Source organism: Strongylocentrotus purpuratus, unplaced genomic scaffold (assembly GCF_000002235.5).
Source record: "Strongylocentrotus purpuratus isolate Spur 01 unplaced genomic scaffold, Spur_5.0 spur5_scaffold_4, whole genome shotgun sequence".
Classification (NCBI taxonomy): Eukaryota; Metazoa; Echinodermata; class Echinoidea; order Camarodonta; family Strongylocentrotidae; genus Strongylocentrotus; species Strongylocentrotus purpuratus.
This window is the reverse complement of record NW_022145610.1, coordinates 10,857,420-10,929,508: the sequence shown is the minus strand read 5'-3', so window position 1 is coordinate 10,929,508 and position 72,089 is coordinate 10,857,420. Positions and strand designations below refer to the sequence as shown.

The 72,089-nt window shown below is 37.9% G+C and overlaps 3 protein-coding genes across 3 annotated transcripts in view; 1 reads left to right on the top strand and 2 right to left on the bottom strand.

Moving 5' to 3' along the window:
- The window catches only part of LOC574931 (surfeit locus protein 6 homolog), an 8,205-nt gene extending 1,078 nt beyond the window's left edge, over positions 1–7,127 (bottom strand). Inside the window, exons 1-4 of the mRNA XM_003724207.3 lie at positions 6,987–7,127; positions 3,953–4,129; positions 2,744–2,983; positions 951–1,621 (exon numbers count right to left, since the gene is read on the bottom strand). Coding sequence (XP_003724255.2) covers positions 951–1,621; positions 2,744–2,983; positions 3,953–4,106 — 1,065 coding nt within the window. The 5' untranslated portion in view covers positions 4,107–4,129; positions 6,987–7,127. The remainder of the gene's footprint in view (positions 1–950; positions 1,622–2,743; positions 2,984–3,952; positions 4,130–6,986) is intronic.
- Positions 7,128–17,897: 10,770 nt separating this feature from the next.
- On the top strand, positions 17,898–31,446 carry LOC100893724 (coiled-coil domain-containing protein 151). The gene is made up of 14 exons (XM_011664381.2): positions 17,898–17,962; positions 18,604–18,854; positions 20,107–20,231; positions 20,973–21,050; positions 21,424–21,594; positions 22,815–22,919; positions 23,338–23,460; positions 24,411–24,570; positions 25,422–25,528; positions 26,124–26,284; positions 26,620–26,782; positions 29,734–29,871; positions 30,572–30,650; positions 31,175–31,446. The coding sequence occupies exons 2-14, from the start codon at positions 18,761–18,763 to the stop codon at positions 31,291–31,293; spliced, it is 1,623 nt and encodes a 540-aa protein (XP_011662683.2). The 5' UTR covers positions 17,898–17,962; positions 18,604–18,760; the 3' UTR covers positions 31,294–31,446.
- A 3,820-nt stretch (positions 31,447–35,266) lies between these two features.
- LOC575191 (LIM/homeobox protein Lhx4) lies at positions 35,267–52,959 on the bottom strand. Its single transcript, XM_030997009.1, has 7 exons — positions 52,658–52,959; positions 47,368–47,542; positions 45,057–45,259; positions 41,944–41,979; positions 37,754–37,911; positions 37,092–37,302; positions 35,267–36,642 (listed from the first exon to the last, which is right to left on the bottom strand). The coding sequence occupies exons 1-7, from the start codon at positions 52,740–52,742 to the stop codon at positions 36,176–36,178; spliced, it is 1,335 nt and encodes a 444-aa protein (XP_030852869.1). The 5' UTR covers positions 52,743–52,959; the 3' UTR covers positions 35,267–36,175.
- Between the last annotated feature and the right edge of the window lie 19,130 nt (positions 52,960–72,089).

Sequence of the window (72,089 nt, the reverse complement as noted above, 5' to 3'; positions counted from 1 at the left end):
TCTCTTATGAACATAGTTGCGATTAATATTGACTCTTTATAAGACAGAGCTCTAGTCAATTCAAAATGTTACAGAAGGACATTTCCAGAGAATGTCAGACATGTCCCTAAACCTGCACAAGACCTGGATATGATATATTAAGTTTATTAACTGATATGAGCCTTTGAGGTACTCCACAACAGTTTGGTTTTCGGGTTCTCAAAATGCTATACATAAAAGTTATATAAACACTAGATTAGATCACCGAACTAATTACAACTGCAAGTATAAACGAGGTATGTACTATATGAAATAACAAGCTGTATGGAATACTGTAGATGCTGAAACATTCACGGTACAATAAATTTTTCGCGGATTTCGCGATAAGATCAGAAAGCAAAAATTTGTTAACTCGCCACAATATAAACATGACTTCTTATGCACGTTTTGAACGGGCTGAATTGAGTGCAACGCAAATTTGTTTCGGGCTCGCTCAAAAAAAATGAATCACTCAAAAATAACAGCGTTTACAGTATTAAACAAGCCATTTATGATGATTGCATTGCAAGCCCTTCTAGAGCTTGGAGAAGACAAAGTATCAAGTTTTGTCTACACATAAATCCAAGACCTTGTTATGCCTTATACACCAGCTCGTAGTCTAAGATCATCACACCAGCATCTTCTTAAGATCCCCAAGACGAGAGTAGCCTGTAGTGAAAGAGCTTTTTCAGCTGCAGCACTTTCACTTTGGAATAATTTACCATTGAGAGACCTTTAAATCCAAGCTGAAATCTCATCTTTTTTAACAATGCCTGTACCTGGCACTGTACCTGGCACTATATGACACTCATCCAAACTCTTTTAATCTTTCTATTTTTCTTGTGCGCCTCGGAATAGAATTGTCTTGATAGACGGCGCTAAATAAATGCCTATTATTATTATTATTATTATTATTATTAAGAAGCACTGACCTTGATTCCCTGAGCTTTATCGATGACCGTCTGCCACTTGCCCTCCGTCTCCACCTCCTGGGCTTTGTCTGGATCCTTCTCCTTCATCTCCGCCATCTTCTGCTCCTTCAGCTCCGCCTTCTTCAGGAGCCGACCAAAGTCCTTGTTACTCCTCGGCTCCGTCAACTTCTTCCTCTTCTTCTTCTTCGGCTGCTCCCGCTCGCTCTCTGCAAAGTCAAACTGACTGAACCGCACGGCCGCTTCGTCGTCCCCGCCGGCCACTTTCTGCCCCCCTTTTCCACCCTTGGCGGATTTCTTGTCGCTCTTTTTAGTTCTTTGAGGGGTGGTACCGTCATCGCCAGAATCATCACTGTCATTGTGAATGTCTCCATTAACCATCTGTTTCTGTTTGGCTTTCTCTGAAACTTCTAACTGTGCTTTAGAAGCTTTAATTGCTTTATAAGCTTCTGCTTTCTTCTTCTTCTCCTTTTCCGCTTCTTTCCGAGCAATTTTCTTAGGTACCATATCCTCCATCAGTGGAGCCCTGGCTTTTCGTTTTGTTCGAAGTTCTTCGATTCTCTTTTGAACCTTTTCTCTGAGTTCATCGATAGTGGCACCACTTGAAACAGATTCAACACTCATGGGTTTTATCCGCGACGAGACAGCTGGTGATTTTGAGTCATCTTCAGCACCTAATATAAAGCATAAACATTAATATACATTATTTATCATATTATATTTCTGATCAACGGCATATTTACCTTTCCCTCAAAGTTATAACCTTATTTTTCGAGACAGATCTTCCAAAATTGCATTTATGAGCTACAACATTAAGTACAATACACTTTTTCTTTTCTTTTTCCCGACTGCTACATGTAATAAAGTATGTATATGCATGTAAGAAAGCAACCAGGGAACCAATGGCTTTAATTCCTCTCTGAGGGTCTTGGTAATGAGGATCAATACCAAAGGGCACTAGTGCCTCAACTTGGTTTCTAACATGGGACCTCCCAGTTACGAGACCACTGCTCTACCACTGAGCCATCACGCCCCCTGACTTTAACTTTTCAACACCCCAATACAAGGCATAATGATATTACATGTAACATCCCCTTGCATTAAGAACATGTCCCAGATTATTTTATTGGAATGTTTAGGGCTTGTTCACATACACAGGGATAAACAGTGAATATTTACCATGATTTTGAGATACAATTTATTATCAACGTGTAATAGTAACAAGTATCACTTCATAACGTTATAGATAATGCTCAGAGGCAGATCTCGTGTGTAACTTGAGTGTTAACATTTGGTAAACTTTCTGTTTTACCTTCTCCAGAAAATTTAAACCACTGACAACAGGAGCCACCGGGGGGATGTTTTATAAAACTGAGCATAAAGTTACCCATGACTTTACAAATGACTTGAATATGAAGAGCTAAATGGGATTCTCAACTCCTTTTAATTGCATAAGCTAAAGTTGAAATATGCAGATGAAGATTAACCTTATCCTTATTAACAAAACATTTTAATGCAAAGTGTATTTTTGGCTACAATTTAATTGAGATTATGGGAAATACAGTCAACACTTTGTTTGAAATGTCAGGAAAAACTTTGGACATCCCATTTGGCTCTTCATATTCAAATCATTTGTAAAGTCATTCGTAACTTTACGCACAGCTTTAGGAAAACACCTCCCAGGTTCCTGTATAAAAGCCTATGGGAATGGAACACTTCAGGAGTGAATGGCTTAAAAGCATGTCTCAGAGGAAATACAAGGTATACATTTGCTAACAAATTTATCGCATTCGTACCACTGTCATCAGAAAGGTCTTCTAGTCCCGTTCCCACGGCGTCGCTCTCGGACTCGTCCTCCGACTTCTCTCTCCACAACCGGCTAGAGGTCGCCACCCCGTCTTTCCCCGAGATCTGACCTTTGTCCATCCCCTCCTGGATCTGGGTCACACTGCGCTGCTTGTCGGGGTCCAAGCGCTGTCGTTTGTTGCTGGTCTTCTTCTTAGACTTGTCCTTGAGTTGCTGTTTGGGAGCTTTCTCTGCAGGAATATAATATACAGGTTTTAATGTGATCCAACGTCATAGAGCGTTCTCCTGGGGCTGTAACTTGAAAAGCTATATTTCAAAGGATGGACTATAATGTATGGTGTGTAGTCTAATATGAAAAAGAATCGCAATACGGCAAGTTCATTTCAAAAATCTGAAAGGTGTTCATTTCATTCAGAAAACCTTCCAGTATTGTATGCCTAACTGCATGGGCAAGAACAGTTTTATTTTATTATCTTTTCCAATCATGTTTAAAGATGAAGTTGAGTTCTGGTCATGCGATTGCATTGTAAAAGAAACGGTGTGGAATCGACCAGAAAAGGTTGATCATCTAGCATATAAGAATCTGTGTGTGTTGCAAGGTTCTGGAATCATCAAAATGATAAGAAATTTGGCCGAGTCTTGGTAAGTTACAAACACTGTACACAGAAAGATGTATATGGGACTACACAAACACGTGGCGTAAAAATCCTACCCCCCGAGTTTACATGTTACATGACATATTTCGAATATGAAGGCATTCGAAGAGCCATGCTTTTCAGGGAACATGTCTTATCTGATGTTCTTCCACACTTGCATAATAAGAATGATAACGCTCACAAATTATTTTTCACCTCTTCCCAGAACTCAACCTTCTCTTTAAGAGAAAAGATAAGCAGATGGAATAATGAAGGAAAAACTTTGATAGCGCTGCACTCAACCAGTCACCTGTATTTAACCCAAAAAGTCTTGTTTATTATCCAATTGTGACTTGTGCAGTGCATCTTCGCTTACACTCACAAACATTAAAGCCCCACTGCACTACTTACAGCTACTTGCGCCCTCTATATAGCAAACAATGCCTTTTCTATGCTAATCGAGAGCTGATTCGATGAGATAACCACCTGTCAGTGACCTTGCAGGGAGGTCTAACCCCCCTGGCCAAACTAGTGCAGACAGGCTTTAATTATTTGTGTACTCACCTTTTGCATTGTGGTGGAACTTGCCGGTGCCTGCCGGGCCTTGCTTGATTTCTTGCTCAAAGTAATACCTAGCAGGTATCAGATCAGTCATACTCTTGAAGAAGTCATTGTGCAGTTGAAGACTGCTCATAAGGTCTGCGCTATCCATCTCCATGATCACGGATGATTAGTCTACCACTGCAAAGAGTGGAATTATGGGAGAAGATAAGATTATTAAGAACATTTCAAGTATAATATTCAAGAATCAAGTCCGTAGCGCTGTGATTTCATATTTTCAAATTTGGGTTTGCTCATTACTGCATTAGCGCGCGATACACCCCTTTTCTAATTTTGAACGTAATCCAGCGACAAAGAAATTGAGCCGTCTGGAGCAAAATGTCTCATCATACTCATAATGGAGTTATTCTTACCAATTCTTAATTCTTGCATCTTGGAGGCTCTTTTTCAATGTGGAGTCTACTAGTTTGCCCATTTCAATTATATCAACTTTGTCTTTAATTTACTAGATATAAAAAATAAAGTGGATTTTTGCAAAGAAGATCTTGCCCTTGCTACTTTTGCTGATATTTGATGACGATAACAAGATTAACTTCAAACTAAAACTCAGACTCCCGTGCCAGGTTTTCATGCAGGCTGAGTCTCAACAACTGCTCACATAGCCCTTCTCGGTTCAGCATATTACTCACTCATGTACACACTCCAGCTCTTTTCAGCAACAGAAGCAAAGAGCAATCGCACCATAAAACAGAATGGTAGCAACCAACCACCACTACATTATAGACCTTGTTCAATCAAGCCTCATCCTACTAACAACCGCATAAAAACAACAAATATTTTATAAGGGACACTGAGTGTACGCGGAATACAGTCCAACCTGAGATATGCCCATCAAGTTGCCAGTAAGCAAGACTGATATCCTCTTTATTCAAGAACACTGGCTTAATACAAACAGACTACAGTTGCTGAATAACAATAGCAGCCAACACTTAGTAACAGCTAAAGCAGCAGATTGCATCAGCTATACCAATGCCATACGAGCAGGAGCAGGACGAGGAAAAGGAGGGGTAGCAACACTACTCCGTCAAACGCTGGTTGCCAGCTACTGTGAAATCCCCTGCCACTCTATTATCAGGATCAACATAGTTTGACTTCCAATACACCTTCAACAGTCAAAACAGTGCATCCTGGCCATAAACTGCTACCTACCATCAGGCGTCAGCCAAACTGATCTTGTAGAATACCAGGAGAGCCTTGCAGATCGGATGATGGTGCAAAGCAAAGACGCGCATCGTTTTTTTTATAGATGGCTTCCTACGCTTAAAGATGAAGTTGAGTTGTGGCCATGCGATTGCATTATGAAAGAAACGGTGTGGAACCGACCAGAAAAGGTTGGGGTCATTCTATATCAAATCACCCAATGGTTTTAACCCGACCATTTTTTATTTTGATGAAACTTAGTGTACTTGTTGAGTGTGATCTCACAGCACCAAATCCCAAATTTTAGGTCAATCGGGTGAGGGGTTTGGGAGATACGGCCCACCAAATTTTGAGATTTTTTCAAAAATGGGGGTGGCGGGCCTAACTTTGAACCCTTGTATTTCGGGACCTAATGGGTCAATCTTCACAAAAATTGTATTGTTGGAAAGGGTATTCAATAAGGATTCCAAATCTGCGGCCATTTTGAAAATTCGTACATGTTGGGGTACTTTGACCTCTTGACCTAAGATTTGACCTTAAAATTGACCTTGTGGATTGCGTGACCTTGACAATATTTTTCATGAAATGTAATCTCTGACATGTTCACTAAAACATATACAAGTTTCAGAGATATAATATTTTTTGTTTAGGAGCAATAAGGATTGAAAGTATCGATACTTACAGATATTCACAATAAACCCTATTATAATGTATACAATACATGCACTATGCACAATACAACATACATCTTCCACATGCTTTTTTGTTATATGCATATCCATTCTAAATGTCAGCAGTACTTGAATAGAAATAAAATGAGAAGTTCATATAGGCCTAAAGGGTTAACAGGATGTATGGCTTTAGGCCTCTGAGTCAGTTCTAGGATAATTACCCCCCTGGATTTGGTGCTGTGAGATCACACTCAACAAGTACACTAAGTTTCATCAAAATCAAAAATGGTCGGGTTAAGATTTTCAGATTTTTTGGGTGATTTGACATGGAATGACCCGTTGATCATCTAGCATATAAGAATGTGTGTGTATTGCAAGGTTTTGGAATCATCTAAATGATAAGAAATTTGGCCAAGTCTTGGTAAAGTTACAAACGCTTGCACAGAAAGATGTATATGGGACTACACAAACACGTGGCGTAAAAAGCCGGCCCCCCGATTTTTACGATGTGACATGCATATTTAGAATATGAAGGCATTTGAAGAGCCATGCTTTTCAGGGAACATGTCTTAACTGATGTTCTTCCACACTTGCATAATAAGAATGAGTAATGCTCACGAATTATTTTTCACCTCTTCCCAGAAGAACTCAACCTTCTCTTTAATTCATCACTCCACCAGTTTGCTGATCTCACCATTGGCACCGACACACCTCTGAACACTTCGGATCACCTGCTGTTAAGAATCGAATGGTCTACAGTGATACCATGTAACTCAAGGATTTTAGTACACAAAACTGAGTGTGCGATCAGACACCCTACTGGTAGCTGCTGATGTTCGAAAGAGCGGAGGATGCCAGAAGATTGCTCCGAAGTCAGAGTCCGAGCACGTCCGTTTACGAATAGCGTTGCACCTTCACCTGGCTCTTGTAAGCACACACACACACTCATCAGAATCTTCAACTGTGAAGGAGGTAGACTTAACCAGTGTTAACCCAAACCGCCAAAGAAAAAAAAAAACTCCATCCCCATCATCACCATGCACGACAAACATAAATTGGAATAGATGGGACTGTGACAAATAATCGTGCATACATTTCTCTTTCAGAAAAACGATAAACAGATCTACCAGTATCATTAATATGTTTCAAATGAATAATATAATTACCATTAGATGTTAATTATGTCTTAAAAATACAAATCTGCATTATATCTGGCCAGCATTAGTCTCTTCTTCACGGGCCTGCTTTCCATCATAACACGCTACGAAACACCTATCGAACACGTTTTACAGGTCTCTGAAAAGTCCTCACAGTATGCATGGGTACCGTACGTACGTCCGTAGCATGATGAGCGCGCGCTCGGAGGGGCAGCTCAAGCGGACATTGCATGCTGTGTGTGAAATGAAGAAAAGGGACTCGAAAGGTTTACACGTTCGCCATAATAGACTAACCACATGAAAACATGCCTCCTCATTTTTCCAAAATGATATCTCACAGGGATGGAGCCCGGGGATGGAGAGTTCGAAAAACATTTCCAAACCTTTGTTTTTAATTAATGTCAACTTAAATTCCAGGGATTATGCATTATATCGAGTCTCCCCTTTGGTAATTACCAGGGAGTCCAATTCCACTTTTCCTGGAAATTACGTAATTTAAAATATGACTTACATAAAAATGAACGTTGTGAACAAGATAAACGAAGACTCCAAAAGTAGAAGAGATCCATATCCAGGCCCGTAACCAGGGGGCGGTGGGGCAGTCGCCTCCCCCCCCCCCAAAAAAAAAACCCGCCGGCCAAAAGAGAGAGAGAGAGAGAGAGAGAGAGAGACTGAGAGAGAAGAGAGAAAAAAGGAAGAGGACGTATATGAAGAAAAAGGAGCAGACAAAGAAACATTTTTGAAAATTCAGACAAGGATTAAGAGTCGAGAACAAAATACAACGAATCGTCTTCTTTCTTATAATCTAATTACGATTTCAGGGACCCCCCCCCCCCCCCCAAAAAAAAAAAAAAAAAATTCTAGCTATACGTGGGTGAAGAGTTCCCGCAAGCGTCCTTTTGGCATTTAAAAGCTAAGTCCACTCCAAAAATAATTTGCTTTTAATAGATGCAGAAAAACAAGAGAAACAGAGCGAACAAAAATGAGTAAAATTGGATAGCTAATAAGGAAGTTATGTAATTGTTGCTTTTTTAATTATGAAAAAGCACGTAACTCAGAAATTCACTACACAAATTTCCTAATTGGTTTAAGTTTGTGATGTTATTGCCTCACTATTTATCAATTGCTTTATATATTTTTATCCCATTAATTTCACTTTTTATCCGATATCCCCATCATGCGTTTGCCCAGGTTATATGATTTTGTATCAAATTGCGTGCATGTCATTTCACAAAATTTGTTATGTACTTATGATGAATTGATACTATTTTCTGAATATTCAATTCATAATCATCGATTTTTATATAATATAGGTCCTAAATAGTTTATCAAAATTCATATTTTTCATGATTTTACTGAAAAAATAATTACTCTATATTTAGTGCATCCACACACAAACATATTAGGCCTACTATCAATATAACTTGGATGCTGGTGTGAGGAAATAAAAATTTAAGGAGGAAAATTTGACATTTATATTAATAATTTGAAGAAAGCAATTAGTGGATAGTGAGGCAATGACGTCACAGACTCGTGAGTGAGTTGTCAATAAATATCTTGTGATTTTCAAATTTTGTCATGTCGTTAAAAATGTATAACTTTCTATAGTTTGAGCAAAATCGGATAGCTATAGCTGTCCGATTTTACTCAAACCTTTTTTTTTTTATTGGTTCGTGAGATTTATCTACTTCTATTAAAAGTAAGTTTTGGGGGGAGTGCATGTACACTGTTGGTCATAATGGTGGAATATTTATTTTTACCTCAGTTTAGGGAAGGATTTTAACAAATTATTTATTTCCAATAGATCTAGATAATGGCATACATTCTCAGATTTTATTGAATATTAATTTGCGAGTGTTTGTTTTGCGTGACTGCTTAATCATATGTGTGCTACTATGCTAATCAGCTAGGGAACCTACGTTCTTAAATCATAATTGACAGTTATGAGGATTAATGCCTCACAAAAGGGCACTAATAAAGCTGATCGACACGATTTTTATCCTGGGGTCTCACAGTAACGAGGCCATTGCTTAGCCCCTGAATCATGACTGTACGCAGTGTTTGCTAGGGTACGCGGCCCCTTCCACAAATCCCCCAAAACGAAGAAAATGCAATAAATTGTCAAAAATTCATTGGATTTTCCCCCGGCCCCCAACAGGAAAAATTCCTCTGTGTGGCCATGCCTTGAACCATAATGCATGGCCCTACAGAGGAATTTTTCCTGTTGGGGGCCGGGGGGAAATGCAATTAATTTTTTGACAATTTATTTCATTTTCTTCGTTTTGGGGGATTTGTGGAAGGGGCCGCGTACCCTAGCAAACACTGCGTACAGTCACGATTCAGGGGCTAAGCAATGGCCTCGTTACTGTGAGGCCCCATGAAAAAAATCGTGTCGATCAGCTACATATTAGTGCCCTTTTGTGAGGCATTAATCCTCTTTACTGTCAATTGTGACTTAAGGACGTAGGTCCCTTAGCTGATTAGCATAGTAGCACACAAATGATTAAGCAGTCACGCAAAACAAACACTCGCAAATTAATATTTAATAAAATCTGAGAATGTATGTCATTATCTAGATCTATTAGAAATAAATAATTTTTTAAAATCCTTCCCTAAACTGGGGTAAAAATAAATATTCCACCATTATGACCAACAGTGTACTTGCCCTTTAAGGTTCAACTGCCATTAATGAATGAGGTTATTAGGCCAAATAACAAAAATAACGTGTTTCTCGTCCGGACTTTAAAAAAAAAGGAGGAGACAGGGCATTACTATTTACTATTTTTTTCCAAGATGGCTGCCATGCTAATTATAATAATAATAATAATAATCAAACATTTTTATATAGCGCATAACACATAGGCAAAATTGCATGTCTCTATGCACTTTAAGGAAAGAAAAGAAAAATGCACTGAGTTCATGATTCTTATTATTTATGAAGCGGTGAAGAGATATGTTTTCAGAGAATTGATAAAGGTTTTATAGGATCCTGTGCTTTTTAGATGTTCAGGCAACTTGTTCCATAAAAAAGCAGCTGCATATGAAAAGGACCTTTCCCCGTATGATTTTGTCATTGTTTGTGGAACACAAAACAGGGACTTGGAACTGGAACGTATATGGAGTTATCAATTCAGTAAGATATAAAGGAGCTAGATGATGTAAACATTGGTAGGTTGATAAAAGAATTTTAAACTGGATTCGGGACTTGATGGGTAGCCAATGTAGAGCTTGCCAAGTCTCTTCATTTACAAATACAGGCATTGTGTTATGAGAATATACTGATGCAATGTGTAACAGAACAAACGAATTGTTTCACTATAGAAGCTACAGGTATTTTTAAACCAGAGAGGTGAAAGAAAGGAGTGGAATCAAGCCGCTTTCCTTTGACCCCATGCTCCAAGCCGCCGAAAAGTTATGCGCTAATCTGCAACTGTTCACCTGGGGGTGGTTTCACAAAACTTTTCATCAGTGACAAAATAATGACAATTACACAAATGACAAATGACAATTTGTATTATAAGCTACTGAAATCCTTGCTTCTGATTGGCTATCAGCAGATTTGTCACTGATTTTTGTCATTTGTCATTGAAAAAACGCTTTGTGAAACGGGCCCCAGGTGGTGAGATAAAAGAGTGCATGGAATTTCAGGATTTAGAATTTTACATCAGAAAAATGGTATCCCAGCAACTGTTCGCTGTCCTTTTCAGTGATTTCTCATCATTAATTGTTAAATTGTGGTGAGTAGAACAAGCGAACACAAACTTGTGTCATTTCATCCTTTTTCCAACTGCAAAAATACAAAAAAAAACATGCGAAAACACGCATTAGCAAACTTATCGAGGATTGTAAATCGTGCATGGATTAAAAACGGAACATTAAAACATGCACTATGTAGCGCATTATCCTAAAATATTGAGTTTTTGTCAGGATCTAACTTTTCTTTTACCAACTCTGGCGCACAAATCATAGGAAGGGGGGAGTACTAAATTTAAACGAATTGTTTGATGCACTATCCCCAATACAATCCTCATATCAAGTTCATAATTTACACTGAAATTTTGCAGGTAATTTAATATTTTGTAATAAATGTGAAACGGGTTTCTGGCCTCCAAAATTCCCCGCAGTGGAAGCGCGGCTTGGAGCCGGTTCGGAGCATGGGACTTTAAAACCAAGTGGAATGTTACACATCCCATTGTTACGCTTTAGAACTCACGAATGCGTTTGAATAAATTACAAGAGTTTCCACTTCTTTCTTTCACCTCCCTGTTTAAACTGGATGTTTATATATTACAGGGCACTGGATTTTTTTTTTTTTTTTTTTTTTTTTTGGGGGGGGGGGGGGGGGGGGGGGGGGGTTCTTCTTCTGAATGGTATTAACAAAAAAAGGAGGCGGCGGTCATAAGTCCCCCCCCCCCCCCCTCCCCTGCAGCTAAGAGAGGAGCACTTGGAGGTTCTGCATGAGAAATACCGAACTTTAATTAAATTGTGCTTTAAATTGTATTTGATTCGATGTAAAGTCCAAAAAATCTTATTTAAACGTCTTTATTGAAGTTTGACCTACCTGACCTAAGCCTTCCGCATCATCTGGGAGATGTGTGGTGGCTTCTGCTTCATGACCTCAAGCCAGATCTTCCTATCTTGTGACGTTCTGGTCGCTTCTGTGAGGGATCCCAGACATCTATTAGCACAATCAGCCTTTACACAATCAAGTCATTTCTTGGCTGGTCTGCCCCGGGTCTATCACCATGAATATTTGAAGTTAGGAGTATCTTTGGGTATTGAAGTTTAAAAAGAATATTGAGATAATAAAATTGCATAAAAGATAAAAAGTTACGTTTATATTTTTATAAATGGTCTTTTAATATTGGAAACCCAATTTATTTCTAATACTTTATTTATTTTCGGGGGAGGGGATCACAACAGCCCGTGCTCCCTTGAAAGCCAAGTGGGATGCCTTTGGTACGAAAGTCCAACAATGTTCCCGTCTTTATTTTTAGGTGATGCACTTTTTTTACAATATATTTCTTCTCATTTTTGTATATACCTCTCAGCAAATTTTAAGATTGATTCCCAAACCATAGTTTAAAATTCTGGAACCGCACTAGCTGCGTTATATGATAGCGAGCTTGCCTCTCTCTCTCTCTCTCTCTCTCTCTCTCTCCCCCTCCCCCTCTCTCTCTCTCTCTCTCTCTCTCTTTCTCTTTCTCTCTCTGTGCAGTGTGCACCCATTTGTATTTATTTTTTACAATCTACCTCTCTCGCTATAGCTTTTGTTAACATTTAAGGCCTACTTCTTCAACACACGGTAATAATCAAACTAAGTAATTTATTTTAAGCCTGCGATTTGTAATTCGTGCATTCTTTCATTCTTGCATGTTTAGAAAATACAATTTATTTTATCCCCTCTTATACAAAATTATATGCAAATTAATTCTAACTGCACGAGGAATAGAAATAATTCAGTGAGACATTGTGACCAATATAATGATTTATTCAAGCTATATGCATATTTTTACATTCTTTCAAAATCAAGTGAAGAAATTTCGTTTGATAATTTGAGCATAGATCTTTGTGCAATAAAAATAGTGATAAAAATAATGATGATGACAATGATTATGATGATGATGATATGATAATAATAATAATAATAATAATATCACTAATATAATATTATAATAATAATGATATTAATATGCCTTTCGTTTAAACCATTACATTTTGTACAATATTGTTTTAGAATGAAGAGAGTCCTTTTTTTAGCAAACTTAGTTCATAAAGATATTGATTGTCTGATGAAACAAACTGTTTTCACCAAGAGCATTTTTTTATAGCGCACCTTTAACATCAGCAAAATTAATGACAACTTCCACATCTGCAATGATGCATACTAAAAAAAGTTGTCACGATAAATTTCTTTGCGCTAGGGTCTTTATAATAATGTATTTATTGTATTGTGAATGGGACATTAATGATGTTTATTTTGACAACCATACGCAGCCGAAATTCGGACTAGATAGATGGCTTGCGGCATAATTTACGCGCGCGGTCTCGGGAGCCTTCGGTCTCGCGGAACCTTTTTCATATTCGGTCTCACGGGTCAAGTGGTCCGAACCCGTTGCTAGGCTACAATAATAGATGGATCGTGGCCTCCATTTCCTATGGCAGTTTGAATTTAATATTCTCCATAGCAGCTTTGATCATGTCTTCGGGAAATTGAGGGAAATAACGCGCGAAGGCTTCTATAATCTCGTTATTTGACCGGAAGTGAGAAACCTGCATCTGGTGTGCTTCGTCCTCCAGCCTTAGTTTTGAATCCTTGATGCATACCAGGCGACCGTTAGGGTAAGCCACGCAATGCAAGCTGGCAAGGAAATATTCCTCGGTATCTACAATAAAAATATTCATCATTGCACAGTCGAAAAGAGACACACCAACAGATTGGTCAGTATGAAAGAAGATGAAGGAAAACCACCCGTCGTTGATGAATTCTGGAAACTTGCATGCCACTGATGGAACGGTGTCTGCGCTGGACTGGAAGATGATCGTATCCTCTCCCTGATGCACAAACCGATATCGCATATAAGAATCACAATATTCAGGTGAAGAGTGTTCAAAATTTAGCGGGATCAGTTGGAAGGTCGGATGGCCGAGCCCAACTTCGAGCAAGTGCTTCGAACCCTGGTAGGTGACGCCGATGAGAACAACACCAACGTGGATATTTTTCTTATGAAACCCATTTCCTGGTGCCAGATGAACGTCGAACTCTAAAGCACGCAGCAACATCCAGCAGAAAATCTGAAGTTGGTAACAAAGGCCTCCCACTTTCGAGGTGATATCCGTCTTGATGTCCGCTGCTGTTGGTAAGCGACGGCTACCGTCAGGTATTGCGATTCCTTTGATAGTTTGGTAGGGGATGTGATGTGTCATAGCTTTGATGAACTCATCCAGAAAAGCGACCTTGTTGGCCTGAAGCTTGGTTTCTGCAGATTCTATCTGCAAGACGTCGCGCAGGAAACAGAACGCTTCCTCCGCGGTGAACTTGTAGTCATCATCAGTCGTTGCCATCTTTCGGTTTGATTCCCTGCTTTTCGATTCACCTGTAAAATCTGTAGATTATGAAGAGAAACAAAAAGTTACTTCGATTTATAGCCATGTTCATTATTTTGTTTGATCAATTTATTTTGACTCGATATCATCGTTTCAACAGTGGTCATTAAAAACATGCCCCATATGGAAACGTTGATCCGCTCAAGCTTACTTGCATGCATAGCCATTAGCATGTTTGCATGAAAATGTGAAGTTTTCTCAAACTTGACTTTCTTTCCAGCATTGGGGTGCCCGGGAGTTGAAAGTATAATATAAAAAATAATAAAGCAATTTCTCTGTACTTTTGTCTGAAAGAAACATATTAATCCAGCACAATGTCGTCTCTTTTTGCGTTGGAGAAGGGCAAAATAGCGAGTTTCAATTGCACCTAATTCGACCGCTCTCGCAACCCCTCACTCATTCCATTGTGGGCAGGCGGCTTTGGAGTGAGCGGCTAATGAATATAATAATCGTTAGCTTTCTTCTGGTATTAAACTTCTTTTGATTGGTTGTGTATGTATATTGCTGTTGAAATAAAGGAAGCCTAAACGCTCGACCAATAACCTCCATGCATGCAGCGCCTGAATTGACTTTTTTGACCTGGAAGTCCCGCATGCACACGCATTATACCTGCCCGATGAAGCCAGTGGCCCGTGACCCATGCACTCAACACTGTGTGGGAGTTTAGTTTGTGGTCAACTTCTTTATGAGACAACTCCAAGCAAACGTTTCCATATAATATGCTACACGTCTGAAAATTAAAAAAGGGGACGCGACTGCAGCTTCCCGACAATTCTGAAACTTTCATGAATTACATTCGGGCAATACCCATACATCGAAGGGTCTATCTCTGTTCTGGTGACATGAAATAAATAGGATCTTTGAATTAAAATGTTCATTTTAGCAAGAGGTATCAGGACCTGGCCAAATAATTCCTAAACGTTGATTAAGATATACATGTAAACAAAATAGATAAGACAAGTGTCAATACGACAAGTATCAATAAGACAAGTGTCAATAGAGAAATATAATGTAAACAAACACAACGATAGTGCTAGAAGAACATTGTCTTCCAATAATGTTTATAATTATGATCTAAACATTAGTGAGTGCAAACTTTGAATGAAGGGTCATTTTATCCAAAGACAGGAAACTCCATACATTAATGCCATTAATAATACTATTCGTTTGAATAGGTGTAAGAACAATCTCGTTTCGCTTCCAGTTTGTATTATTTTTAGTGGGTAAAAATAACAAATTTATCGAATGATAATGTGAACTTTTAAAAAAATATTTTGACGCTAACATCCATTGCCCTTTTTTAATGCAAATTCTATAACTTTAATTTACATTAATTTTGTCTGTACGAACAATTTATCCATTGGATCACGCATTGATGTAACCGTTTATTTCAATCACAACCTGTGGGGTTGATAACTTACAAATGCTTTTTTAACTTAGGCCCATCCATACTGAAATCAATTTTCTTTTGGTTCAATACTTTCTCGGTCAACACTCCATACAAACTAGTATCAGATACGAGGTGTGTGTGTGTATTCTTTTTTTTATTTTTTTCACAGACGTGAGATATGATTATTTACGTCTGGGGACCGACCTTTAAACGTCACCATCCGAAAGACGTGACTCAGTTTCGAACCTGCGTCTTCGCCTGAATCAGTTTGTAACTTCCACTGTTAGCTGGATTACAGGCGCACGCCACAACGCCAAGATACGAGGTGCCTTTTTTATGTTCTCAGTTATAATGACATAGAATTCATGTTTGTTAGTTATTATCATTTATTGTGTGTGAACATTGTAAAATTCATGTTTTTAATTTTTTTTTTTTTTTTAAATGAAACAATTGAACTGAAACTGAAACATCAATAGGCCGTACTAGAAAAATGGATTCCACTGACCTCAAGTTTGTTAGTACCATTAATTGTGTGTGAACATTGTGAAATTCAAATTTATTTATTACAACAACAAAAAACAATTAGCTGAAACTGAAACATCAGTACAAGAAAAAGGAATTCCACTTACCACCTCAGTTTCTATAGCTTTGTCCCAAAGGCTATGCTCCTTGTGTGTTACAGCGTTGTATCAGCAGAAGAGTGTGTTATACAGTGCAACTAAACTATTGTCCATTCTTTTCGTCCGTATATATCTTGTACATCAGCATGTCATGCAAGCGTCGAGCAGGAAATTAGAAATGATTTTGCTACAACAGTTACGAGCATTTACGTGACAAGTATATGCCACTATATGCCGCAGTTCCACCGACGTGACCAACCCCAGATCGACGATAGACCAAGCTGAATATTATGATTGGGAGCCTTGGAAGCCTATGTCTGCGCACCTGCAATATTTAACTTGAAATCGATTTACTTTCATATTCCTCTATTAAAGCTTACTACAATATTATTCCTCATTGTCGAAAGAGTAAATGTGCCACAATTGTCGGGCAAGAAATATGGCCTTTTTACAAGAAAAGGCTGCCACGTCATAGCATAGGTCCCATTTACATAGCATATTAGATTGTATTCCTCGCTGAATGTAAGCTTTGATCGAAATTAATGTAATATAGTTACACGCTATTGAACGGAGGGCCAAAGTCCAATAATACTAAGTTTTGGGGTTGGTTGCCACTACCACAAACTAAACACCCCTTGTAAATTCGCGAGATTTTATCATAATACACAATATATTTCAGAGGTATTGATTTATTCAATTTCGAGCGAACACCCCTAAATCGGAAAGGACGTCCAAAAAAGCGGCTCTTTAATTTGATGAAATTAAGGAAAACCTTCAACTACCATGAATTTAGTGATCTAATTTCCACAAAAATGAAAATGTTTGCCCATATTGTCTAATAACTATTTGCATATAATAATAATAATAATAAGATATTTGTATACCGCAAAATGCAAATTGCCTCTAAGCGGTTTATGTGTATCGAGGACATGTTTGGTTAGTTTAAATCCTGTATACGCAGGATTTTTTCAAGGAGGGTGTTTAAAAGTTCAAAATCGCGCTGACCGATATTTCGCTCAGTTTGGGGGGTGGGGGGGGGGGGTGGGGGGGGGGGGGTAGTGAGCCTTTTTTGCCCCATCCCCCCGAAATTTATTTCGCTCAGTGCAGGGGGGAGGGGGTGGGGTTAAGGAGCATTATTTTTTTTTTTTAATCAGCACCCCTAAATAAATGAATTCGAGGGGGGGGTTAACCCCCAAAACACCCCCCCCCCCTGCGTACGCGCCTGCCATGGATGTTGTGTCAAATGAAGGATGACTAAAATACTTCCAGTTGATATCAATTTCATTGAGATAATTATGCAGTGTGTAAAATATAGATTTTAAGCCGAAAATTTGCTTTTTGGTAGCTATTTTTTCCCCTCTAATTTTGGCCAGTATCTCGGTATATGTATATTAACTGGACGATAGTTATTATTTAAGTAGTGCAGAAAGTTCAAAGTTCGAAGGATTGGGAGTGCTGAGGGCTGTTGATAAGTACTTCTTTTGTACTCTGTGATGTTTCAGGAAATGTTGGCATTGGCAATTGCGAGATAACATGAACAGCTAGCTACGACGTCAAGAAGAGAGATTTTTTGCCCTAAAACCTGTGCGCGCACCATTCAGACAGTACTACATAACGCGTTAATATGAAATATACGCTTATTCTCTACGCATCCACAATACTGGATTGGTGGTGAATGAGCATGTCGAATGCGCGTAACGAGCGTATTTGCAGCGTATCTAAATCACTTTTGAAATAACAGGTGCGCGTTGGAAGCTCGAGGCTTTACCCCTAAAAATAATGCTGTTGGAGTCTTAACTAGCGGGAAAATAGGAAGCTTTGGCGCCTCGCAAGCGGTCGGGAAACTTAATTCCAGCTTAGGGGGCATGGTAAGTGAGGGTGATAATTATGGGGATGGTGATGGTGATGATGATGATGATGGTAATGATGGTGATGGTGATGAAGATGATGGTGATAGTCTTATGAAGATGACGATAATGATTATGATGATTATGGTATTGGGGATAGATCTAGGCATAATGATTGTAGTGTTCATAATGATGAGGTGATTAATTTAAATTGACAACGGAAATGGTGTGATAATATTAATGATGATAAAGATGATGGTGATTATGAAAATAATTGTGGTGATAGTGGTGATGATAGGAGTGGTCATTAGTTATGATAATGATGATGGAATTATGATTATGACAGTAATAATGATGATAATGATGATGATGGTGATGGCGATAATATTGTGATAATAATAATAATAATGATAATGATTACGATTTATAACAAGAGTTATTGTGCTGATTTTGTTGAATTCCAGCATGATTACATTTTCAATAGTGCTGCTGATAAAAACAAGAATAGATCTATAACTATTATGATGCAAAAAATCGGTCCTGTCACATTAGCTCAATCCCCGAAGGGTACATTCTAAATTTCTCACAAGCCAAATCCTGAAATCGATTAAATGTTATTTCGATCCAAACACTGACTCCTTTTATCTATGTTTCTCAAACAGTTTTCTCCGAATTCCAGTAAGGCCTAGCTCCACGAATAGGCCTATATTCTCTGCCAAGCACGTTCATCATCACAACACACCAACCTGCCTGCTTAAACATATCTATTTGTATTCACCCTCGTCATTGACTACCATCGAGCGTGATCACTGACCACCGATGATGGGTCCATCGAAAGGGCAAGAGCCGATGGCCAGTGCGTGGACAATCTATGACAACATCGAGCAGTACCGGGGTAAAGTCGCCCTCAAAGGTATGACAAAATATTGTGGTATAGTGGTTATTTCACTCGACTTTAACTCGAAAGGTTGAGGGTTCGAATCCCAGATCGGTAATTACGTCAACAGTAGTATAGTAATAGTATAATAAAGGAGGTACATGTATATCAGATTTAAAGAAATTGTGCTTTGATTCCCTGCATGAGGTGACCAAAGTTCACGGAGAATAAAACAAATATTAGGAATGTGATGCTTGATCCCTGATTTCTCATGATTCTACACAAATGTATTTGGTTCAATTATTACATTATTATATTATCGATTGGAGGCGGGAGGAGGGTCACGCAATCCCGTGCCCCCTGTATATAAGCCATTGTTCATAACCATTATTGGTAACCACAAAATGCTGGAAACCCGTACAAGAAATGTTATGATTGTCCATGCAGGGAATCTCACCAACCCTTCTTTACCCCCGCCCTTATACTGTTATACTGTACGTAGTCATGAATGAATATGACTAACATTACTCAGCGGCGCCTACTGTGGTTCACCACGTGAGGCGCGGAGAACTTATCCCATCCAATTGAATGGCAGCCAGTGAAAACGAATTTGTTTGATAAAATTATGGATATGCAAGCACTACTTTAAAAAAACAGAACTTTGTCATTCCTTGCTCATTTTTCCTGATTGAGATATCATTATGAAGGGCAGAAACTCAACTTTCTTGAAATTTGATTTTCTCTGTGAAATTCAGATACCGTCCGCCAAATAACCTTTTGGTTTCCTCTCTTCAAATTCATTTTAATCATTTATGCGTGGAATATGCATCATAATGAGTTGCATCAAATGAAAGAGGATGATCTAAGCTTTCGAAATATGTGTCATGTATTAATTATAAATGTGACTAAGTTATAATAAAACATCGATAATTCTCGGTTTCGTTTTTTCTGGGACGTACAGTATAACTACGCTCAGTGATGAGATGATGAGTAGGACTAGTGTCGTGGTATATTGGTTCATTCAGTTGACTCTCAATCCAAAGGTTAATAATTCAAATCCCAGCCCGAAACTACTGACTTTGGCTTAAGTGTTATTCCACATTTGCCACTCACGAGGTACTATTATTATTATTACTACTATTATTATTATAATTATCATTATCATTGTTATTGTTATTATTATTATTATTATTATTCATTGTTATTATTATTATTATTATTATTATTATTCTTCTCATTCTTATTCTCATTATTATTCGGGTTTTTTATTTTTCATTCTGGTGTTCAGAGCGCGACCACAGGGCCTACTATGAAAGTTCTCAGTTCAAGAAACGACAACATGAGCAAGAGATTGCCATACTCAGGCGAGACAACAAAGAAACAAGGGTGACCCTTACGCAAAAAACACTCCAGGTAATATTTCAATATTTGAGTGGTCTATCCAGGCGTACCCGGGAGTTAGATTAGGATAGGAGACATAATTATATAGTTTCCCTTGTATTATGGTACACAGTACTCACCCCCTGCCCCCCCCCCCCCATTAGCCTGAAGATGTATATATGCTCCTCTTTATTCAATTATAAAATGCCCAGTGAAATAGAAGCCCCTAGTCTTTTTTTATAACATAATGCCTGAAAATCACTTAAAATTGCGTATCGTCTGTTTAGAGCCAGGGGAGTGTACTAGTTCTGTAAAAAGTACATGAGATAATGACCCTCTGGCTCTCAACCGACGGTGAAACAATCTCCAAATCAATTTAAACCTTTTACTATGAATCCATGTACTATTTTTGACCAGTAACTTTTCATATTTGACCCATTATCATTTCCCTTTTAATAATAAGTTCTTCATAATTTACTTTAGTTATACCTATACATTACATACATGCAGTTTTTATGTTCTATATGCAATATTGTACCCATAAACTGACATAAAATTTAATTTGATACCGTGTAATGATTTGAACGTAGCAACCACATAATTATTATTCCACTCAAGTACCACACAATTTGTTTACTCTATATAAATTCGTTGTGTCAATTATTTCTACCGTTGTTATTTATGAATATGTGTTTTATTTGTATTTGAAATCCAAAATTTTGGTTGCAATAAATAAATAAAATATATATTCATGTTTTCTTTGATTTTTGCTAGGGAGATGCAAGGTTGATCACACAAGCTCTATCAAGTCGTAAAGAGGAACAGTTAGCACTACAACGCAAAACTGCCGAGGTCGGTCCATGAATCCCGTTTGTTTTTCTCTTAAAAACAAAATCAAGTAAAATGACCTATTTTGCACGTCGAAAAACACATCACAGCAGCCGTTTACGATGTACTTTGTCAGACAAATTAGACGGATTGCTTCTAACCATCTGGTCTTCGCGTCGGGTCGGGTTGTTGGATTATACTCGAACTTTCGTTAAAACATATTCAACCATTAAAGATAGTTTTTGTTGTTTTTGAGAGACCTTTTTTTTATTTTCAAGCCAAGCTTTTCCACAATATCTCCTCTTTCTTTTTTTCAATGAATAGTTTGCGTTTTCTACTTGTGAGAATATTGTTGAAGGAAAGATAGTTAACACTTGAATTTGAACTTACCCCACAGAGTGCCATTCATGAACTGGATCTTAAGGTGTGCGAGAAAGCGAAGCAACTGAACTTCCTGCGCTATGACCGACTGCAGAAGATGCAACGTATTTCCGACATGGACGCCAACATGGCGACGGAAAAATCCGTCATGAAAAATCATGGAAAACTAGCTAAACATGACCAACAGGTGAGAGCCTGATGAAGGTGGATGAAGACATTTGTAACCTTTATTTCATTCATTAATCCACACTTGCCACTCCCGACCCAGGTGAAGTAAATGGGTACCCAGTGGGGACAAAAATGTCTTGAATGCCTTAAATAGCGCCTTATCGTGGGGGCTCAGCTGCATACAGCCGGGTAATAATAATGGGGTTCATACACAGAGAAATTAGTGAGATTAAAACATCCATTTTTGAATCGCCATTAGAATCTCACTTTTTTGTTTGTGTGTGAACCTAATACTCTCGATAAGATACTGATCGCCTTCATTTTGGTTGTTGCTGTAGTTTTTGTTGTTATTTTTATTATTAACATGATTCTATTCATCAATTATTAACTCGATCCCTAATTTTCCAGACAGCTGGCAATGTTTCCAACATCTCCATTCGCCAAACACAAGTGCACCGTTCATAGTTACGTGTGTGAACGGAGTTGGCAAATTGGCAAACTCGACTGCGTTTTGCGGTCCTCTCAAGTATCCCTTCTCTGCCCTGAGTAGAGGGTGGACAAAGACTAATTTCTTGCTAAACGAAAATAACCATTAGTATCTTTTAAAAATATAAGGAGGAGGAGGAGGAGGAGAAGAAGAAGAAGAAGAAGAAGAAGAAGAAGAAGAAGAAGAAGAAGAAGAAGAAGAAGAAGAAGAAGAGGGGGAGGAGGAGGAGGAGGAGAAGAAGAAGAAGAAGAAGAAGAAGAAGGAGAAGAAGAAAGTTGGAAGAAGGAGAAGAAATTGGAAGAAAAAGAAGAGGAAGGAAAAGAAGAAGAAGAGGTTGGAAGAAGGAGAAGAAATTGGAAGAAAAAGAAGAGGAAGAAGAAGAAGAAGAAGAAGAAGAAGAAGAAGAAGAAGAAGAAGAGGAAGAGAAGAAGAAGAAGAAGAAGAAGAAGAAGAAGAAGAAGAAGAAGAAGAAGAAAAAGAAGAAAAAGAAGAAGAAGAAAAAGAAGAAGAAAAAGAAGAATGAGAAGAAGAAGGAGAAGGAGGAGGAGGAGCGGGAGGAGAAAATATCCGAATGGTGTAAAAGAAAAACAAGAAGAAATAAAAAGATGATGAAGACAAAGAGAAAAGAAGAAGAACCACAACGACGAGAACCTTTAGTGATCAAGATAACAATGGAGTAGGCAAAGTCTTACAGATGAAAACGTGTTCATATTCCATATTATTTTTTCCCAATTTTATTTCCCTTAATTCAGACAATCCGCATGATTGAGAACAACCTTGATAAAGCCAAGATCAAGTATGACATGGCCATAAAGATACAGCGAAATTACATCGAAATTCTACAATGTCTAGAGGAGGTATGTTTATTTTGTTTCGTTATTTGGGGGGTAGAAGTTCGTTGATTAAATTATTCATCTTTAAAGTGACGAATTTATAGCACACGACTCGCTATTCGATCCCAATGCGAAATATATCAAAGATATCATTTGTTTGTTTGTTCGCTAGCTTTGCCCTCTCACCAGAATTTACAAACTAATTTGCCTTACGTGTCTTAATGGCACTTAACAAGAGCCAGGATTATGCAAAACGAATCTTATGAGATGATTTTAGGATTGGGGTGACGCGAAACTTTTTACTTCTTAAAAGCAGGGAAAAGGAAGCCGTGACTAAATAAATGTTGAAAAATGCTGATGTACATATTTGTATATAGAATCAACATTTGTAAAAGTTTTATATTTACATTATCTTCTTCTTCTTTTTTCGCTCACCCTCTAGGAACGCCTTGCTCTTCCAAAGAAACTGCGGTGCTTGGAGAGAACGCTGGAGGAGCAGCGAAAAGAACTGGCTGAACTGAAAGAAATCAACAAAGATGCTCATATTAAGAAAGACTTAGCAAAGGTACGATTTTCATTTGACACCGGCGTTTAATACAAAGGTGTGAATCATCTTTCTAATCGCTCATTGAACACGAAGCGTCATTTCAATTTCGTTATTACTGTGCTAATAAATAAAAATAATAATATACAACATGTATAAGGCGCTTAATACGGTTGTTTCTGAGCGCACGGTTGTCTGACGCAGTACTACGTCATCGCTGACGCTGTACTCCGTCAATAAAATGACGCCCCGTGAGTAACGCAAGGCCAAAATTATTTATCCCATCTTTTTTTAGGCCTGTATGTTTGTCTACATAGTCTATTGTCAGGTTGGATGAGTCAGCAAATTACCGTTTGTCGTATGAAATTCCAAGTAATATTATTGTGCAGAAAAAATAAGAGTTTGGCCAAATTTGGTCTCGCTCAACATGGCTTATACTCTTTTGCTTTTGGCTTGCCCGACAAAGCAATATTCTCAATTAGTGTGGGTAGATGAAAATGCGCTCTTGACCATCGGTGAGCCGACTGAGCCCTCAGTGACAAGGCCCACCTAACACCACTCTCACCATCATCATCTGATATCACAGTCTTTAACACCTGCTTTAAAGCCCCACTGCACTACTTATATATACTTGCGCCCTCTATATAGCAAACAATGCCTAATCGGTGCCTGTTGGTCCCCCCATGCTCCTTTTTTCTTATGTTAATTGAAAGCTGATTTGATGAGATAACCACCTGTCAGGGACCTTGCAGGGAGAAAAGACCTTGTCCCCTTGAGCTTATCCCCCCCCCCCCCTAGCCGAACGAGTGCAGACGGGCTTTAAGGACTAATAATAATAATATTGAACCATCTCGTTCCAAAGCAAAATAAAAGCATGTTTAGACGAAAAAGTACTTCATTTGTTATAGGCTATATACGACTATAAATCCATTTACGACTATAATTGTTGTTTCCTTTTTTTTTCTTTTCAGGCCGAATTTACACAGCTGGAGCAGAAGATGATGGAAGCAAAACGATCGCGTGATCGAACTTTGAACCGGATGAAGAAACAAGCGGAGAGACAGAAAGAGATGGCAGAGAAGACAGAGAAGCGCGCGCGTGCGACACTGCAGACGGACGACGCAACTCAAGGTCTTTCTTTTTTTCTTTGCCTCTTTAAAATGTTATCTTCATGGACACAACATTAAAAGATAACATACATAGGTAATTACAGCTCACAAAAATGATGGTAATAACGTTAGAAAAGAACAACAACAACAACCACCAATGCCTTGGGATTGCCCCTAAATACAAATTTTCTAATTAAGGACTCTCCTCATTGGGAGATGTCCGAAGAAAAAAAAAATCCCTCACCGCACAAAAACCATACATTTACATAAAATACGCATTTACACTTAATGAATTTCTGGTAATGCCTGATTTTGTTTCCCCTCCATTATGCGGCTGTTATAATTAATTCTATTTCTGATTATATAATGTTATAGGATTGGTCGCCTATCACGTTCAAGCTTTAGCAATTGATATGGCGGTCTCTTGTATTTTTCAATTTTGACATGATTTGTCAATTTTTTTTTCTGAAATAAAAGCAAACGAACAAACATCAATATCGCTCTCACTTTTCATGCTCTCTATGTCTTTCTGTATTTACCGTTTAGCCTGCTCTCATATAGTTCTGTATTTTTTTCTCCAATGGCTTAGATTCTTTTGTAACTCTGTTGCTCTTCTTTTGCATGTCCCATTGTGTTTGTCTCCCTTTCCCTCTCCCTCTGACTCTGCCCGCCCTTCACCGCCCCCCCCCCCCCCTCTCTCTCTCTCTCTCTCTCTCCTCCACCCCCTCCCTCTTTCTTCTTTCACCTAGCTCGCTCCTTCCATTTATCCCCTTTCCCTCCCCTTCCCCATTTTATTTCTCCATATCTATTCAGGTTTAGGTTATTTCCCTGTAGGACTCATTCCGCTAACTTTGTCTTTCCTTCCTTTCTCAGACACCAAGCGGCAGTCGCAAATGGACGAAGACAACTGGGTGAAAGTCACCACATACGAAGAAGCTTTCCAGAGAATCAAAGATGCTACCGGTGTCTCCGACATCAATGTAAGTCAGTTTCCTGCCAAAAGTAAAACGGTGACCAGAGCCCTGTTTCATTAAAACTCTAATCAACAACAAATGCCTAATTTATATGACAAATTAGTTCTCAGCTAATCAAATGCAATTCTTTCAGTAGGTAATGACGTTTCTTGTAATTCGTTATCTATTATGTTTATAACAAGTTTCATAAAACAAGACCCACAATGCGAGCACCACCTTGACTAAAATCGCAGTCGTATCTTGTCGGCCGGCTCAGACTTCAGTCAGAAAGGGTCGTTTTGCACATCGGATCCCAAGTTCGTATAGGCAATGAATATTCTCCATTCGAGACGACAAATAAACAAACAAAAATGTACAAGTAAATCAAATTAAAAACTCGAAACAGAGCTCGTAAGCCTATTTTATGTAGGGCTCTAAATGCTCGTTTAGGTATGACGCGTTTTAACCGTGGCATTTTTTTAAATATAAAGTGATATACATATTTCTGAATCTTAACAGAGCTCATTGAATACGAGCAAGTCCTTTGTTGCGTCACGGCGCAGTTGCCATTCATTTTATACGTTAAAAAAAACCGTGGAGTCGCTCCGATTCTAATTTTCAGGAGATTGAGGACCGTTTTCTGAGTCAGAAGCTTACCTTCGAGCATCTGGAGCTGCAGAAGCTAAGCGGCGAGAAGCAGCGCAAGTCTCTGGAGAAGCAGAACAGACAACTCTTGGAGCAGTACGAGGCCCTCAAATACAGCGGCGAGAGCAAGATGTCACGGTAAGACAATTACACTTCTCTTCTTTTTTTAAAAAACCTGACTACTAAGAAACCATGTACGCAGTAAGGAATCAGGGGACCGACGGCGTAAAGTCCTCTCCGAAGAACTTGGTAAATTATGATTAATGCCTTACCACAGGGCAGTAGCGCATCGACTTCGTTTCCAATTTTAGTTCATTATTACTCCCATTTTAACTGGTAAATTCTTTAGCTCCTTAAAAAGGGTTTATTGGTAAAAACTTACAGGATTTAATCCGTTATAGAAAGAGGGGTTTGTCATTTGAGGAAACTTGGTAATTTGAAGACAATTAATTCTATGGGGTTTTTTTGTCCAGAGGAGAGCAGTTATTGGAACAGATGCAGGACCATCTTGACGGAGAGACAACTAGAAGAGACACTGCGAAGAGGAATCTTGAGAACGCTTACAAACTACTCTCCAACCTCAAATCTGGTATCAAACATCTTGTGGATACTCTCAAAGACATCACAGTCAGAGGGGTAAGAAGGGTTTATGGTAATGATGATGATGTTCATAGTGATGCTGATGATTAGGTGGCCATTGAGAGCGCTCAAGCTTTTCTCTAACTTCAAGAGCAGTATTAAACATTTTGTGGATACTCTCAAAGACATCAAAGTCAGAGGGGTAAGGAGGTTAATGGTGATAATGGGGATGTTCATGGTGATGCTGATGATTATGGTGGTCATTATGTAGATTAAGAGCGCTTATAAGCTACTCTCCAACCTCAAATCCGGTATCAAACATCTTGTGGATACTCTCAAAGACATCAAAGTCAGAGGGGTAAGAAGGTTTATGGTAATGATAATTTAATGATGATGCTGAGGATTATGGTGCATGGTCATTGAGGATATAGAGAGCGCTTATAAGCCACTCTCCGACTTCAAATCCTGTATTCGGGAAAAAATGCATGGCCATACTGATTAAAAACAAAATTATGATGCACAATTCTGCCATGTGAACTCGTTCGTGTGCCGGAATCCTAGGTTAGATATATGTTTCCCCTTTACTTTTCCTACTCTTTCTCTGCGCCCAAATAACCCCAGATCCCGTACTATTCATCATCAGCCCATTTTATTCATGCCTTTGACATTTTAGCCTTGATACGATATGGTATAGTTTGTAGGGGTGGCGGAATCTTCTTCAGAGGGTGAGGTGGTCTCAGCGTGATCTGGGGTGGTTTGCCCAAACTAGTTGGCTTCTTCATTTTATGTATCTGCTTTGCCTTTTGCATCATTTTGGAATTGTGCTCTTCGTACTGCTTGGGCAACTCAAACATGGAAAAAGAAAAAGCATTTGTCAGTCGTACATGGAAATTCTGACGAAGAAATTCAACCTGTCTTTTGTGCTGCTGCAATATTTTGTTGACTGAATCAGGCATGCTCTCTGTGGTACCACGCATACGACTTGACAAATGATTAGCCAAAGATGTCCCAGAACGGTAGACGCTGCGTGAGGGTTGCACCGAGCCTTCCATCAAGACATGCGAGGAAACCTTTGAAGCTGGAATAGTGACGTCATCGCAGCTTACTGGCAACGTGGATACTTGAACTATGCTTGACTCCTTTGTGAAAAGGATGGGTTCAGGTGACTTTCTTTGCTCACTGGAGAAAGTTTGCGCCACTGGTGTTAATTCTGGAGGTGGTGATGATGTGCTCCCTAAATGGCTAGGTAAAGTAGAATGTGTGAATCGGTAGGTTGGTTCTTTATCTGAAGGCAGTGGAGGCTGCGGCAATAGAGGCGGGGAAATTGGAGGATCTACGGTCAGTTTGAATTCCGAGTATTTCCTAAGAGCGTCTGCAGGAGGTTGGCTTTGATGGTTGACATCATTTGCCTGATTTGATTCAACTTCTGGACCGAAATCTTCAGATGTTGATGCACTTGCTCGTCCATTCTCAGAAGCACCTGTCACTTCGATCGCCAGAGGGGTACGAAGGTTTATGGTAATGATAATTTAATGATGATGCTGAGGATTATGGTGCATGGTCATTGAGGATATAGAGAGCGCTTATAAGCCACTCTCCAACTTCAAATCCGGTATTAAATGTCTCATTTTGTTGTGGATACTCTCAAAGACATAAAAGTCAGAGGGGTACGAAGGTTTATGGTAATGATAATGTTCATGGTGATGCTGGTGGTTCTGGTGGTCATTGAATATACAGAGAGCGCTTACAAGCTACTCTCCAACCTCAAGAGCGGTATCAAAAATCTTGTGGATACTCTCAAAGACATCAAAGTCAGAGGGGTAAGAAGTTTTATGGTAATGATGATGTTCATGGTGATGCTGGTGATTATGGTGGTCATTGAGTATATTGTGAACGCTTGCAATCTTCTTTCCAACCTCAAATCTGGTATCAAACATTTTGTGGATACTCTCATAGACATCAAAGTCAGAGTGGTAAGAAGGTTTATGGTATTGATGATGATAAATTGCAACTTGTCTTTGATAAAACAATGTTATATTCTTTTTCATGTAAAGTTAATTCAAATGTATTGTAAAATTGAAAATGATTTGTCATCTTATATTAATTTTTCATGTGATGTTGACTTCAATGAATTGTGAAATTGTGAACATGCATAAATAAATAAATAAAATAAAATAAAATAAATCATGGTGATGATGATGATGATTATGGTGGTCATTGAGAGCGCTCAAGCTTTTCTCTAACTTGAAGAGCGGTATCAAACATCTTGTAGATACTCTCAAAGACACCTCAGTCAGAGGGGTACGAAAGTTTATGGTAATGATGATGTTCATGGTGATGCTGGTGGTTCTGGTGGTCATTGAATATATAGAGAGCGCTTACAAGCTACTCTCCAACCTCAAGAGCGGTATCAAAAATCTTGTGGATACTCTCAAAGACATCAAAGTCAGAGGGGTAAGAAGTTTTATGGTAATGATGATGTTCATGGTGATGCTGGTGATTATGGTGGTCATTGAGTATATTGTGAACGCTTGCAATCTTCTTTCCAACCTCAAATCTGGTATCAAACATTTTGTGGATACTCTCAAAGACATCAAAGTCAGAGGGGTAAGAAGGTTTTTTTGTAGTGATGGTGATGTTCATGGTGATGCTGATGATTATGAAGGTCATAGAGAAAATCATGAACATGTTGAGAGCGCTAAGTCATAATAAGGTAATAATGGATAATTTATAATAAGTATGTTCCTTCTCCTTCTTCTTCTTCTTCTTCTTCTTCTCCTCCTCCTTCTCCTTCTCGTTCTCCTTCTCGTTCTCGTTCTCTTTCTCCTTCTCCTCTTCTTCCTTCTTCTTCTTCTTCTTCTCCTCCTCCTTCTTCTCCTTCTCCTCTTCCTCCTTCTTCTTCTTCTCCTCCTTCTCCTCCTCTTCCTCCTCCTCCTCTTCTTCTTCCTCATCCTCCTCTTCCTCCTCCTTCTTCTTCTTCTTCTTCCTCTCCCTTCTTCTTCTGTCAGTCTATGCGTAATTTGGCCTTGTCGACCGAGGATCCCGTGGAGCAGCTGAACATCTGTGAGGTCAAACTTCTTTCCATGATGCGGCAAGCCAACGTCAAAGATACGGCAAGTTTCTGGAAAGTCAAGAGCAGTCCAGAGGTAAAATATGATAAAAGATTATTCCAAGTTGCAGACTGTCTTAGTTAAGGCTCATTCAGATATGCCGCGGTAAGGCGCTGCAAAGGCAGCCGTTTTCTGTTGTTAAACGTTTAACTGAATGACAACCTGTGCGCAAGATAAAAGTCCAAAGCGTATTCACTTTGTTCTGTGTTTTAAGATTCAGCAATATGAATTACACTTTACATCATCATGATAAAATGCCGCCATTTTACCGCTTTATAATATGAACGAGTTTGCAGGCTTCTGATTCTTTCGTTTTTTTGTGCCCAACTCGAACCGAATTGGCCATCATCTCCTAATTATCAATCGTGGCACTGCTTCTTTAGATACCGCCATCTTTTGCCGATAAGATAGGCCGTCGTCAAATGGTTGATTAAAAAAATACGTAAATGTGCTGAAGCAAGGCATTATTTTACATTTGAAATGGTCGTGAAAGCAATTAAATTAGTTCTTAATTTGGTTGATCAGAAATCGGCTAGCGAGAAAAAAAATGATTTTGATGTTCTTTTTGTATAAGGATGTTATTTTTACATGTGATTTGTTACGACTAATGCTACTTATGAAATACTGCAACAACATTTTCCAACCGCTGGCACACAGTTTCTTTCACAACGCAATCCCATGACCAGAAACCAACTGTTGTAAAAAATTTCTTTGGCGTTTTTTCTCCACACGACAGTTTCAGGAATTTATGGAGAATCATTTGGCGCCCGAGAATCTCAGGATCCGGATGGACGAACCGGACGCCTATGACTCCGGTAAATATATTATTATTAAGAAAACTGCGAAAACCAAAAAGGAAAGGGTTTGGCTGCTTTTTTGTTGTTGGTGTTGACGCTGTGGCGGATTTTGTTGTTTATGTTGTGCATTTGAAGAAGAAGAAGAAGAAGAAGAAGAAGAAGAAGAAGAAGAAGAAGAAGAAGAAGAAGAAGAAAGAGGAGGAGGAGGAGGAGGAGAAGAAGAGGGGGAGGAGGAGGAGAAGAAGGAGGAGGAGAGGAGGAGGAGGAGAAGAAGAAGTAGAAGAAGAAGAAGAAGAAGAGGAGGAAAAGAAGAAGAAGAAGAAGAAGAAGAGGAGGAGGAGGAGAAGGAGGAGGAGGAGAAGGAGGGGGAGGAGGAGAAGAAGAAGAAGAAGAAGAAGAAAAAGAAGAAGAAAAAGAAGGAGAAGAAATTGGAAGAAAAAGAAGAGGAAGGAGAAGAAGAAGTTCACGGTTGTATCTATCATTAGTTTTTGATCATCTTCATTCATCATTCTTCTTCTTTCATTTTTCTTCTTTCATTTCAGACGAGTATGGGTACGATAGCCAAGATAATGAGGACATGCTGACGAATGCGGACATCAAACGACAAGGCCAGAATCTTATGAACGCAAAGAAATCAAAACGAAAGAAGAAGAAAAACTAAAACTTACTCAAATTCATTAATCCATGCCAAAAAAGGAAAAATAAATCTGTTTATACTAGATGATCCATTTTCACTAACAATCAATAATATGCTTACATTTCCGATGTTATAAAAAATGATACAATTTTAGCAAAGGTGGAGATACTACGAAGGAATCCCTATTTTTTGAGGTTGAAGAAGCGATGTTGTGTGGAAACGCGTATTGATAGTCTACCGAATTCTATCTGCAAGAAATATAAGATTATCATGATTATGTGATCATATTTTAGAGGGGAAAAAATGAAAGAAACACAAACCTCTTTATAATGTGACTCTTCATTGAGGAGTAGTAGGACTGTTTTTTTTCGCTATAGCGACTCACTACAGAGGTACAAATACTTACTGCTACTAGTGAGTCAATTGAGCCAGTTATATTATTGTCCTTCTTCTTTCGTTATCTTATCCCTAATCACGATGGTAAACACACATTTATTTTGTGGTTCTTGTAAGAGAATATAGCAATTCTATAGTTTTCCCGTTCTAAATCATTTGCACCCAATTGCTGGTCTAACTTATCTAAATTATCAAATCATGATCTTAATGTTTCGAACCAATAAAAGATATCAAAACAATCGTCTCATTTTAGTCAAATTTCTTTTGTTTTTGCTTAGATTGTGAACCAATATTAAAGGCAAACTGTAAATGGTTTGTTGTGTTTACTTTAGATTTCAAATTGGGGGCTAAAATGAAAACTACTGATAATTTTCGTGGAAAATCCCGTGGGATATTTGACATAAAAGCGTGTCATTTGAGTTCCCACTAGTAATTTAGTTCATGTATTTCCTCGCTTTGACAATATGTTCCCCGTAACACAAGCCTAGCAATATTACTGATAGCATGATATATTTTTTGCGATTGATTGCACATAGAGATCAATGCAATCGATCACAAAATCAATTGCTAAGCTTTCTGTTCTGGGGCCCTGGCAAGTCAACCAGCGCAATGCGACACCGCGCACAGTTTGGAATAGCGACCTCTTGCGGGTGTTTGAATAGAATGTCTGCGTTGTCGTTTGGTAGACGAGACGAAATCGCCCCTCTTTGATATTGCGTAGTGTCAAAAGATGTAGTGGAAAAATATATTAGGCTTCAGTCTTGATCAGACAAATTGAATACAAATAAAGACAAAATGAACCAACTCAACACAAGTAAATGGACTGAAAATTTATTGGCACTATATCTTGAATATGAAAGGATGCAAACGAAGATATCAATTTCGGTTATGATTTCTAGGTTGAAAAAAAAAAATCACCTTTTTTTTTAAGGAGCTATTTTGTTTCTCAGATGGCGACTACTCTTGACTGTATATACATGTATATATATATATATATATATATATATATATATATATATATATATATATATATATATATATATGCCGTTCTTGTATAATGCATGTCACTTCATAACATAACGTCTCTATGCGATCGAGTGTGGTAAATATAGATCAATATCTTGCCAAAGAAAGAACAAAACATTTCTATTTTACAACTTCCCTCATCATTACCATCACCATCATCATCATCATCATCATCATCGTAATCACCGTCGTCATCATCATCATCACCGTAATCACGATCATCGCCCTCATCATTACCATCACCATCATCATCATTATCGTAATCACCGTCGTCATTACCATCATCATCCCCGTAATCACCATCACCATCATCATTATTCTATCATCACTATCAATAACATTTTCCGTCGTAATGTCTTTATCCTAAAATCAGTCTAAACAGCACCCAATTTTAATACTTCAGCTATTCAATAACTTGCGTATTTGAAAGAGGGGCAGTTAAGGGTGCAAAACATAAATAAAGAGATCTTGACTGTGATTTAAGAGCAGATTGACTCGGCCAAGTTCAGATTCAATTCAGGAACAACAGTCGACCAAAACACCACACGGCAAATATATCCTTTGTTTACATTTTTATTTGAATCGATCAATAAATAATACACAATCAAGTATACTTCCGTCAATACATATTGCAAAACATGAACAAACAAAAGAGCAACATAACTTGAGAATACACGATTGCGAGTTGAAAGGTCATATCACAAGCTATATAATGCAAACGTGGGCAAGAGAGTGCACACAAAAAGTTGTTGAAAACGTATAAACTTCAATCCTCTTTAAATGTATAAATAATGAAAATTCCACTCTTTAGGGGGATAAAATTCGTTTTAGAGTGAAAAATCCACTCTCGAAAGGATAATTCAACCACTACTTTGGAGTGCATTCCACTCTAGTTGGGAGTGGATTCAACTCTGAACAAAGTGATCCTAATTATGCATGACTTCCAAAACGAATGGATTTCCACTTTTCTGCATTCGGAGAGTGCAATCCAGAAAAAGGGAGGAAACGTGCTTTTTCGTACCCATTTTGTTTAGATGCAGGTTAGGGAAGTCATTTATCCCTTCACCTTCAGACGTATAAATAATCTTGAAATGAATGAAGGTGCAATAATTGTACATGTCTCTGTGTACATAATGTATGCCACTGCATGACTTTATGCAAATATAATCATGATAATTGCACACGCAAAATAAAATCAATGCCAGCATAACCAGAAGTTGTTAAGCCGTTGCCCAATATGCGCGGATTCTAGTAATAATACTCTTTCATGGAATGCTACCTGAATAAGTATAGGTTTGACCTTAAGTCGCATTTCAAGCCATCATTTTCAGTTTTCGGAAATCGGACGTTATTATATCATAGACGTTTACTAGAAGCTTGAAAACTGCAAGCTATTATAACCGATTTTTGACGACACACTTTTTTGTTCATTGGAAAGTGAATCGTAATTCAACTACGCATTCGCTATAAACTTCAAAAATTGTGACTTGAAAAGTTTATCTGCATCGATGCCACACAAATTCATACTGTTAAAAAAAATGGTCAAATAAATACATTGGTTAGTGATCACTCGATGAATATTGCACATGCTGTCCTGAAATGTTTTTAAAAATCCTGGGCCCCATTTCACAAAACTTGTCATCAGTGACAAATGACAGTTTTTGTTCTAAAACTTCTTGTGATCAGTGATCTGATTGATTATCAGCAGATTTATCACTGATTTTTGTTATTTGTCGTCGGAAAAAGGCTTTGTGAAGCGGGTCCCTGATTTTTGCTAGGTTGGAATGCTACCAGAAATTCGATTGAATCGAAATAAAATGTTGCTAAACAAAAGTACTTGCATCTCCAGATAAAGGTTCTTGTACATGTTATATGGAATGGATTCATAAATATTGCAAGAAACGGAATGTTTTTTTCTTCTTCATAAAGTACTGTCATTAATGAACGAATGCACGAAGTCATACATTTTTATGTCGATTTCAGCCGAAGCCAGTACAAATCATTGCACAATTGCGAGTATATTGTACTATCAGATAATGTGACAATATAGCTCCCATATTTAGTTAAATTGTAATGCTAGCTTTTAAAGGTATACGTTCCAATGCAATTATAACTAGATGCCCAATGGTAAATCGCACTAAAAAATGGAAATGGTCCATAACAAGTAGCCTTCTTGAAGCAAAATCAATACCTCGTAATTATATTTTCAGATAATCATCATTAATGATTGAAATAATGGGCCTTTGCACATAATAAATAAATAAATAAATAAATTTAAGAATAATTAGATAGATGAATAAATAAAACATGTAGATAACTAAAACAATAGGTTTAAACGTAACTCTTTAGATTAAACAAAAGAATTATATTTCTTCAAGAAGTTCTACTTCAGTTGAGTCACGAATGACGTCGTTATGTTACGTAATGTATTGTTACATAATAACTCGTGATACGTTACGTAACATCTCTTGAATATGTCGGTTATATACCATTCCGTTTTATAAAAAATAAAAAAACGATTTTGGTCTTGACGACATCAGTCTTGCAAATGTAATGATGTTTTGTATTTAAAAAAAAAAAAAAAAAAAAAATTCTTCAAGAAGTTCTACTTCAGTTAAGTCACAAATTACGTTTTTATGTTACGTAATGTATTGTTTTATATCTCTTGAATATGTCACTTATATACCATTCTAAATTAATTAAAAAACGATTGTGGTCTTGAAATCTTAGACAATCAGTATATCATTAGCTAAAATAAACTATTTCCATGTAGACAGTGAATGAATTACAATTCTTCAGTCATTTTTCAAAATAACTTTTCAGCTTGGAATCGAAATAAGATGCCCGTATAGTTGGTCAAATTTGTAGCACGTTTTGATTGCATGAACCCACGACTATATAATGCTTCTGGAGGAAAGGATTGCACTTGGATATAAACGAAAACATTTTTTTGAAAGAGTTGAATATACATATTTTGAATGAATTGCATAGCACGGCAAGTATTTTGGTTAAACAAATTGGGATTACACGTGTTGAAGTCATAGTAGTTATCAACATTTTGTCCTCAAAATTAATTGCAACCAGTGGAATAAATGAAATGAAACATACCCATATACACGTCTTGTACAAACACATTGCGAACTGAAGTTTATGACATTGCAAATATTGTCCTTCACAGAAATGATTAAAATTATATTTGTTTGATTAATTCAAATTCAAATTGCACGCAGTATGATACAATGTTTGATAACATTAACTCATCAAATCACAATCATTATAAATCGGAATTCACCAATTTTTCTCAGCCGCTATTCTCGTAAAGTCCATGCAGCTACTGGTAAAATCTTTCACAACATCTCGCTTTCCTTCAAAAAAGAGTCTGGCCACTTTGCATATCATGCATATTCATTCGGCGATCACGAGGTCAAAGTTAATTTACACTAGTCTTGTAGTGTCCAGTCGTTCTCTGCGGAGAAGCCGGTCTTTAATACTGATGTGGGAGCGGGTGAGGGTGTGGGTGTGGATGGGGGAGGGAGTGGTGCTCTAACCAGGGGCCGGGATGCGGATGGGAGAACTCTTCGTGGAAACTGCCTGGGGGTGGTGGCGTGACCACGCCCATATCACCTCCCGGGTTGACGACGGCCCGCATGGCCTCGCCCAAGCCGTGGCTGGCGGCGCTCATGATCCCCGGCATGCCCGCGGCCTCCGAGAAAGGGATCCCAGACATGCCGAGACCGTTGGTGTGGTGGTTCGGGGAGAGTTGAACGGGGAGGGTCGGGGAGGGGTTGTTGACGGGGTAACCGCTGTTTACTGACGGGGCTGTCGGTGGGGGCGAGAGGAACGAATCGCAGTGGTTCATGTACGGGCTCGACAAGGGTATACCGGGAGGGCCATGATGATGTCTGTCGTTCTGAAATGTGATTCCATGATCAGGCATACCTGGTGAGTGATCTGAACAATTAAAGAAAAGAAAACAATTATCAACACCTGCTTCACCGATCATTTACATTTCACCAGACAAAAAACAACAAAATTCTCCTCTCATATTCGTTAGATAGTTGCAACATTCGATAAAATTAACAGCAAAATTATTCGGGGTTGATTATCAACAAAATTATAGGGCCTACATTCTTGTTGATATTTCCATTTTAATCAGAATAAAAAATTATGTTGTTACGAGTCATGTACATATAAAACTTTCACTTCCTTCCCCCTATACAGTAGTTTTTGTCTAGGATGCTGAATACAGGGAGATAACATCTCCCTGCTGAATGGCTGCGATTTGTTTTTATCATTCTGATTTTAGTCGGATGACTGTATGCCAAGCTTTTTTAGGATGACCAAATGAATAGTTTGAATTCTTTTAGCATCTATAATCTCAACTCTTCTACCTCACTCACCATCATCAAAAGCCATCTCCCCGTCAAAGACGGTCGTGTCGTCCAGGTCTGAGGGTTCCAGCTTGACCGGTGACGCAAGAGGTTCTGGACCACTGGCCGGACTGCTCGCCTCGTTGACCCGTTTGATGTTCCGGAAGTAGTGTCCCCAGCGCTGACGGTTTGCGTCCTTCTTCAGCCGCTTTTCCTTGGCCCTTCGGTTCTGGAACCAGACCTGAATGCAAAGAGGAAAGTTGTCATTGGTTGGTTGATTGTTTGTTTGATTGCATTAATTCACTCATTCATTGATAACATGATCGATGACCGATTTTTGTTAAAAGAAATTATACTGTACTTTTTCGAAAAAAGCACTGTCTTCAGGTTAGACTAAAAAGGATCACAAGTTTCTAGGGAACGTATTATAAGAGCTGGTAATTGATTCCATAAACATGGTGCAACAGCTGAGGAAGCCCTGTCTCCAAGAGATGACCTTGTTCTCTGGGCTACAAGGAGGTTCTTACCAGAAGAATGGTGACTACTAGTTGGAACATAATGACAAAAAAGATTTTCAATATAAATGAGGGTGCAAAACCATGTATTGCTTTCCAAGAATTGAGCAAAATGTACTCAATGTGTTCTATGACTGGTAGCCAATGTATGACGAAGTGAACTTCTCTTAAACATACCTGGACAACTCTCATGTCGAGTCCAGTTTCTTGAGCGAGCTGCTCACGAACGTGTCTAGCAGGTTTAGGACTGTTCGAGTAGGCTGTCTTCAGGGTCTCAAGTTGCTTGGCTGTGATTGTCGTTCGGGGTCGTTTGTTACTGTTGTCCATCTCCAGTTCTGGTAAGGGAGAGAAAAAACAGGAAGAAAAAGAAATGATAAGAAGCTCGGTTTGGACAATAATTTATAGACGGTGAACTTTGCCCGTTGCAACCGATGCTTCATTTTAAAAGAATCGACTACCCCTACTCAGCACATTGCTATCATTTTCGTTACCCGCTGACTGGGAATTAGGAGACTTCGTTTTTTCTTGATTATGTTTCCAGTATCATTATAAGATTACTTTATTTGTTCCCCTCACATCTTGTCGCTTTATGTTCATGTATAATGTACCATGTAATTTATTGCACTGCGTTTCCAACTTCTCTACTCTAACTTCCTTTCCCGTTATTTCTTTCATTTCCTTTCTTCGTCCATTTTTTTTTTCTCTCCTTCTTGTATGATTGTATAGTGCATTGTTCTAAGTTGTATCCGACACAAGCGTACGTTTTTAGGATTTACACTGTCTAATTTGTGTTAAAACTCCTAAAATGTTCTGTTGAATAGCTTATTTCATGATGTTTATACAAATGTATTACTTGAGTATTTTGCTGATATGAACAAAGAAAAGGAAGAAAATAGATGTTACTTTGAATTGATTTTTTTTTTTTTAATTGAGTCATCCATGCTAGTCAGGCCTGTGTATGTAATTCCTCCTTGCGCCAATAATTAACCCTGGTGGTTGCACTGTTTATGTTGTTCCCCCTTTGTGTTCAATCACTCTCACGCGGTGCGTCTGACGCAGTCTTGCGTCGGCTATAATGACGCATCACGTGCAGCAGGCACTAAAGAAGTGGTCCGAGTGAGTTGCGCTAATGGTGCAACCGGTAGTGAAATCATATTTTGACGCAGGAGGCATGCATTATGTGCAACAGTTATGTGCATTTTTCCTTCATTTGACTGACAACTTGACGAGTCTCCTGGGACTCATTTGCCATTATGGAGGGATCAGCAACCACTCATCACCATCACCATAAGGGGAGGGGGGGGGGGACGGGATGAGGGATAATGTGATACCATCACTATCTGCGGTTTGATGGTAGAAATATTAATAGAGGTGCTGTTGCTATGATGCTTGCTCGGGTCAATAGCCCATGAAAAAAGTCTACGATTTGTACGTGCAGAATAATTCAACGAACGCACATTGGAGAGTACGGTGGTTTGGGGTTGGGGGGGGGGGAGAGGGGGGGGGTGGGGAGGGAGAAAGATGGAAAGGGGCAAAGATGATAGGCAGAGTTATAATGGATGTATAAATCATTGAGCGGCGTAATGCAGGCGAGAGAGTGCATGGAGAAAATGATAAAGCCGTCACGCTTGGCGGCGGACGCACATATTTTTCAATACTTGATATTCACATGATTTTATAATGGCCCCAGGTCTCCGCATTGCAAAGAACAAGCGATTTCAACGGCGTCAGTCTACCGGCAAAAGGTGGGCAGGGTGAGCAAAACCTTTGCAGTAAGCCCGGGGAAATGGAAATGTATGAAGCGTCAACAATGGTCTAGAGAGAGGGGGCGATGGCAAACAATTATCATGTTTTTGTCATCGGCAGAATGCGACAAGATACAAGAGCGATCATCACCAAAAATCGTGGCATATTTCCGAGAAGATTCAGGGGAGTCGATCTAAAGCATTTGCGATGAGATCATGGAAGCGAAGTTGAAAGAAATAGTCATTAGTTTTTTATCGGGGTGCATTTCAGCCGATGAATATTTAATGATCGCTAGATGAGGAATGGAATATGGCGGTGTTTCAACCCTTTGGCAGGTGCCGAAGTCGGCCGGGAGCCACTATGAACAACCTGTTACACTGATATCAAGAAAATAGTATAGCTACAAGTGTCTTTGATGTTCTTTAAAAGCAAACAATCCGTTTCTGGAGTAGCTACAAGTGTCTTTGGTGTTCTTTATAGCCCCTCTAAAGTGCTGGGAGTCCCAAATTAGCCAGACATTTTGATGGCAAAATTCCACTTAAATTGTATCATACTGTGAAACTGAAAGAGGATGACATTTAAGACACACTTCTGCAATATCCCCCCCCCCAAAAAAAAAGGTGTTTTAAGAAAAATATTGATGGAAGAATACATAACTTGGGTTTTCCATTGTAAGCAGATAACCTAAATAAATCACTAAATAACTTTGTTTTGCTCTTTTATTAAGATAAGATTAATGCAGCGATTTTTGTAGGAATGACTGTCAGAAACATAAATCGTAAGTGGGTACAGTCATTCAATCTTGATGAGAAAAATCAAATTAATTGATGGCAAGGGTTGTATTGCAAATCAGTCATTAAAAAAATAAGAGGGTTTATCAGAGGGATATTTTGAAGTTGCTAGCTCGTCTTACAGGAAGAAAAGTCCAAGTTCAAGTTCAAGTTTATTTATTTCACTTTATCAAAAAAAAAACATAATTGAACATAATGAACTGTGGGTAGTTATTATAACTAAAGTGTATCTTATCATATCAGTACTCAATTATTAAACAAGAATTTAGTTTATCATGTTTTATTTTGCCTTTAAGATAAGTCCTCACTTGCATGGTATTCTTTCCATGATAGACCAGAGCAATATAAATGAATTAGTGCTGGATTCATCATGTAACTATATCAAACTGAAAACCCAACATAGTGTCTTTTCGCACTGGAGAGAAAAAGAATTTACAGTCTCATGATCTACGCCTAATTATTAGCCAAGGAATTTAGTTTATTATGTTTTATTTTGCCTTTCCGATAAGTCCTCGCTTGCATAGTCCTTTTCCCATGATAGACCAGAGCAATATAATGAATTGGTACTGGATTAATCGTGTAATAACTTTATGAAACTGGAAACCCCATATAGTCCTATACTACGCCTAATTATAAGACAAGAATTTAGTTTATTATGTTTTATTTTGCCTTTACGATAAGTCCTCGCTTGCATAGTCCTTTTCCTATGATAGACCAGAGCAATACAAATGAATTGATGCTGGATTCATCGTATAACTACATCAAACTGAAAACCCCATAATAGTCCTACGCGTGTCTTTTCGCGCTGGAAAGAAAAAGAACAGTCTCATGATCTACGCCTCATTTGACGCAACAATATATTAATGACATGTGATTAGAAAATGATCCAGGGAAATTACTCCAATCACCATTAGTTCCATTTAACGTTCGAGCTTTATAAGGTACGTGGTATTGACGAACGCATGGCATTAATTTCCCACGATCTTGTCGCCCCGGCTATTAGTGCAACATTTTTTGGCGTATTTTCCATTGTTTTGGGTTTGTTATCGAAATCCAGCCTTGTGAAAGTTTGGAACACCCGTTGTTCTTAGAATACACCATCGACATATGAACACGAATACTACTGAGACGTATAATTATAATAGCTGCCGAAAGTATTATAAGAGAATGCATCACAAATTTATAAAAAACAAGACCTAAAACGAATGATTTTAGTGCAAAATTATTCTTCCATTTTGTTTTATTTTTTTTCATTTAAGGATTTTGGTAACTCTTTGGAGACATCCATCCACATTTTGAGGTTTGGCCTTATACCTTAAGATTTAGAGCCCTGAATTTATACAAGATGCATGAGAAGAAAATACAAATTTTCTGCACATAATTATTGCTATATCCCTTTTTACCATATTGTGTCCGACGCCAGGAATTAACCAAAAAAGGCCTTAATCATTGTTTTTATTTTATTTAATTTGTTATGGATATGTTAAATTCGTTATTATACGTGTATACGTCAATAACATTTTGACATGAAGTTATTATTGTTTGTATATTTTGTATTGTACCTTACGTTTATATGTTCTTTGTTATTCAGTTATTGTATTTGGTAAAATGCAGAAAACAAATCAAATCAAATATGTTAAGTAAAGATCTGCATCAATATTCGTATTTTTTTTTAGCTCTCTGTCTTTTTTTTTTTCTAGTTTGCTTTTAAATGCACATCGAAATGGGGAAAGGGAACATTTTAAAGCAGAACTCACTGATACAGAAGGAAAGGGTATATAAAACATAAAGGGAGTTTTCTTTGTGAAATTTTTTAATTTTTTTAAATACCTTGATTGAGATGCTCTTGTGGATCTCGGCAAATCCCTACGAGATAAAATAGAGATAAAAGCAAATTGTTATTTTATTTTCCAATTGTGGCCAGTGAAAATGTGTGCATTATTATTGAGCCCGTTTAATGATCCAGAGCAAAAAAAAAGTTATGGGTTAAGTTAAACATTTATAAAAAATATGTACATTCTTGTTATTGAGGACGCGTTTGTTTTTTGAAGAAAAAAGATAATGGTTGAGTTTCGAGAATAAGAACCTTCCAAAAAAAGTCATCATTTCAATTAATTAAACTAAAAAATTTTAGCTCCTGTTCTATTAGGGGTAATGAAACTCTTATGCGATATTTACGTGGGAAAACTGTGCGATTTCGTTAAATATTAGATGATTTGGATAAAACGAGCAGAGTGTTTTACGTGGGAAAATTGTGTTATGTTGAAGGGGGAAGAAGAAAAAAAATCATCAAGACATATGTCGCTATTTTCCGGTAGGGTGATGACGGGGGTAGTGGATTGGAACGAATGGATTAACAGGGGTAACGCAATAAACCGGATTATTTGACAGAATGGTAGTCGTTGCGTGGTATTTATGGGAATTGTCCCGGGCGAGAAACCCTGAGAAAAATAACGATAATAAATGACCATCTCGTGTCACTCTACTATGGAGAGCATTGTCTTCACTGGACATGCAACGATGCGCTTGTTTAAACATGATTCGCAATGCGAGACAAAAACAACAACAAAGTGGATGGTGGGAAACCTTGGCACGTTGTCATGGTAACGGTTATTTGTATGTTTTGCTCCTTATATCACGCGATTCTCGGTCATGATTACTAATCCCAAAACATGTAATATTAGACTTAGGCCAAATAAAAAAAAAAACATGTTTAGCGTCCTGTGTTTTTTCGAAAAATAGGAAGGAGGAGGGCCCTTTTTTTTTTTTTTTTCTTTCAAAATAGCCGCTCAAAATGGCCGCTCGGTACATTTTCCCTGACAGTCGGGCTATTTTTCAAGATGGCCGCCGACAATTTTTTTTTTTTTTTTTTTAAATCAGAAATAGATCCATTTTAGCAGTGTTTTTCATGTTTTTTTTCTTTAAAACTTTTTTAAAAAATTTAAAAAAATAAATTTAAAAAAAAAAAATAAAAAAAAAAAATAGGAGGCGGCCCCAAAAAAGGAAGCGGGCGGGGACGCTAAACATGTATATTTTTTAAATGACCTTAATTATTTCAATGACAATAACAATTTTTTAACAATAAATCGTAGATCTAAATTTATAAATATATATATTTCTCTTTTGCTACGCGTCTCAAAGTGCTGCTATATATATCTGGAAGGATAAACGAGTCAAGCCTTTCTCACATTCTTTGAAAAGATTATCCTTTTACAAGTATAGAATATCTACGACTTCTTTTATTACGAAATTAGTCTTGGATTAAATGATTAACAGACTATGTGAAGGAAACACACTATAGTTGGAAGGACAAGGACTTATCTTCAATAAGGTATAGCTTAAATGTTATTCAGGAGGTAAGCACGTGTATTTTGGGGAGGTGAAACCTTGCAAAACCATTCGTATTACTATCTCTCCAAATTAGAACAAAACATCTTTTCTAATGGAAACGAATCACTTGGAAATAAAACGAAATTTCCCACGAAAATTACGCAACTACTTGACGTACAGCCATCCTGCGTGCATGCGCCCTTTCGCGTCCGAAACCCCACATAATGGTATAAGCTCGATTTCAGCACGCGGCCTTTTAATGGTACCTGGCATCGTACGCTTTATAAAGTGGTATCAATGCTCGTTCTAAGATGAGAGTAATGGTTCATTACCTGCAATTAATCACCATGCTCAATTTTACAAGATAATTATAATCAAATATGGACAGCAGAATAGTTTGCTTTGCTACTCGAAATAAAGCACCAGTGGTTGTCTGTTTGTAAGTTTGTATGTGCGTTTGCTTGTTTTATATAAAGTCTCTTGTTACTCAATCGTATGATCGTTTTTAAGTAAAAGAAGTAGGCCTAAAATATATAAAGCTGATTGGCTACACCATTCATCTTCATATTTTAAATAGGAGAGAAAGCAAGCTTAACAATCGTTTCTAAATCATAAACTAAAACAACAACATTATATCCAAGAAATCGGATATCATATTCTACAACATATAGAAATAATCCCTATTCTCTTGATTTCTAAAAAGGGTTCAACTTTATATTGCTTACCAGCTAACGTCTAATTTAATGGCACTTAACATGTGCAATTCATATTTATTCTCCATGCAGTCTACTTTTTCATAACAGAAAAAGACAATAAAGTTAAGAAAATACTTTTCTTTACATACAAAACTATTACATTCCTGCCTTTATTCCAGACATGGGTCACATTTTCATCTGGTAAGCTTAGTGCTCCCTCCCCCCCCCCTTGAATCTATTTATGGTATTTCACATGCGTAAATATTAGATGGGCTTGCAATACGGAATATCGAAAATGATTTACAAAATATTCGCTCTTACCCATCATTACACGATTTACAAGAATGGAATAATACAGTTAAACGTTTTTTTTTTTAAAGAGAGATGACTAAAAAAAATAAAGCAAATATTATTTTGTTTTTGTTTTTGTTCTTGACGAAGGGATCAAGAAAACGACCTGGTCACACCCCCAAAAAGAACAATAGTCGACGAAAATCTCGTCCGATGGGACAAATATCTTTGTTACAGTGTTTCCTTTTAGGGCGTGTTTGCATTATTTTTATCATGAATTACACATTGAGCAGAGAGAGCAAAATTCAAAGAAAATTGTGATTTTATTTCCAATGTAGTACGATATAAAATGTCGTTCTCGAAAAAGGACGTTTTATTTCAAATTCATCATTAAAGTTTTGACATTGACAATGTGGTGTTAAAAATGAAACCACCATTTTCGTGTACAAATTTTGAAACTTCCTTTCGCATTGGTTCATTTTGATATTTTGTTTAAATTCTTAAATGATGAAGAAGTGGAAATGAGATTAATTATTGCTCATTTGAAGAGGGAGAACTGAATAATTTAGAAAATAAGTGAACACTAAAATGCTATGGGATACAAAATTAATGATTTCATTTTAGTACCTCGTGCTTTGGCTGCCTCGTAGTCTTGCTTGCAGACCAATTTGTTGTCAGTCATGAGGAAGAATTCGTCACCGGTCGACAGCTGTCGTGTGCAGATGATGCAACAGAAACAGTGGAGATGATAGACGTTGTCGAGGGCTCTGCGGACGATCTCGGTCGGGGCGATGCCCTTCTCGCACGAAGAGCACTTGGTACCGAATCGTCTGTATGGCGGAGGGGTGGAGAATGAGGAGGAGGAGACAGAGGAGGAGGTGGAATGATGAAGATGATGAAGATGAGAGAAAGTGAGAGAGGGATGAGAAGGAAAAGAAGAAAGGTTTTTTAAAAAGGGGTGAGGAAGTAGAGATGAAAGAGAGAATGAGGAAGTAGAGAAAGGGAAGAGAAGAGATACATTTATTTAATACGGTCATTTTGGTTTTTGTAAAATCATGAAATCTAAAAATAATATGAACGCAATATTCTTTTCATAAAACTCATATAATGATCTTTCTGAATAAATTTGTATACATACAAAAGGAATCACAAATGTTGCATAATCTTCAACGACAAAAAATAACCTTTTTAGTATTTCATTCACGAAAATCGATATACACTTTTATTGTCTACATGGCTTTTGTTTTTCTTTACATATCTCTCTCTCTCTCTCTCTCTTTCTTTCTCTCTCTCTCTTTTTCTCTCTCTCTCTCTCTCTCTATCTATTTATCTCTGTCTCCTTTCCTTTGTCGCTAAAACGGTACCGGTATGGTCATGACGAATAACTGGAATAGTTCCCATCTTGCTCTACTTCCAGCGAGATTATTCAGTAAGAAAATGAGAACACCTTCAAAAGGTAAACAACCTGCAAGTGCGATGCACGAGATCATCGGAAGTGGCGCCAACGCAATCTGTTCTGGCGCCGCGGCCAGGGTGCCAGGCGCAAACGGGGCACAGTTAAGCGGTATCCGTAGGGCGCATGATAGGTGAAAGGATAAGCTATATTTCGCGCCCTTCTGCATTCCACTGCGGGCTACATGATGTAAATTTCATTTCGCGCGCCAAAACATCTTGCACATGTCTAGTTGCGTTGGGTGTTAAGGGTTCGAAGGGGGTTACATATCTTGAAGCGATGTCGAAAGGGGAAGATGCTCTATAACACCACCCGGTGAATGAACCTTGCTCCGTCTGTCGGATTGCCCTTAACCCCTTTACAGCCAGCGCTAATGCGATCATAGAGGAAGATGGGTTCGGGGGAGAGTTGGCGGGTTAAGGTGTCAGCGGCCAATACCCGAGCATTTCTTCACCCCCGGCCATCGGTCTACCTCATCACGACGGTTGGTCGGGAGGGTTTCCGCGGCGATGTCACCGTTACCCTTAGGGGGTGTGGCATCGTCGTATCTTGTATAGGGGAAAAGCTGGTATGAAGTGACTCTTCAGGGCGTTGTCCTAATTCACATGACGCGAACAGACACCCCCGAGGCTCAAATAAGCCTGATTAGTTCGGACCTACCACCCCCCCCCCCTCTCTCTCTCTCTCTCTCTCTCTGTCTCTCTCTCTCTCTCTCTCTTTCTCTTTCTTCCCCTATCTCTCTTTCTCCATATATATATATATATATATATATATATATATATATATATATATATATATATATATATATATATATTTCTGTCTATCTATCTATCTATCAGATGAGCCTATTTACCTATCATTGTTATTTTTTCTTTCTACTTTCATATTCATTTTAAATATTCGTTATCATATTCATCCAAAATAATAATCTGATGATCATTAAATCAATTTCCATATTGGAGATTGATTTGACGGAATAATTTAGTGTCGCTTTCTACTTCCCCTTTTTCAACCTGCTCTGACATTTACCATGGAATATACTCGGTATAGCATCGACAAAAGCATGCATAACATTACAAGATCATTGCGTAATATAACGAAAATTAAAATAGAATTTGAATTTGCAGGACCTATTGCTGCAATAGGCGCCTACCAGAAGTGGACACCGGCATAATACAATAAGCCATGATTATAATAATTATCATCGTCATCGTCATCATCATCATTATCTCCATCATCATCATCATCATCATCATCATCTTCTACCTCATCTTCATCATCTTCATCATCATCATCCTAATCATCATCCTCCTCATCATCATCATCTTCACCATCATCCTCTCCCTCCTCCTCCTCCTTCTCCTCCTCCTCCTCCTCATCATCATCATCACCATCATCATCATCATCATTATCATCAATAATAATGATCATAGATAGTAATAGAAATACATATGAATAAACTAATTTCGTTTGTAATCTACTTACTTAAAAAAGTCTTCCTTGCAGAAAACACCGCCGTCTCTGGAAAAGCATCGGTCGGTGAGCTGAGCGTTACAGTCGACACACCGCAAACACTTGGCGTGCCAGGCCCGGTCCACCACCTTCAGTATAAACCGGTCTAGGATAGGATGATCGCATCCAGCGCACAGTGAGATGGATTCTGCAAAGGAATGGAATAATGATAATAACAATTATGATTTGATTTAATTTGATCTTATTCGTCGACAATATTTAAAGTAAAATAACATTATGAAACGGTTCAAGATAGGTGATCATATCCCTCGCAGAGCGAGATCAATTTGGCAAGGGGATGGAATTTTTTGTCAATACATTTAAAGAAAACTGTCAAAATGAAACAAAATATGTTTTGACAGAGTACACGTTCACAAGAATGATATAATGATGGTGATGACAATAATAGGAATTATGATGATGGTGATAATGAAGATGATAATATTCATTTTAACAGCATCAATTTTTAATTTAATAATGATGACGATGATATTATAAGGATAAAGAAACAAACTTCCAAAGTGATGACTTTTTCTGAAGAAAATACCTAAAAGATATCAGTTCTTACAATGTCTATCGAGTTCTGATTATATAACAGCCTTCATAAATTATAAAATATTGATCAATATTGAGTTATTAATCATCTATATTCATTAGCTTGAACAAAATCATTAAGTCATTATTTCCCTTTCGGTCGAAAAGTAAACGTGCATTTATTATTGATAATACCTTATAATTGTGGAAATTAATCAAGGTTAATTCATTCGTTTATTCATTAAGTAAATCAAGTAATTAATAAGTCAGTTTCCATTCTTAATTTTGTTTGTAAAATAAGCTTTGGGCAATAGTGCAATCCATATAGACACAAAATTTGACAATTAAAAATGAAATAGTATAGATGGAAAATTGTATACGTAAATTCTTCTATGTCATATTTGTTTTTTTATATGAATTAAAGAAACACATGCATGGTAAGGGCATCTAAATCATCATGATCATGATAATTCTGTCATTTTTGTCCGAACTATTGATATTAGAGAATCACGTGATACTGTTAACAGTTTGTAAAGATCATGAACATAAATATCTGATGACATAAATTATAAAATTTGATAGTATGAATTATTTGATTATCTATGCTCTGTTTTTCAACAACAAAAATCCATGTATACACCCTCATATTTATGTTATCCATTGCTTTTTATCTCTTTGTTCTTTTAATTTTATCACGTTGACTTTGTGTCTATATTGAATATTCCTTTGGTAATGCATGTAAACAAGACGAGTTTCTATATATGGACAATTAAAGGTAAAGACCAGTTATGGTCATGCGATTGCATTGTGAAAGAAACGTTGTGGAATCGATCAGAAAAGGTTGATCATCTAGCATCTAGCATCTGCAAGGTTCTGGAATCATCAAAATGATAAGAAATTTGGCCCATTCTTCGTAAAGTTACAAGCACTATACACAGAAAGATGTATATGGGACTACCCTATATCTCTCACAGACCATGAGAGAAACAAATTTAACAAATACATGAATTAGTAGGCGGTTTCCCGGCAAATTTTTTATCATCATGTATTAGTCAAAAAATATTCTTTCACATGATTGGTAATGAGAGCTTCCATTTCGTTTTTTGAAATTGGGGCGTTTCCAATACTGGTCTTTACCTTTAACAATGAGTAATGAAATATAGAAAGGTGAATCTAACATGGGTTTCAAATATCTGCTGCGACTAGATGACAGTAATATGATCAAACATTATTCATATCATGTTGCTATGGGGATAGACATAGCGCGGAGGATGTATCTTTTCTCGGTGAAGAAATATTTTATAAGAAAATAAACCCAAATCCACGCACACCCATGCAGGCAATGGCTTACATTTTTAAAACAAGCACATCTTTTTCAAAACGGTCACGTATCATTTATATTAAGGTTTTTTATTCTATGGGGAAACATCTAGATTTAAATTGTAAGGTCTATTACATCTTGCAATACCATTAGAACAGATATTACATGTTGGTAATAATTATTTCTGTATTCTATTTTAACTATTTATTAAATAGCATTACGTAATTAATCATAATGCTATGCCATTTTGTTTATGAAGTACTTAAAAAAAATTAAAAATTAATGTTTGAGGCAGAAAGATTTTTTTTAAAAATCAATGCAATTGAGTAAAAAAAACATTAATAATAATAATGACAATCATAATCATGATGATAGGGATAATGATGATCATGTAAAAGACTTTAAAATATTTGAAAACTAGTTAATCTAAACAACTTCATAATTTCGAAAGATCAGCGTTTTGATCACCTCATAATCTGGTGCATTACCGGAAGAAAAAGAGAATCTTTGAACACTAAAATTTAAATTTTCTGCAATAACAATAAAAGCACGTCTTATAGTGGTTTCATATGGGTTAAACATTCTTTGCATTGACTTCAATCGAAGAAAGAAAGAAAAAGAAAAAGAAAAAAAAAAGATTTTCATTGATTAAAACCACTGATGAAAACAAATTGGAATCGGCACGCGAGCCTAATCATTATTTTGTCAGGATTTTTAGAAAAGAAAGGGTGCAAATATTCCTTTTAACATTTGCTCACTAATTTAATTACGAGAATGTCAATGGTATGATGATGAAAGCTTTGGCCTATTGGGAACCGATAAAATACCCATCGAGGATGTTTTCGTTTGCATGTCTATCTTTCCGTAGAACGATCGTGCCTAATAATATTTGAGCAAGGCATTTCGGACTTTACTCTCTAAGTATGCGATGAATTAACGAAGCAATCACAAAGCGATGAGATGAAATAATAAAAGAACTCTTATCCAAAATACATCACGTATCGATGAATGAAAATATAATAACAGACTATACGTGGTTGGATTATAAATACCTCTCAAAGTTTTGTTTATTTAGCGCAAGCTTCCGAATGGAACCGATATCGGAGGGAGAATTGATTATGATTAGAAGAAAAAAATAATGACGTATCATAATAATGGAACTAAAATGTCAACAAACTGCGATAGTATGTCTCTATATGAACCGTTCATAGTACATGAACTTCCTTGTGTGTATACCTATCTAATTTAGTAATTGGTCGTCTAATGTAATTTCGTTAATTGAATTGGATTTCTCGCAGTCTGCATGGGGTCCTCGGTTAGCATGGCGCAGGCGTACTTCTGCCAACGGAGAGCAGACGTGACTGCTAGCCGGTTGTCATGGCTATGAGCTCGCTCCCTAACCGATACGCTTTTGCCTGGGTGTGTGTCGGCTGCAGCGTTTGTAACCTGCCCGATTTGCTGTGTTTCTTCATCTTCTTTGAACGAATTATCAACAAAGATTTGAGAATATCTTAAGTTTTTAAGATGGATTGCATTTTACAAAGGTCACAGCGTGTAACGAGTATAAAACACACAATTAATAATGCAATAATTGGCTGTAACGCATACATAGAAGGTAGGCCAAAATATAAAAATCCTTTTACCAACACTTTTCTTTTGCCTTTAACTGTCCACAAGAGACGGTATGGATGTAGACATATGCCCTTTTACCTCAAAATGCTTTTCCATAATATGGAAAATTCAAAGTGGCCTTTACCCTTTTCTCGGTTCATGCAATATTTCTCATTAAAAAAAGCTTTTTATAAAAGTATGGCTTCCCTTTGTATTAATATTTCAATCGTTCAGAGATTCTTTTTGTACTCTTCATGTCATTCTTTTCCTCATGCAGTCACGCTATTGGAAAACAACATTTTAGGACGCTTCATAAAAATTAAATAGATAATCTTGTAATGTTATAATCCGCAGATGTGAATTTAGAGAATTAACAATTTTCCATTCGTACATACAAATTTAGTACGTTTTGAAATGATTAAACAAAAATAGGGGCTTAGAGGTACTGAATGTAATCACTTTTTCGAATTGATTTAAAAGAAAGAACTGTGATAAAATTCACGAGTATTCCTAAATTTACAAGCATGTACAGAACCGAATGAACTATGCAAAGCAGCCTTAATGGTATTCTGCCATAATGGTCACGAGAACAAAACAATCCTTATACAAGTAAATAATCACCACACATCATCTACGACACCATCAATATAAAATTATTTCTACAAAATGCATTTAACACCTACGGAAACCACAGGTAAGTATAGATCGAAAGTCAATGATTATAAAAAGAATGTAAACAACAACAAAATCATAAACTATCAAGCCTTATCATAAATTATCATGATATTATAGAACATACATTTTTATTAGAAGCAGGAAAATACGCGAAAACAAAGAGCTGCATATTAAAACGTCGTGGATTACTATCGAGGATAACGGAGATTATGAACAAGAAAGAAACGGATTATCATAGTCATTGAAAGGTTTCATAAACGATGTTTGGGACAGATTACTATTAAGAATCCGTTTTAATTCTGATGGAGCAATCTAAGAAAACGGGGACAAAACATAAAAAGACAAACGATTTTATTTTTTTCTTAATATTTTCTTGAGATACTGCACAGCATTTAGAGTCGCCAAAATGAAAGAATTTGTAGCAATGCGGCATTCGGGGGGAAAATGGAGATAATTACGTGCCGGGATCGACTTGAACGGGGGCAAATTCAATTGAAGAGGAAAGGAAATCGAATTATGATGAATATAAGAATTGGCTTAGTACGGGCGTAAATCAGATCAGGCAACGCTGAAGCGCGGTTGATGCAATTACGCTCTCCCCGAACAGCTCTCTAGTTTCAAGTCCTAACCAAGTTGGTGGGGGAGAGAAACGGGGTTTTAAAATTTAAAAGAAGAAGAAAACGCGATAAAAGATGCATGATTTGGACAAACTACGGCATCAAGAGGTGAAAATGGAGCGGAAAGAGGATGGGGAACTTGAATTCGTTCGCCCGGATAATAGCTTTACTGATGAGGCGGGTTTGAGCGGTTGTGAAGTGAATTAGTAAAGGGTTAAAGGAGGCTAGACTTTGGTGACGCGTTAAGGGTGGAGGACCAGAAAAAAAATGAGGGGTTAAGGATTCGAGCCTGATTAAAGGTTAAGAGTAAGTAATCACTGGAGGTTCACGGCTAAACGGTTTTGATTGGAAATGGAGATGACAAGTTGAAAACGTCGGATGTGGATTATCGGGGGGTTCCCTCGCTATACTAATTCATTACGGCGGGTAGACATACGAGGATGCAATATTGACGAGAAAGCACAGACAATTAAGAAAATTAGTTTTTTTTTTCTCTCTCTCTTACTCTGTTCTTGAAATGAATCGTTGGTCGCCTGTGGCATGTTTCGCTCAATCTGGAGAGGTCCTCCGATAAACAAGTCCTGTTTCATGACACAATCTCCTCTGTTTTCTCCCGATGGTAAACTTAGCCTCTCGATTCCGCTCCGAACTTGGAAGAGATGATGGTGGTGGTGGTGGTGTGGAGACTGGATCCTAACTGCGAGAGGAGAGGCCGTATACGTCGTCTTAGCCTGAACGTAGTTGCCTGAGTGAATGAGAGGGGAGAAGGGGTTGGTAAGATGCGATCCCAGCCAGAGAGATGCAGTGGTCTCACTTTTTCCCTCTCTCTCTCTCGCTTTCTCCTTTTCTATATCTCTCTCACTCCTCGCTGTGACACGTGCGTGCGGGGGCTATCCCTGCACAGTGAGCTATTCAACCGCACGATCTTTCCGTAGCAGACAACACAGCCACGTACGGAACACGCGAGGGGCTCGAAAAGTCGTCCTGCCCGCGCGAGTCAGCGACGTGCGCACGCGACCATACACATGTCATTATCACTTTCGCCGCATCCCATTGGCTAAGAGCGTGGGAGGGCGTGGTGTATTAGCCAATCAGCTGTCCAGTTTTGCTTATGGCTTGTACTATTGGCACCGAGAGCTTGCTATTCTCATTGCTCAACTGTCAATCCATATTTCCCCCCTCTCCGGACGAAACAAAAAAATGAATTACCAGAGTAATATGAAGGGACAACTGACAAAATTACTGGAAATTAGGAACGATTTGAACAGCGTTTATAAGATAACAATGCATCAATGAGACAAAATTATGGCTAGGGTGTCCAAAAATCTCGTATACCTGTCTACCCTTCTCTTTTCCATTGTTTTCCTAGAAATTATTGTCAACTAATAGTATCACATGGCGTCTGTTCGGTTCAAGGAGATATACATATACTAAGTTTTACCTTCCACTCACGGCGGGATGTTTTGATTTTGTAAATTCTCATACATGTAATTATTTTATTTTATTATAAAATGTTCACTTTTGTTAATATGATGTTGCTTCAGTGTAAAACAGTCATGTTGAATGATAGAATGATGAAAAATTCAAATTTCAAACTTAGAAATCATTCCGATTCGATTAATTATCAGGTAAGGCGCTAGCAGAAACGATGAAGCCAACAATATTTTATCAAGATTTTGATCAATCATAAGAAAGTACCACTTTATGAAAATAAAGGTATATACATTTGTGTGTTTTTTAGAATTAAATCTCGAAAATTCTGTAGAGAGAAAAATGCTCAAATGTACGAACAAAAATGAATTAAGACTTTTACTTCGCATGCGATTTTAAGGAGTTTCTGTCTACTATTAAAGACTATAGTTAATAGTAGTTAAGTAGTTATAGTTAAGTACTTTACTTAAATGACATATTAATCTTATTGGCCTACTATCCAACTCCAAACGACTGTTTTGTCTACCAAGATAATGGGTAAGTAGCTTTCTTGCCCATAATACCTCAATCCATTTCTATGTAAGGGTTCATGAATAATTTTACAAAATAGTTTCTATTCGTGTACAATAGATTGCAAATACCCTTTGTTACACATGGTTTATTTGAAATATACCTCCTCTGTGTCTTCGACTGTTTAAATCCTTTAACTTGTGTTGTTGTTGTTGTTGTTTTTGTTTTATTGGCGTGTATCATTCATTTATGAGAATTTACTTGTTTTAACATCCAACTATTCCGCTACCTACCCGCACGCTCATAATAGTAATAATGAAACATATATGTATATACACATTGTCATTAGGAGGACAATTTTGTGTCCTTTTAACGTGTGTATGTTTTATTTCTCATAGAAAGGCCTTTTTAAAATATATATATATCTCTCTCTCTCTCTCTCTCTCTATATATATATATATATATAATAATTCTACAGACACGTTGTAGGGTATAGGGTTAGGGTTAGGATTTGTATGATGTCGAAGTAATGTACCATTACATGTTTAGTAATTCCTTAATAGTAAATTTTAACTTTGAATTGATTTCAAGCTTTATTGGAAAAGGGAGAGCAAAATCAACCCTGAATCGTTGTGACGTCAGACCAGTAGTGCAATTGTTAACGATTTGATGCTGATTCGTCTTTTATTCTAAAAGGAAGCCCTAAATGCACACTAATTACTGTTGTTAGTATTCGTTTCATTAGAGCCTAAATTACGAAGACGATGTTTGTTTACATGTCTATATTAAATTTGTGCCTGTTTTAGTGGGAAAAATCGGCCCTAAAAAAATAAAGGGAAATCCAGAATTAACGATATACAATGATCGTGGAAGTAATATACAGAAAGCAATAATTTAAGACAGTCAGACAAGAAAACATTAAGCATGTTAAGATGAAGAAAACCATTAAGACGCCGTAAGAAGCGAGATGGTAACAAAAAGAGGGGGTGCATGGCGATACCAGAAAGATGTGGGTGTATGGAGGGTCGATGTTCCACCGGGGTTAAACAGGCAAAGGTGTAAATTGATGGAGCGCTGATTAAACTGTCAAAATCCGGACAGCCACCTTTGCGGAGCTGTCGCCTTCATCAATGTTTATTAGCAAGGCGCACGCATGCACTGTGCGGACGATACAGGGCCAAGCTATAAGACGTAATCATGACTTCTTCGGTCGTACTATTAACTCCTTGATCGTACTGTCCAATTTACGCTCGCGTGCGCGTGAGTTATTGAATACCAAGCCTGCAATGATTACCGCGAATGAGTTGTCATGTAGCTATAGTCATCGCTTTGCTAGTCTTTTTTGCGATTTTACTTTCTTTTTCATTTCACTATCTCTCTTCTTTCATTATCAATGCACTATACCTCTTAGTATTATTGTTAAAAATAACGTCTAGGTAATTATACATTTCGACTGTAGTGATAATCTTACTTGAAAAGGAAATAACATTAAAATAAAGGAGCTGCAAATTAGATGCTATTAAAGAAAAAATTTTAAACGGGAAAAGAGACAGTTTATCATAATCATTAAAGGCCTTCACACAGGTTGTTTGGTATAGGTTAGCTTTAAGAGCAAAATAAGCCAATCCGTTTTGAGGCCTGATGAAGAAGGAATCAAAGAAAAGGATTGGGACTAAACAAAAGAAGACAAACGAATGAAGCCGAAATTAGGTATTTAAAGCATAATTATTACGAGGATGATTTGGAAGATCAGATAGAGGAAATACAGCAGCTGATGCATTATTTTAATCCAGGACCCCGTCTTATTACACAGTTGCGATCAATCGCAACTATTTACGATTAATATCAACCGCAACTATGTACATAAGAGATAGGGGACTGCAAATTCGCGATTGATTAGAGGACTTGCGATTGATTTGGATCGATCGCAACTCTTTATAAGACGAACCTATAGGTTATAGGTAGATGTAGCAGAAAATTGTATTAGACAGATACGTATCAATCTCAGTAGAAATATGCGTATTTATTAACATTATAATCCAACATTTGTGAAACGGGCCCCTGGGCACATTATCATTTTGCAAGATGGCGCCGGCTCGCACTCTACTTTAACCACGTGACTCATACAGATTATGTCATCGGGCCTAAATGGAGCAAACACAGCCGTAACGTCGACAGACAAAACTTTGATTAAAAAACAAAAAATCCTTTCCCGCCTAGGAGTTGAGCGCTCATTCGTCTGCTCGCGTTTATCCTCTTGACGTATTTTGGTTCAAGTGACTTGACAGCACGAGATTCTAGCCAAGAAAAAAAGTTTGAAATTTAAATATCCTCTGTTTTTTCTTCATAATTCTTCATTTTGACTTTTGGGAGAATGAGTAATTTTTGCAGTTGATAATGGTAGCATGGTGATGGCGGTGGTGGTGTTTGGGTAGTATTAGTAGAAGTAATTCGTTGTTGGTGTTACTGTCGCCGTCATAGTTGTCGCCGTCGTAGTAGCAGTAGTAGATGTAATTTCACTAGTGTTGCTAGTAGTAGGAGCAGTCGTCGTCGTAGAAGTAGTAGTCATAGAAGATATTGTAGAAGAAGTAGTAATAGTAGTAGTACCAGTATTAGTGGTAAATATTGTGACAATAGTAGTAGTAGTAGTACCAGTATAAGTTAGTTTACTGGTGGTAGTAGTAGTAGTAGTAGTAGTAGTAGTAGTACAAATGTTAGTATAGTAATAGTATATTCCTAGTACTACTACTAGTAGTGGTAATTATTGTAGCAATAGTAGTAGTAATAAGTAATAGTAGTACTACTAGTATAGTTAATTTTACTTGTGTTAGTAGTAGTAGAAGTAGTAGTAGAAGAAGTAGTAGTAGTATTGGTGGTAGTATTAGAAGTAATAGCAGTATTAGTACTAGTATAAGTTATTTTACTGGTGTTAGTAGTAGAAGTAGTAGTAGTAGTAGTAGTAGTAGTAGTAGTAGTAGAACAAGTGTTAGTATAGTAATAGTATATTCCTAGTACTACTACTAGTAGTGGTAATTATTGTAGCAATAGTAGTAGTAATAAGTAATAGTAGTACTACTTGTATAAGTTAATTTTTACTTGTGGTAGTAGTAGTAGTAGAAGTAGTAGTAGAAGTAGTAGTAGTAGTATTGGTGGTAGTATTAGAAGTAATAGCAGTATTAGTAGTAGTATAGTATAAGTTATTTTACTGGTGGTAGTAGTAGAAGTAGTAGTAGTAGTAGTAGTAGTAGTAGTAGTAGTACAAGTATTTGTATAGTAATAGTATATTCCTAGTACTACTACTATTACTATTGCCGATACTCTTACTTCTTCTTCTTCTTCTCCTGCTTCTACTGCTTCTTCTGTTTCTTCCTCTTCGTCTCCTTCTTCTTCTCCTTCTTCTTCTTCTTCTCCTGCTTCTTCTGCTTCTTCTGTTCCTTCCTTTTCGTCTCCTTCTTCTTCTCCTTCTTCTTCTTATTCTTCTTCTTCTTCTTCTTCTTCATCATCATCATCTTCTTCTTCTTTCTTTTCTACAATATGTAGAATCAGCAAAACATGAAGGAAAAACAAAATGATGACATATAAAACAAAATGTCAGATATAGATTTACTTTGTGAAGTACGTAAATGCCCAACAAAACAGTCATGTTGACCTTTTGTTGTAAGGTAATACCATAGTAATTCTAAAGGGAAAATCAGTAATCAAGTCCTAGGCAGCCAAACTATGGCCGTTTCGTGACGTAAATGATATACATGTATACTTCATTGATCAACGATTAGGCATCTCCCTTTTTATAAAGAGAAGACAAAAAAAATAACAGGGAAATGAAAAATATATCAAGTTAGACAAACTAATCTCTTAATTGCAGGTCTGTAATATTAACGCATTCATTATTCAGAACATAAAGTTCCAACGTCAAAAGTTAATTAGCTTTAAGCGGAGGTTGAATCTTGATTACTGAACGGCAATTCGACCTCTCTAACGTCTCAGTCACACCAAGCAAACCGACGCCGCATCGACAGCAGACCGAACCAACAATTGCATTACCACGAATGGCCAAAAAATGGCGCCTTGGATTCGGCGTGCAGTCGCGGTTCGGCGGTGTGCCTGGGTTGTATTAGTAATGCATTGGTAACGAAATGCACGCCATTCCGCTCAATGCAAAATAGGTGTAACAATAATTACGCTGATTAATTCGACCTGGGGTTACAAGTCGCCGATGCTTATTATATGGCAATGAATTGTGCCACACAATGCCTGTAAATGGTGCATTAGCTGTGAATGGATTGAAAATGGCGGCCGTGATGTAAGACGTATTGTTTCGTCAAGGCCTTTCATTAGTCGCGAATACGCTTTGAAAAGGAAAATTCATGTCGATTTTGTAATCACGTAAACGGAAGGATTTATAGTAAAAAGGCGACACAACTTCAGTTACATCAAAAGAAGGAAGAAAAAAAGAAGGGAAAACACCACAATTTCTACATTTATAAGTATGATGAGTCAAATTTGTAAGACAGAAGCAATTTTAAATATCAAACATGGCACTATCGGAATCTCAAAAATATTTTGTCTATTTCGTTATTTCCTAAAGACAAATCAAATATTTCAGGAAATTAAATGATGCAAGACTTGCAGAGAAAGCATATGAAATATTGAAATTCACATCTTCTTCAATATGCCATTTATCAAATCAAATTTAGAAAGCAATGCAAAGGTAACCTTTTTTTTAAATGAAATAAGGAAAGAAAGAAAAGATTGATGAAGTACACGTCATTTTCTTTCTTCTTTAAAATAGCCAAGGTAAAGGTTGCAAATGCATTGCATACGGCATGTGTGGACTTAAATATCCACTGAAAGAAAATACAGCTGAGATAAGCATTTCTCTCTCTCTCTCTCTCTCTCTTTCTATTTATCTTTTTCTGTCTATGCGTGCGCTCTCTCTCTCTCTCTCTCTCATAATCTCCCTCCCCCCCCCCCCTCCCTCCCTACTTCAACATTAAAAATGTGAAGAATGTGCGTGCATCTCATCACATGGGGCTACATGTATATGTCATGACATTGTGCCGAAGATTGACTTTAATAGCCAGGATTTTATCCGACAAACTCGTTCAAAATCAACATTCTCTGTTCTCCCTCTTTCCCCATCTATAGTCCAAAATGTCGCCATTTCACATGCTTTCTTGAAGTCGGGCTCCGAAGAATTATAAAACAGGTGTCAACCGCATATTTCAGAGAAACGGATAAATGGACGAAAAGTCGGGGGCCATCACGTTTGGAAGATTTGCAAACAGAAAAGAGCACGCATTGCGTGATGGCAGACAATCGCTTTGCCCGCCAAACCAGCTAGACTTCCTCGCGTCAAACAGATGCGTACCCAGGAAAGAGAGTCAGGGAGAGAGAAGGCGAGATGCAGAAAGAGAAGAGATATATTGACACATCTTAATGATGAGTTTGTGTGACTCCGCATTTCACACGTCGAGAATATTCCCCCTTTTTTTTCCAGTGACACTCACTTACGACCAAAATGTGTGAAAACGAGGAAAAAGAGGAAAAAGAAAAGTGTAAATTAGAGATTTGCTTTGCTGTGTATACATTTCAGGAGGGTTTGTCCAGCCCATCACGGCGGTGAGGCGAGATGACAGGCGGCGTCCAGCCCGGCGGGGCGGGCGAAAGGACGAGCCGAGTGCTCGCTGACCGCTGCTGTTTTGTTATAAAGACTTGCGTCAACATTGGGTACGCGGTCACAGCAATAAGATTTAGAAATCTGAGAATAAACATTTTGAATTCAACAATTGAGATGGCGGTACCTAATTGCAGGAAGAACGACTGTCAAGTGTAGTCGGATATAAAGAGTTGAGGAAACATTTAGATAAGGGATTAGGTTATGGATACGTAGTGGCCACGAATCTCATCATCCAGTTGTTATTAAAACGCTCTTTTTGCGGTGTACTTTTACACGCAGCTTGTCCAATCCCCATTACGCAGTTGTTAGGGCTGATGTTCTTGTATTTGATTTTCGACTTTTCCGATATGGCCCTCAATTTCACACTTGCACATTAAATAAAATATGTTTGTCCAAAACTTCTGCCCTCTCTATCTCCCGCACTATATTGAGCCTCCACACCCTCCCTCCCTCTCTCTCTCTCTCTCTCTTTCTATCTCTCTCTCTCTCTCTCTCTCTCTCTTTCTTTCCCTCTCCCTCTCTCACGCACACACGCATACACACACACACACACAATCTCTCTCTCTCTCTCGCTCCCTCTCTCTTTCAGGAATACACACGCACATTAGTATCCCCCTCTCTCTCACACACGCGCGCGCACCCTTTGCAGAGCTTACGAAAGAAAGAAAGAAAAAAAGAGTTTTACGTAGGAAAAGGTTCTTTATATGTTGTGTAACCGTTAGATATTGTTGTTTCTGTCACCCCAGAGGCCTTTTGTCTTATGTAGTTAAACGAGATGTTGGTATAGCATTGTACTGGGTGCGTTATTAGTCGCAGCCTATATACATACTTTGGTTTAGTCAATAAATAAGTACATGCAGTGCTGTATACATTGAGACACAAGTCAAGCAGTCACAGAACACGAAGGAGACAGCTAAAGACTAGAGAGTGTATAACCTAAAATATGAACAAAGAGAGGGAGAGACAGATAGAGACAGACATACAGACAGAGAGAGAGAGAGAGAGATAGGCAGTGAGAGACTTTGATTTAGAAAAAAATACCCAGATGAATACATTATAGCTGACAAAATGTGAAAGAACGCAGAGAGTCAGGAAGTGAAAAATAGAATGAAAGAGAGAGAGAGACAGACAGACAGACTTCGGAGAGGATTTAAAGTCATCGGTCCCCTGGTTACTTACCTACAAGCAGACCAATTTCTTCTTAGCAATCAATAAAACCAACCAAACAACCAAACAAACAGACAGACGGACAGACGGGATATGTACATTTTTTTCGTCCCCAGAAGCTCCCGACTGCAATGACGTCATTGTTACTACGGATAACGACCTAATCGGAATGGCGCCTCGTTAAAGGCGCCACTGGTATTCCGGTACGGTAACAAAAGATGTATAAAACAGTGATCCGGAGGTATCAAAACGGCTTATTACACAGGTAAATATGGAGAGTTAACGCCTCAAACTTCAAAACAGCAGCGTGTTTGTGATGTATAGCATACATGACTGTCTACAGGCACATTGCTCAGTGGTAGAGCAGTGGTCTCCTAACCAGGAGGTCCACGGTTCGAAACCAAGTCGATGCACCATAATAGTGTCCTTTGGTAAGGCCTCAATTCTTATTACCGAATCCCTCGGAGGTGTTTTCAAGGCTGTCAGTCCCCGCTTGATTATTATACAAGCAAACAAAATTATAATATGTATACATATACTACATGTGTGCGTGTGTGTGTGTGTGTGTGTGTGCATACGCTCTTTGTATACAGTAAAAACTTGTTTACAATAAAGTCCACTGAAGAGAGACAAGAAAAGTGGTCTTTACAGGCAGGAGGTCTTTGTATACAGGTTCCTTTAATAACATTTTCAACGGGAAACTCTGCTCAAGGGAAACAAAATATGCGTTTTTTTATAGATAAGTGGTCGTTCTATACAGGTGGTCACCAATAAAGCAAGTTTGACTTTATATACTATATACTACATGACTGTGTGTGTGCGAGCGTGTGTATATATGTGTAAATGTGTGTATATATATATATATATATATATATATATACATGTACATTATGTATATACATATAATTATGAAAAAATGGCCTGCACGTGAAAGATAAGCAAAAGAAAAAGGAAATGATGAAGGTCAGAAAATATACAGGATGTGATGATAAAGTAGACAGGGCAAGGGCGATCTAGATTTTCTGAGAATATGAAATGTCACTCACATTACCATGGAATTAAGTATAGTGGGATTATATTCAAGATTGCAAAGGTCGTGGAATAGAAAAACAAAGGTGAATAGGCATGAGATTAACAAACAAACAGAAAAAAGTAAAATCATAGGGTAGGCAAAAGAAAAACCGGAAACAATATGCGAAAAATGAACAAGAAATAGAGAGAATTAAAAAAATTAAAGAGAAACTAGAACAGGTAAAAACGATTTACAATACACAAAAAATAGAATTGAATAAAGAATAGAAAATGGATGGAAAAAGAGACAATACAAACAAAAATATAAAGTAGGAAACATAGAGTATAGAAGAAATTTAAGAGACAATAGGCAGGACAAAGGTAAAATTGACCAAGTCTAAGTAATGATTGGGCAAGAATAGATATGAAATAGCGATTGAGACAACGTGTCAGTTTGCACGAGTGACAGTGCGTATCATCTCCCTCTTCACGCCAACCGCGTCAAACAAAGATAAATGAGCTGATTAGCTCTTAAAATGATTATCTTTATACCATCAACAGGCCCGACTTCCCCCAAACCTATATACAGCGACAATTACCCTTGAAAAACGTATCGTGGGTTGGAGGTGTATTTTTTGACGCGCTTCGTTCCAGAGAAGTGACAACGGTAGGGCCCATCATCATATATCGTGGCCCGTTCACCTCTTCAAAGTCCTTGATTTGCGTCCGTAATTAATTACTCGATGATTGGAAGTTCAATACGTCCCCTCTTGATGGGGTCTATTTGCACTTCTCTGGCCCCCTTCATCCGAACAATTTCTGCCTCTTCACTCGCTGTAGGACCTGCACTTGAGGAGGATTTTTTTTTTCTTGAAGGCAAGTGAGGGAGCGCGCGCGCGCGCGATTGGGCGGGCTCGAGTTGACAGGAGCGAGAGGGCGAAAGAAGATGGCTATACATACTGGTTGGGTGACATACGGTACTGTTTGCGGTGCTTAAACTTTGTTTTGCCTCCTCTTTCGCGAGGACCGCAAAGTATACATGTTCGGTATCCTTGAGTGAGCGAGGGAGAGTGGAGAAATTAGGATGGATGACAGGGAAAGGTGGAGAGAGAAGAGGATAGGGAGAGAGGGAGAGAGAGAGAGAGAGAGATAGAGAAAGAGAGAGAGAGAGAGAGAGAGAGCAATAAGTAATGAGGATGAGACACTAGACAAGAAAATACAAATTACGAGGTTGAAATGGATGAGAATGTGACATGCTTAGGATAAGAGAACGCGCACGCCAAAAAACAGTACAAATAGATACAAGCATGGTTGATCCAACGAGAAAGGAATAGAGACAAAAATATATATAAAGAGAGAGAGAGAGAGAGAGAGAGATCGGTACTTACCTAAAGAAATAAGGGTGCAACTGGGGTGCAGATTTGCATCCACCTACGCATATTTGGTAGATGGTGCTGCTATTGTAGCAGAGTTGTACCTTTATTTCTTTAGTGTGTAACAAAAAGTGAGGATGACGCGAAAATCATCATGTCTAGAACTAAGGGGAAACCTAACAATATTGTTGGAAACTTGCAGACACTCAGTAAAAACAAAAGCCATTCTGAAATAACCACACGAATGCTTGTAAAGAAATGCAGTTGAACTCAGATTAAAATGATAAAGATTGCAGTCCAGTCTTCACGCTGACAGAGGGTTTGCTATTACACATTTTTTTTTGTAATCATTCCAAGAATATTAACGATTACAGACACACTAAACCTTTTTCGTCGTGCATTCATCGAAGTAAATGGCAAGAATGAACAGTAACCGAATACGGACAATATTAAACGGCAGCTAAACATGCTTACGGAACAAATCGCGACATTTTTGCTTCTTTAATTATTATTTCACCAACAAGATTTAATTAAAAGAAAAACACAAAAACAAAATCGATAATAACCTTTGATATGAAATATAGCAGGAAATGATTAGGAAATACACGGATGGCCCTTATAGAACAGGAAGAGAGAAGAGTAGTGATGGAGAGTGAGAGAAACTAGATGAAGAAGGGAAATGGATAACAAGAGCTGGGAGAGAATTAAGGATAACACAGCAATCATTAAGAGAGAGAGAGAGAGAGAGGGAGAGAGAGAAAGATAGAGAGAGACAGAAGGGGGTATGGGGTTGAGGGGAGAAAGAGAGAACGTGTGTATGAGTGTGTGTGTAATAGATAAACAGATAAGAGAGAGAGAGAGAGAGAGAGAGAGCGAGATATAATGTACCGTATGTGTGTGGGTTATAGGGAGAAGTGCGGAGAGTGAGAAAGAGAGAAGAGCAGGTCAAGTTATAAGAAATTCCGATTTGGAAAAAAACTGGAACTGTTCACCCTAACTTTCACCTTAACCTTGTCTTAAAACCAACCACTATTGTCACATATATTTACCCGAGTGCCCTTTCCTCTGCCCTGCGCGGCCTGCGCTACATATACTTGCTTTTTTAGCATCTTCCCGTCGCACACCGTTTTTAAAGAGATGAATGAATTCTGGGAAGATGAAAATGCTTTGGGGTGATCAAATTTTTGTTTATTGTAGTGTGGGAGAATTTTAATGAAATAGTGTCCCCTGAAAGTGATGACTCTTCATATACCATCACATTCGACATAATTATGACAAGTAATTATGGACAACACTCATGCCACATGTTTGTGTAGTCCCATATACACATTTCTGTGTTCAGTTCACAAGACTTTTAACAATACTGGGCCAATTTCTTATCCTTTTGATTATTCTAAAACCTCACAGCATTCACCAATACTTATCTGCTGCATGGTCAACCATGTAATAAACCTTTATGTCAAAATAAAATCACATGTCGAACAAAACTCTAATTTATCTTTAAACCACCAGTTACAAATGGCATGCCAGAAATCGAACCAAAAAGTGAAGCGGGAAAGAGTTCTTTTTGTCCGATACAATTCAGGAAAGTCAACAACCCTTCGGCAAACACTCCCGGATGGAACATTTATTTTGGAACTATTCACCCTAAACACACAGCCCTTAATGGGCGAGGAGAATGCACAGAAAGTGCAGAGGCCAATCGGTTATGAAATTGTTACAATATCGAGAGGTCTTTTTTTTACGACCTCCTGGGAGGGCTGTTTCGCAAAAGCCAGCCGGACGTGCCTTCTAACTTTGTGGATATTTTACCAGTATGGACTACCGAGAATACTGACTTACAAGCCCTTATACACACACACACACACACACACACACACACACACATATATATATATATATATATACACATACACACACAGAGATGCACACGTGAACTATCGCATTCCCTACAACGTACAAAGATTACAACAACAAAAGTATTGCATCGTTTTCAAATGTTTATAACATTAATTTACTAAGCAGTCCATCAATCAACTTTTAATTCAAAGGTTAAAGTTAGAAATTTGGTTTGTGTATAAACATGTGTATATTTAACGCAAGGCCAATGTCGCGGAAGCATAATTAAATATAATTAATTGTGCGTGTGTTAGATTGAGGGTGTGTGTGTTTGCGTGTGCGCGTGCATGTTCATGAGATGGAAATCTCTTTATCTACTGTTTGTCTTCAAATCTTCAAAATATAAATATCAACGATAACCTGTTTTTTATTTTAATTTCGGTTTGTAGTATCGCCGAGTTTCTTTAATCATTTTCTTTAATCATGTCAGCTAGCAGAGTAAATAACAGAAGAAAAATGTTAAAGTTGATTGTGGTAGTGAAAGACTTGTTTGAACAATTAAATGGTTCAGTTGGTGTCAGAAAAATCGACACTTGGGCCTTGTTTCCCAGATGGAGCCAGGTATCCATTTACACCTGGGTGGAGAGTGACAAATGTGGATTAATGTCTTGCAAAAAGACGTTGGTGCTGTGCTGAGCTTCGAACCGTTCACCCTTGGATTGAGAGTTATGCCTGGATTACATTTGGCCTGCGATAAGTCTACGGAGCCCGTATCCTGCCCATATCCCCTTTTCCGTGCGGCCTCTGTACGGAGGCAGGAGGCGACCGTGAGATTTTCGTACGGATTCACGGGCCCCGCAGCCCTTACGATTTTGTTTCGCGAGAAGTTAAACAAAAATGAGGCATTGATTGCTATTGGCGATAGAAAATGACAAGAATATGAAGACACCATTTGTACTAAATGTATTCTTGTTTCATTTATTTGCGTTAATGCGTCACCTCTTTTCTAGATCTTAATTACTTCCTTCTTTTTTTCCAGTCCATTTTTTGATTTGATGTGGCGCGATGGCTCAGTGGTAGAGCGGTGGTCTCGTAACCGGGAGTTCTCTGGATCAAAACCAAGTCAATGAACTCGTGTTATATTGTAAGTCATTAACCGCATTACCAAGTCCTTCGGTGAGGACTGAAAGCCGTCGGTCCCCTGGTCACTTTCTTACGAGGATATACACATGCTTTCCTGGCAGTCAGGTGAAAACGATTATGAATCATCATCATTAAATATTTTCAGATATTTCGATGTAAAATCGGTGATTCAGCCAAGAATGGAAGTGCATTTCTTCAAGCGCGTCTCGATGAAATTTTAGCGAAATTGTATTGATTAAACCTTTAATCGGCAAATACTGGAAGAACCGTGTAAAGTTAACACTATAGCAAGGGTGCTGTTCGAAGAAAAAAAGGTGCAAATACTGTCCTTTATGACGTTGTATTTCATTTGTAGTACCTATTAAGTTCATTCCTCAGAGTAACGAAATAGGTATGTACTGTACAACCAAGGCCGATCTTAGTACAAAATAATCATTGTCTTGTTGCTTAAAATGATAAACCTATCCTTCACGCCCTTCTTTTCCTCCACTGAATTTCTTACTTTATTGTGTAAGCCATTCAGACTTCTTGTAACATCCTTCCTGTCCCTTCTCTACTGTATTGTACAAACAGAGTACAGATGCGATGATTTACAGCAGGCAAATATGCACACTATTTCCAGCTTTTTCTAAACTAAGAATTAGAAAGAAAACAGACGTATCAAGAGGTGTCACAAATCACACTTCGCCATTATTGTTCTAACATCCACCGTACACGAGATAATGTTGAACAAAAATTCCCCCGAGATTTTAATTCAATAAGCCAAAGCTTGGCAGACGACCCAAATTTACGCGCGAAAAATACTCAGACATAAATTATTTTTGCCTCGTATAGACGCAAAGCACGGAGAAAACCCGGTCAAAATCGAGTAGCTTGCTTACATACAGGCGTGTATATTTGCTTTGTTGAAATGTATCTCCTGTTGAAACCTTTGGTCAACATTTGAAATGTGTGGTCTGAATTTTTGAGCGTTGATTCAAGAGATTTATTGAAAGAATCTGAGACGGAAAACCTCTTTTTTTGCAAGAATTGAAATCATGGCTGAATGCGATGCCGCGGCTAGTTATACGAAGCGGGATTGCGATATGCGTTTTAGCCGGGTCCACGGGGGACGGAGGCCAGATGGAAGGTGTTGTGTCCGAGTGGTCTTAAATTGACAGTACAAACAGATTTTAACCATGGGCCAACAGAGGTTAAGTGACGATGAAGAAAAGCTGAGTAAAAATCCACTCGGATGTCGTCCGGTCCCGACTTGACTTCGGGATCGGAGCAATTTAACCTCAAAAGGAAAAAGAAAAGACGCCCATTGTTGAATGTGTTTCTGCACAAACGCTTGGCTCCTAATGCATACAAGCAATCAGAGGAGATATTTGAAGTGGGTAATTACACATTTTTGATCTGGAATCACCACGATGACAGTATGGGGCTTGAAAGCATCTCTTTCCGTTTATTTTTCAATTTTCACAGAGTAATCCGACACATCTGTAAAGGGGAGTCTCTTCTTTCTGTCTCTCTCTCTCTCTCTCTCTCTCTCCCCGTCTTCCTTTTTCTCTAGATGCTTGCCAGCTTTCTACTACCCTCTTTTCTCATCGTCATGAATGTATTCCTCGCCGCTCCTTCAGGTTTATGTTTCTCTCCATTGTAATTGATTACAGGTAACCATCGACTGTTTTATTTGCTACCATTCTATTCTTATTTTCTTATTCATCTATTTTGTTTTACTTTTTTTTTTGCTGCTGCGTATCGATGAAAAACAATATTCAAAAGCACGTCGCTAACACTTTCAATAATAATAGGAGATGATTATTTTCTTTTTAATACACTGTTGGTCATAATGGTGGAATATTAATTTTTACCCCAGTTTAGGGAAGGATTTAAAAAAATTATTTATTTCTAATAGATCAAGATAATGGCATACATTCTCAGATTCTATTGAATATTAATTTGCGAGTGTTTGTTTTGCGTGACTGCTTAATCATATGTGTGCTACTATGCTAATCAGCTAGGGAACCTACGTCCTTAAATCATAATTGACAGTAATGAGGATTAATGCCTCACAAAAGTGCACTTATATAGCTGATCGACACGATTTTTATCCTGGGGCCTCACAGTAACGAGGCCATTGCTTAGCCCCTGAATCATGACTGTACGCAGTGTTTGCTAGGGTACGCGGCCCCTTCCACAAATCCCCCAAAACGAAAACAATGCAATAAATTGTCAAAAATTCATTGCATTTTTCCCCGGACCCCAACAGGAAAAATTCCTCTGTGTGGCCATGCCTTGAACCATAATGCATGGCCCTACAGAGGAATTTTTCCTGTTGGGGGCCGGGGAAAAATGCAATGAATTTTTGACAATTTATTGCATTTTTTTCGTTTTGGGGGATTTGTGGAAGGGGCCGCGTACCCTAGCAAACACTGCGTACAGTCATGATTCAGGGTTTAAGCAATGGCCTTGTTACTGTGAGGCCCCAGGATAAAAATCGTGTCGATCAGCTATATATTAGTGCCCTTTTGCGAGGCATTAATCCTCATTACTGTCAATTATGACTTAAGGACGTAGGTCCCTTAGCTGATTGGCATAGTAGCACACATATGATTAAGCAGTCACGCAAAACAAACACTCGCAAATTAATATTCAATAGAATCTGAGAATGTATGCCATTATCTTGATCTATTAGAAATAAATAATTTTTTAAAATCCTTCCCTAAACTGGGGTAAAAATAAATATTCCACCATTATGACCAACAGTGTAGTATTGTTGAGAGGTTCTGTTTCCCAGGTCGGAAATCACTTTGCAAAACGAAAATCTGAAATAATCTAGTCAAACGACACCTTTTAACTGTTCGCAAAGTAGGATGGTCTTTACATTTTTGGGGGGCGAAAGTTGAAATTGGAAAAAGTCGTCAAAGATTGCCTTGGACACACACTTCAGGTGCTACAACACGATATCAAGGAGGCAATTTGAATAGCTTAGCATACCACCTATTGAAATGTGCGAACATGAATATGACATTTCACATAATCTCAACAACATTTCGAAAGCGTGGAATAGAGTATCGTATTTGCCTTAAATTGTTTGTCTGTTAATTTCTTTGTAACTGCGTTAACATTATCTTTACAATTTGCGTTCCCGTTTGAAATTGATAATTTGATTTCCTGGAAATCATGATGAAGAAAATCAAAGTATTATACAAGCTCTAATGTCGGTATGCCCACATGTCTGTAGAAAAGAAATTTATTGATCCATGGACAGATTAGCCGATCTCTCTCTATATCTCTCTCCCCCTCTCTTCCCTTTCCACGCACGGTTAAGAAAACAAATATTTAAAGGATTATAGAAAAGTGTCATCACTACCACTCGATATACGGATTAAACAACATTTCAGAAGAAATGTAAACAAATCAAGTACAAGATCTTTCTGTAACCATGCAATGGGTACGCCAATGAAACCATATGAAAAGGTCGCCACTTTATGTGTTAATGGCGCCTTGAATCTACCGTAGATCTTAAAGTCGTGAGAGATAATACGTATTTTAAGTAGTCCTATTATGTAAGACTTACCCGTTTCTCACACTCCGGGCTTGCATCACTTAAATCCCATTGTAACGTCGTCTACAGATCTCATAAAGGAGAATTCAGGGCAGCTGACGAACTGAATTACCAAACAGCGTACCAGTTGGCAGTAAGAATGAAAATGTGTAACTTAGTCGTGGAGTTTGCTCAGGGACGAAAAAGAAATAGCTTCCTGATCAAAAGTCAAATCTATAAGACAAGAAGTAATCACAAGACATCATATATATTTTCAGCTACGGCAGAAACATAGGCTAATTTGGAAGTTCGGTGGCAAACGAAGAAAGATTCTGCTCTTGTCCCTGATTGTCTAATCTTCGAAAATAACCGTGTCGTAATAGTCCCGTAGCTTGTAAACGATGTTAGTTGTGCCGATGGTTATCTCATAAAGTTTTACTGGCATAACAATGAAGTAAACGGTCTTGTTACATAAAGGTATGGAGCACTCTTCTATTACTTGTGCGATCTCGAGTTGAACTTTCTCCTTTCCCATCAATCATCAGAAAAGAATTGGTTCCAGAGTAAAAAATCAAGCATCATTTGCACCAGAAAACCAACTCCACGTCCTAACCAAACATGTTGGGTATTTGGTGACATTTCTCTAGTTTCTAGTCTAGTTCCAGCCCACAACTAATTTTCGATTCCGTAGGAGAGGGCCTTTTGAATTATTTCAAAGGCCTATTATTAGAGCCACCATTATAATTATTAGACCTAGAACAACATTGTCAAACGTAGGCTAATGCCCCTATCGTTTCTGAATAATGTTCTGCCTAAATTCTGATGAATTCACATATTTAGCCCGGAAATGGAATAACATTTTATAATTACGTCTTGATATCAGAAAAGTAGATCCGATGTTAACCACTGCAGCAATTGGTGCCCTGCTGAGACCTCATTATTCTGTTTATGTTTCCCATAATCCCCGCGCAGTCGAGAGGAGGGCGTGTGGTGATGCATCGATTGGATTTATGCGAATCCGATACGCAATCGATCACAGTACTTATCATGCTTATCGTCTGCTGGCTCGTAGCGCGTCATGAAAGTTGACAGGTCTTTGCGCGGTAAAACGAGTCGATGTGATGTCGGGGAAAAAAAGAAAAAACAATACGCGTTGATTACGGGATAAGAAAGCAATGCTCTGCAATGGTTATACGCCGACGGCGGCGTGGATGACAACAGAACAGCATGTCGGCGGGTAAAGAATAGCTGCAATAAACAATGCGAAGGCGGTATTTTGTAATATTACTGAAGGTATTTTTCATCAGTCTTTGGTATACAAATATCCAAACTCAATCAGAAAATCATTGACAATGTAGCAATACACAAAAAAAAGGAATAATAAAACGAAGAAAAGGGGAAAAAAACCTAAAAATAATAATGATAACAATACTAATAACAGTTTTTGTTAAAAAGGTTGAGGGGGAAAGGGGTTAATTTTTAGAAAATGACAAATAACAGAGCATTTGGCTTCTTCTAGTGAGAAGATATTGGGAAAAGATTATTGTGGTCTCATGTCAGTATGTGCATATCAAAAGATCTATATGGTAAATGCTTTTTACCTTTCACATTTTCTGGTAAAATCTTGATTTGATTTGATTTGATTTGATTTGATTTATGTTAATTTATTCCATATACATCAACATATGCATTTACAATCTCATAACTTTAAATGTATGTATAATGACATGGTGTATACAGAAAAGTGGTCGTCTTAAGCATAAGCTTGAAAGAAACGTCCTCTAGAAAATGAAAATAAGAATACATACAACATGAAGAATTGCATAAAACTCAGGAGAGGAAGAAAGACAGATAGAAAATGGGCATAGAAAGAGAAGGGACAGAATTATGATGATTGTGATAATGGTGAGGAATGATGATTGGGAGAGGTAGGAAGATGACGATGGCGATGATGATGTTGAAAATTAATGATGTAAATGACATATTAAATTCTATAGTAATGACGTTGATGATGATGATGACGATGATGATAATGATGATGATGATGATAATGATGATGATGCAAATTAGCAAAGTGAACCTTTCAACTTCACAATTTTAGGATTAGAGAGCACAAGCTACCAGACTGTACTAGCGAAAACTACTTGAAGGATCGGAAACGAGAAACGAAATTTAATTTCGCTGGTCCGAGGCACCACGGACATTAGGAGAACCAACCTGTTAAACAAGGCGGTGATGATGAGATAGACGG

Coding starts and splice junctions, on each gene's coding strand:
- LOC100893724 (XM_011664381.2), top strand. CDS start 18,761: ATGATGGGTCCATCGAAAGGGCAAGAGCCGATGGCCAGTGCGTGGACA. Junction 18,855..20,106: donor GGGTAAAGTCGCCCTCAAAG/GTATGACAAAAT, acceptor TCTGGTGTTCAG/AGCGCGACCACAGGGCCTAC. Junction 23,461..24,410: donor TTAAGAAAGACTTAGCAAAG/GTACGATTTTCA, acceptor TTTTCTTTTCAG/GCCGAATTTACACAGCTGGA.
- LOC575191 (XM_030997009.1), bottom strand. CDS start 52,742: ATGAAACAGGACTTGTTTATCGGAGGACCTCTCCAGATTGAGCGAAAC. Junction 47,543..52,657: donor CGATTCATTTCAAGAACAGA/GTAAGAGAGAGA, acceptor ATTCCTTTGCAG/AATCCATCTCACTGTGCGCT. Junction 37,303..37,753: donor TCGACATGAGAGTTGTCCAG/GTATGTTTAAGA, acceptor CTTTGCATTCAG/GTCTGGTTCCAGAACCGAAG.